This window comes from Amphiura filiformis, chromosome 9, assembly GCF_039555335.1.
Source record: "Amphiura filiformis chromosome 9, Afil_fr2py, whole genome shotgun sequence".
Taxonomy (NCBI): Eukaryota; Metazoa; Echinodermata; class Ophiuroidea; order Amphilepidida; family Amphiuridae; genus Amphiura; species Amphiura filiformis.
In genome coordinates, this window is record NC_092636.1 from 49,468,120 (window position 1) to 49,528,078 (window position 59,959).

At 37.1% G+C, this 59,959-nt stretch overlaps 1 protein-coding gene across 1 annotated transcript; it reads left to right on the forward strand.

Annotated features, from left to right (window-relative positions):
- The first annotated feature begins 49,171 nt into the window (after positions 1-49,171).
- Positions 49,172-53,613, forward strand: LOC140161090 (serine/threonine-protein kinase Chk1-like). The gene is made up of 3 exons (XM_072184478.1): positions 49,172-51,504; positions 51,919-52,062; positions 52,798-53,613. Exons 1-3 carry the CDS (start codon positions 50,919-50,921, stop codon positions 53,079-53,081), a joined length of 1,014 nt encoding a protein of 337 aa, XP_072040579.1. The 5' UTR covers positions 49,172-50,918; the 3' UTR covers positions 53,082-53,613.
- The last annotated feature ends 6,346 nt before the right edge of the window (positions 53,614-59,959 follow it).

Here is a 59,959-nt window from a genome sequence, read left to right on the forward strand (position 1 = left end):
TTAATATCTGAACTTTAATTTCAAGTTTCCGTTTTCATTTTAAAACAGCCAGCTATTATGAAATTATTTTAAGTGAATGATTTAGTTTACTGTTCAAATGGTATTGCCTAAACGCAAGCAATGAAAATATTAGTGTAGTAGATAATCCTAAAATATCGCCGTATTAAAGTGTAAACGTATATCATATTTGTGCTTTAAATGATACTTTCAGGTGCGTAGATGAAGAATTTGACGGGGTGTATAAGTGTGCACCCTTAGACATGAATTTAACCAGGGTCAAAGTATACACAGGTGTCAAAATTCAAAATTGCTCAGTTTGTGTTGAATATTCCAGAATATTCCTCTGGCAATAAGAATTCAATATAGCTTGACACTAATCAGTATGCTTCGACTGTATTTATAAATACGTTTTTATAAATACGCAGGTGACCACCCCGCGCTGCCATAACAGCTTGTAGAAGATGAATCTCGAAGTGACCTTCCTGTATATTTGAATGCAAAGGCGGAACAAGATGAGACTACTGTGCAGCAAAATTGTCTATTTTGTACAAGTTTGTGAGTATATTGTAAACGTTTCCGTCGTCAAATACTTTAAAAATGTTGTTTTTGATAACATAAATATTACAAATTCAGAATTCCGCGTGTGTAATAATTATATTTATCTACAGAGTTCCTATCCTTTTCTGTATAGTGGTCAATGCATGAGGATTTGGTCAAGATTGCTGGTCGTTCTGATATGTCGTGCCCGTGGGTCACGTGCGTATTTATAAATACGTATTTATAAATATAGTCGAAGCAGACTGCTAATATCTACGATTCATCGGTCTGGAGTTATTGATGAAAAGATCGAAGTTCAACATTTGGACTCCACATGACACAAACTTTCCTCCAATTTGATGAATTATCTTGATATATAGCATTAAAAAAAATTGGCACTATATACATGTAGTACATATTTGTTAGCAAGTAAACACAGAAAATAAGTCATTATCAACAGGAATGAATGGTTAGTGGCCAATTTCGCTGTGTTACCTACGTAACAATGATTATGTCATAACTAGTGCAAACTATTCTTTTTTCAAATAATTTGAGATCAATAAATAGCTAAGTTCTATAAAGCATATCCATGTACACTCACATTTTATGGAGACTCGACGTTTCGAAACCTTCTTGTCTGGTTTCCTAATCATGAGTGATGACTTGATCCAGCAACTCTGGTGGTGTTTCTAGAAGATGTAGCGTTTCTAGAATTGTTCTGGATCAAATGGTCATAACTGTGACTGAGGTTGAATGCTGCGCCCCCTTAGTTGTTCATTGCTTTGTCTCCCCAGCGACGAATCCATATGGATTCCCTTATCCATCTGGGATATCTTTCGTCTTTTCGGTGGAGGAGCTTTGCTCCCTCCCAGTCTATAACGTGGTTTGTTGCGGCAACATATTCTGATATGGCCGATTTGTGTTGGTCTGATATTGAAGAGAGTCTATTTGCTCTGGTTTGGATTTTGTTGATGATTTTATCCGCTTCCTTCCTATGTTCTTTGATACGAGTGCTAAGGAGTCTTCCAGTTTCGCCCACATAGACAAAGTTACAGTTGTTACAGCCTATTTCGTATACGCAGCCCGTGGTCTATGTGGGTTCGCGTTTGTCCTTTGGATGCACAAGTGATTTTCTTAGTGGGCTATGAGGTTTCTACATCTTCTAGAAACACCACCAGTGTTGCTGGATCAAGTCATCACTCATGATTAGGAAACCAGACAAGAAGGTTTCGAAACGTCGAGTCTCCATAAAATGTGAGTACTTTGTACATGGATATGCTTTATAGAACTTAGCTACTAATTGAACATTGAACTATCCAAATGAACCTCTTCCAGAATTTGAGATCATTTCCGTTAAATTTAGTGGATATTTTATATTTCGCTAACAACAACTCCAGACTAATAAGTCGTAGATATATCAAAGTATATTTTGAATTCTCGTGACCAAAGAAATATGTTTTACCAAAATGTTGAATTTTGACCCCGGTTTAAACGTTGACCATGGGTATCTCGGAATACCCACTGGGTACTTATCAGATTTTTGTTTTTATATACCTCAGACATGAAAATAAGAGCAAACACTGTTAGTCATACCTAACTTTTCTACCCGACTATACGTATAGACAAACACGTGATTCAAAAGATCTGTTAACATATGAGTTCTATGCTTTAATAGATATCCTGGTTAAAGCGTTTCCAATCATTTACCGAAAGAAATTTGGACGAATGTACGAATCTGGTACGTCATCGTCTGAAAAACATTAAGCTCTGTTACTGAATGAATAGTTGTTCTATATACCCAATTTCTGTCGGATGGTATGAGCGACGACGAATGTTTATCCCATTTTTTTTTTTCAAATTGAAATGCATTAACTAATACCTGCGGAATAAGTACTAAAAGAAATCGGGGTTTAAATGGATCGACCAAATGTACTTTCTTACTTTAGACGTGTTTAAATAATAAAAATAACATTTAAACATGTTGAAGCTCCCGCTCGTGACGTTGCGTATTTACCGGTACAGAACACAATAAAGGAGTTAGACAGGTGTAACTAAATTACCCTATGTCATTTACATATTATAGCAGTTTATAATCAGTCAAAATACTGGAATTACAGCTACTTTAAGCATTAAGAAATGTATAATCCCTCTTAGCAAAAACGGGCATGGATCATTCGGCGAACTTGGTATTGCTTTGGAATATCTAAAGCTACGGTGTTGACGACATTATGTGATACAATAATTTTGAAGTTTTCTAAATAAAATAACATATACGGGTGTGTACAGAAAGCCCAAATGATTGCTTTGAGAGTTGCGGCTTTTTCATTCTCAACCCTCGAATATAGAAAAATGGTACACATCATAATAATTGCCAATAACCTCTCGTTCATAGCAATACTATGATACAATGACTATACATCACACTTGTCCATCAAAACACACATTTCTCTTATAATGATGTCATAACCGGCTGGGTAATCACGGATACCTTATTATGATTTCTTTAAATATTCATCAAGATGCCAGGTCTCAGAGTTTCACACATTAAGGATTTTGTTACAACATTTACCTTAAATTAACAGCATCTTTCAAACTTTTTAGCGATAACGTATGGTGTGTTTTGGAGGGTTTTTTTTTTTCAAATTCAAATTGATGTTTATGTTTACTGTGCGTCTACAACACTGCATACAGTATTTTAAGTATATCCGGTGTTCTGGTCGAGTCTGTTTCTATAAAACCTTTCTCATTACAAGGAAAACTGTTCTAGATCCTTTAATGGAATAGTACATTGGTAGAACACCAGCGTGCGCTGTCACCTTCGGAGCCAATCACTCTGTGAAGGTGATGAGTAGGACCTATACCATTAATGTAATTACACTACCTTATGCAGTAGTGTAATTCAAGATATTTTGCCCACGTACGCCAACCACAAATAAACGAAATCGCAGTTTAACCAACGTTAAAGACAAGAAAACATGTTTCGTATTAGAGACTATTCAAAATGGGAGAAACTTTACAAAAATTGAAACAAAGTTTTGCGTTTCCCCTTTCGTCGGCTCCAAAACTTAGGATTCTCCTCTCCTCCTACGAACGGGGGTGTACAAACCCCTCAGGTTTCTCATCCGGCATAAAAAAACGCACTTATTTACGCTAAAACGACTTATAGTAAATTGTATATCTATCCCTTGCGTTAATTTTAGTGATACATCTTTTACCCCGGCACCTTACCCGGGGTTAGGATAGACCATCAAAACTTTGGTGATCAGCACTAAAGTCCATGATTTTCATTTTGCCTTTGTAAAATTATTGCAAGAGATATACTTTGCAGTTGAATTGAAATAGGCATTTTCGTTCATATGTAGGAGAAACTCCGGTTAAAATTGCATGTTTTAACCGAAAATCAATTTTGCCGATACTTTTGTACATAGCTCCCCAGAGTTTCCCAATTTTGCGAGGGTGCACCCACTTTATGACGTTATGAAAAGATTTTGTTGTTAGTGTTTGTACCTATTTTGGTATCACTGAATGGGAGAGACACATAGCTATACATTTGTATAAAATATAACAATATATGGAATTTATAATAGAACATTAGGGGGTTGTAACAACTGCCCACCCTTTTCCATGTTATAAAATATTGCTCAATAGGACAAGAGTTAAGATTTATTATTCCATCCTCATGGTTCAAATAAAGATATTCAACTTACCCCTCAAGACCGCCAAAAGTGTTTGGATTCCCACCTAAAATAGCCAGTTCCCTCTTGTCGTCAATATTAAATAGTCCTTTAATAAAAGTGTATTAATATAATGTCCCAATGGACCTCAAATGGGTTCTTTCCTCTAGCTTCGTAAGGATCTGGTTCCATATTATACACATTTGTAACGTGGTATATCGAAAGGAGATACTTTTGGACAGGGCCGTAAATGGAGAAATAGCAAAAAATCTGCCCGGGGTGATTTTTCACAATTTGGGTTTATTGCAAATTTGCGATGTTAAGAATGCTTTAAATAATGTCTGATGTTTCTAGAAATGCGTTGAAAGGAACTTGGCACAAAGTTGGACGTATATTTACGTGTACTCAAAATCGCGCGGGTTTCAATTGTTTTTCATAGTGTTATAATAAAGCAAGGGAAATGCAGAGAGAGATACCGGATTCAGAATCCCACAAAGGGGACTAATATTGAATTAACGTTTATAAATTTATTGTGAATTTACATGGTCAGAACTTATACACGCAGGAGCGAAATAATAAATGTTGTATTACTAAACCTTATCAGAGTTACATTGCGGTATAATTGAATAGCCAAATGAGAGGGCAACATTATAAATTTGGTCAATTGTATCCAAGTTGCATGCACTGTTGGTTAGATTAATTTTTAGGTCGTCCGTCGGGCGAGCAGGTTAGGAAATTAGCAGGAACGATAACAACATTAGAGATAATCACTCTACTGTGACGGGATTTGAATATTGCACGGGCGTTTGATACGTACGTTTGGCAATCGCAATCGCTCTAATACCCCGCCCCGGACGTGCGGACGGACGCTATTTTAGGGGCTGTGCAATAATTAAAATTTCCAATCGGCTCGCCAAAATCGCTTGCCCCCTCCCTCTCGACCTGCCACAAATCGCTTGCCCCCCCCCGTTTCGGCCAGCCAAAAAGTCTTCCCCCCTTTGAACATGCCAAATTTTTGGGATCCCAATTTGCAAACTTGAAATGGTGTATATGTATGTTGCGAGCGCAGCGAGCAGGAAAATTTGCATATTTAAGCGTTTCCGTACTGTTTTCCTAAGTCTTCATTACTCGTTGACTGCCGATAAAACGCGCCGGCCAGTTAAAGTACATGCCCTATCACACCACTCCACACCATACATAAATTCTCCCAGTCACATTTCCCAAATATGAAATTAAAAAAAGTCAAATTTTAATTTACTTCTTTTAAAGTTTGGCAGAGGCGGGGTTCGAACTCACGGCGCAACGCTTAGTACTCTATGAGCCTAGCGCCTTAGACCACTCGACCACTTGTCTTGTTGTTATAAATTTGAAACTTATTTACAAATATAATCGCTACCACGTGACAAGCAAAGACAGAAAACGTATTATATTTTGGAATTTTATCATTAATGTGTATTATAATAGAGCTACCATTATTTATATTGTTGAATTCTCAAGCGCATCATTTCGAATTGAGTTTTTATTCCTAAAGCCCGATACTGACTCCACCTGTACATTTTAATTTCATCGCGGGATGCTGAGATGTTTGAAAAGCATCGCAGCATCGCATACCGCTGCGAAGTGGAGTCAGGATCGGGCTTAATTCGAACCACCAGCATCCATGGTTCGATGTAGAGAGTCTTTCCTATTCAGAGGAAATATTGCAATTACACACCTTATTGCCTTTTAACAATAACCAATGACACTAGCATGTAATTCCAGTCAAGCACCAATCTTTAATCCTATTGTTGAAGAGGATAATAAGCTTATACTTATGTATAGCATTCGTAAAAAAGCTTAAGTCTTTGTTTGCTTTGGTTAAGTCCTGTTCAAGTGGTGGATTAACCAACAATTAACAATGAGAGTACATTCCTGAACCTCGTTCAGTTGGCGATGATTTGAAGTGACCGCCAATTATGACCATTTGATATTTAATAGGGGCCTACCAGCAATGTGGAAAAAAAGAAATAATGTAGTGCCAAAATAATGTACCCTTTTACGGAAGGAGCAAAGTTTAACAAGTTACAACTCCGCTTCTGCAGTACGAATGTCAGCGGCGAATGTCAGGGTATTATTTCCCAGTCTTGAAAAAAAATTGCAGGCAGAGGTGGGAATCGATCTCCGTACCTCCCGGTTAAAAAGCACTGTGCAAAACCACTAAGCCAACTAAATATCTGTCGTGAGATGCTTGACATTAATCTTTGATATTGCTGAATGGAACAAATCGCGGAATTAAATCAGTAATAAAAGAAGTAGATTCTTATTTAGCGGCCAAATTGGATAAAAGGGGAAATATTTGTCCCTACTCTAAAGAAAATATAGGTTAGAAAATTATCAAATAAATTTAAATTAAAAATTGAGACTTTATATTTATTTATTTCACAAGGCGGCATTTTCACAGACAAACACTGTATACGCTAAAAACTTGGCCCTCATTACTAGATGATGGCATAGCTCAGTGTTAGAGCATCAGACTTGTAATGTCAATATCGTTGGTTCGAATCCGCCTGCCAGCAATGGTTATTATGATGTTAATGCTACGCTACAATTTGTTCAATTTTTTTTCATTTATTTATTTATTTATTCATTCATTCATTCATTCATTCATTCATTCATTCATTTATTTAAATAATTTGATATATTTGAAAGGGGTATTTGAGCAATTTGAAATTTTTACCCCCGTCTCCTCCTATGGGGTCATTTTGAACCCACCCCTCCCAAATTGCCAAAACCTATGAGTTTAAATCATACATAATGATCAGTACGTCAATCATGAGTGAACACCGGTTGGTCACTGCATTTATTTGGGAATGGGTAGGCACTGCAGCTTGATTCACCATCCACAACATGATAATGTGTGCACATGCTACATTATATACACTTGTAGGCATATGTTGTTGTTGGTGTATAAGTAATGGGCCTTGCAATTGAAATGCCTCAAGCTTTTAATCCGATATGCAGATTATGTATTTGTTTTCATGAATTGGAAGACATTCTTTGATGTATTACTGAGCTCAATGATCTGAAATTACTGGAGTGTGAGGTCAGCATAGTATTAAAAACCTCGCGTCGAGGTTTTGCCAAGTTTTAAAAATAACGGTTACTTAATGAAATAACGGTTAGTTCATGAAAAAGAAGAAGTGAAATTTAGCAAATCGCGACGAGGTTTATTTGCCCGTAAGAGAGCTCTATTGTTCCGCTATTGTATCCGCTATTGTATCCACTATTGTATTCTATTCATAAAAGCTACTGCAAGAATCGCGGCAATCCCTGATATCGCTGGTGTCTACCGCCGTCGTTTCGCATTTATTAACATTCAAAATGATCCGATACTCTTACATTTATAGACTTATTAGTGCTTTTTATATAATATTCAGAAATTGCAATTATGAAAACTACAAACTTTGAAAGTGAAAATATATTACCATCGAAAATATATCATACTTAAATTCTATAGAATCTATAGAGGCATTGCATGTGACGTATCATCCCGTAAATATGGCAGACTACTCAAATGCATTCAACAAAAGCATGATTGCAATCTACCGTGACAGTTCGTCTCACACACATAACCCTGCACTACGATCAAATAGGTTGATGACAACATTTGATTGAATGGACTGTACTACGCCATAACTACGGTGAAGGACACCGGTTCAAATCCTTTGTTTGGAGCCAATCAATAATTTCATGCAGGGCCTCTATAGATACCCAACCCAGAAGTGCCCATTTTTTTTTCTAATTTTTTTGTAATCGCGCCCAAATATCCCCGCAAATATCTTATACACGGTTTTATTGATTCATTTTGGGCTTATCAAAAGTTAGAAGTCGTCAAAAATGGCAACATCCATTGATAGCAATGGTTGAGTAAACATTGTCTAAACACTAGATAAAAAGACAGCTTTGTACTGCAGAGAAGATGTGAGGAAAAGGAGATAGATCCAGCTATCCTCAAACAAAATATGTGTGCTGCCGCTCATTCAAAAGTAATCACGCTATTCAGGTTTAACAATAAAATACAATAAAGGGGTTCGAACCCATGATGGGTGTGATACACAACTTGCTGCTTAATAGTTTTAGGGAAAGGTCAGTGTCTGTATATCATCGTACTATGCATACCATGCATGCAGACCCTAACATCCAGTTATATTTCAAATAAAATATGACCGAAGTTCCATGGCAAATTATAATTTCTGACGCTTGTTGACTCTTTCAACCTCTACGATTTATGATACAGATTCAGACTATTTTCAATTATCAAAATATCTTTATTAGGTTTGCAGGAATTGACAGGAAAATACATACAACAATAAAATAAACATGATCAACAATCATCCCTTTTCTAACAAAATCCTAAAACACTCTCCCTAAATAATTATAATTCGAAATAATAACACCTATTCATTTATTCATTATAAACCTCTCGCAAACTGGAATGTGTATGTGGTGAATTGTAATTTTAATAACCGATATATGCTAAGGAAACAAACAGGTACTATATTATTATTCAAAATCAAGAATAATATCAAACAAATCCTCCTACTCGAACAGTACACTTAATTTAGGCCCGGATTTAGGCCTGCATTATGATTATAGACCTAAGGTAAAAATACTTGAAGAGATAACAAGAAACCTTTCGTGCTTGGCCACTGTTAATCATGTTAATCGGGAAGTGACCTCTTGAAATGATATCATCACACTGATCAGACTGATCTTTATGTTACAGTGCGGCCCACATACAATGTTCAACACAAAGTGAACGATGTTATAACTTGGAGGGCTAACAAACCAACACCACCAAATTCGACTGACGTGTGTACAACGTGAGAAGCTATGAGGAAATTGAACACTCGTTGTCTGATCATGCATGTGTTTATGGTTCGGATAGCGGTTACTTAGCAGCTCTCGTTCCGCTTGGTTTTTTTTAATACACTCTATATATAGTCATCAATATGTCGTTTCCAGTCCCTGGCTGACTATTGGGTTTAGCTATTATTTTTTTCTTTTACCCCATGCAGCTGATTGGGGTGGTTACGGGTCGTTAAAACCACTAACCGCGAAATGAGGATATCGAACATAGGCCCTCGCAGGGCTACAAAAAACTGATAACCGCGAAATATGGATATCCAACTAGTTTGCCCCTCGAAGCTGTAAAAAACCACTCATCGCGAAATATGGATATCCAACTAGTTTGCCCGCAGGGCTACAAAGAACCACAAACCGCGAAATATGGATATCCAACAAGTTTGCCCCTCAGGGCTACAAAGAACTGCTAACCGCGAAATATGGATATCCAACTAGTTTGCCCTCGAAGCTTCAAAAACCACTCATCGCGAAATATGGATATCCAACTAGTTTGCCCCGCAGGGCTACAAAAAACCATTAACGGCGAAATATGGATATCCAACTACTTCGCCTCGCATGGCTACAAAGAACCACTTACCGCGCAATATCTTTTACCTCAAAAAAGAATTAATATCTGCCAAAAACGTTTCAAAACGTAAAAGGGGCCAAGTTTAAAAATCTTTCCTGTGTGGCTTTTCACCCTTTTTAAACTTGGTCCCATTTATGAAAGTTTCTAAAGACCCATACGAAGTCATCTTTAGGCTACTTGTTTGTTTTCTTAGTTGTCAGTGTTCATTTTGTAGAGTAAATTAATTAATGTTCGTGCTTGAGTTTTTCCGTAAAGACGTTATAATGTATTTTGATTTAAGCAAAAGTAGCAAATACTCACTTTGTTAAATTCTTCTTCGTCTTGCGCGATTCTGCGCCTTATGTACAGATGTAGGGCCTATAATATGTAACAGGTTGACAGACAGTCAATTTGATAAGTATATATACTACTCTATACTACTCTTTATGAACACGCAATATAATGAAACATAAACCTTCAAACGTTTTTGATAATACATAGCCTACGTCATATTGCACCGCTTTCGAACAGTCTTAAACCTAATTGTTGCATGTAGAAATTAGGACTCATTCTTCATGTTATTACGGTACTACTTTACTGAATGGGACCAAGTTTAAAAAGGGTGAAAAGCCACACAGGAAAGATTTTTTTTTTTTTTTTCCTTTTTACGTTTTTGGTAGATTTTATTAACAGAAAGTATAGAGGCCCTGCATGAAATTATCGATTGGCTCCAAACAAAGGATTTGAGCCGGTGTCCTTCACCGTAGTTATGGCGGAGTGCAGTCCATTCAATCAAATGTTGTCATCAACCTATTTGATTGCAATCATGCTTTTGTTGAATGCATTTGAGTAGTCCGCTATATTTACGGGATGATATGTCACATGCAAGGCCTCTATTCTCCAAATTCATTTCCTAATGTATGTGAGAATGATACAATAATGACATGATGAACATAGTCATTGATGCATCAGTTTTAAAATAGACTAGGCGGTTACCATATTTGGCGGTTCTCGGCTGGGCGCGATTACCAGGCTGATGGTGACATGTCCATATGACAGTTTTACAAATTTGACCTCAGATGACCCCTGGCGACCCCAAAATGACCTTCCAAAAATTTGGCTCTAAATGTTGACTGTACCCACCAAGTTTCATGCCCATACGACAGTTTTTAGTAATTTGACCTCAGATGACCCCTGGGTGACCTTGGATGACCCCAAAATGATCTAAACTTATAACTCTAAATGTTGACTGTACCCACCAAGTTTCATGCCCATATATGAGTTTGTACTAATTTGACCTCAGATGATCCGTGGTGACCTTGGATGACCCCAAAATGACCTTCAAAAAATGTTGTTTTAAATGTTGACTGTACCTACCAAGTTTCATGCCCATACGACACTTTTTAGTAATTTGACCTCAGATGACCCCTGGGAGCGGACCCCGGTGTCAGATGACTTTAAAACAAACATAAACATCTTCTTGACAGGACAGAACTACACCCACCCACCGAGTTTGAGCCCCGTACGACCTAGTTTCATGCCCATATGACAGTTTTTAGTCATTTTACCTCAAATGACCCCTGGGAGGGGGCCCCGGGGTCGGATGACTTAACGAACATGAACATCTTCTTGCCAGGACAGAACTACACCCACCCACCGAGTTTGAGTCCCGTAGGACCTAGTTTCATGCCCATATGGCAGTTTTTAGTCATTTGACCTCAAATGACCCCTTGGAGGGGGCCCCGGGGTCGGATGACTTAACGAACATAAACTTCTTCTTGCCAGGACAGAACTACACCCACCCACCGAGTTTGAGCCCCGTACGACCTACGACGGCCTCATATTAGCAGTCACAGACAAAACCTAAATCTACAGAATATATCCATTACTCGTCTCGAAAGAGCTCAAAATAAATAACTTAGAAAATTTTCTTGATGTCCTTTAACATGTTTCCACAGTTAACCATCGTTAGCCATGGATATCTATGCTGTAGAACTGACCGGTGACTAAGTCCGATTTATTGGGACGTTTATCGACCATCAACGAGTAATGTTTAGAGCGTTTTATTAAAAAGGCGCCCCGTGAATGTGTGCCAAAAATCGCTTGCCCCCCCTCTCAGCATGACAAAAAATGCTTGCCCCCCCCCTTTCAGCTCGCCAAAAATTTCTTGCCCCTCCCACCCAATTTTACCCTCCCCCAGGGCTCATAATTATTGCACAGCCCCTTACACACTGATGTTCATGATTTGCAGTATGTCGAGATTTCTTGCGCAGTTTAAATTTTACCTAAATAATATAAGAAACAATGAAACCCAGACAGTTTAAGACATTTTTGAGGAACGTGAATTTCAGTCAAGAATGTACGCTTTCTACAACTCCAAACATGAACTGCAGCGTGGATGAAAGTCCTGACAATAGATATGTAAGAAACTGGTACTGTGAGAGTATGGCAAGTCATGGACAAAGCTGGAGCGGGTAGCTCTTCTGACTAAAAATGACTATGGCATGAGTGCCTTCAGATCTGGTGGGCACAAGCTGGTGTGCATATTGTAGAGGATTGTTGCTACAGCCACTTGACGTGATGGAGAGATGTGATGTTCATCTCTGTACTTGATTTCTCTTCGCTCATCACGCCTATGATTCGAAGGACCTTCCTCTGGAATGAGTCTGGTAATCCTAGAGTGGTGGCGCTGGCACTCATCCAAGGCAGTGAGGTATTCCATCTCACTGCGAACCTGAGTCTTGTAAACGGTTGCTCTGCCTCTGACATCAAGTTTATTTGCAACTCTCATCAGAGCGTCCAGCTTCTGTTTTTGTTCTTGCTTACTCCCAGGAATTCCAGCTCCTCCTTCTCATCCAGTTTGGTGGTACTAAACGGAAGATCTAGCTTGGCTGGATTCTTCTTTCTTGGTATTGCATTGCCTTATAATAATTAATATGTTTTCTTCAATGGGTGTTAGACTGTGTCTAGCATGAGCAGTTATTTTGGTACTTTCTGCAAAATAATGGAAAATGACAATGTTATAAACTAAGATACCTAGATTGTACAATGTAAAATGGCTTATGATTTGATGTTTCCCGAAAAAACCACGTTTTATCGTGTTATACTACACCAGGCACAAAAAGAAACTCGTCAGTTATATTCATCCTTGCTGTTCAATAACTTGATAATTTTGATTATTCTGAAATATACATTTTGTTAATTGGACTTTTCTTTCTCATTTGACAGCCTGTTCGTGAACATTGAGCAAGAATTGGCCAAGATATGCGCTCAAACTCTCAAACCCCAAAATGAAAAGTTGCAATTTTAACGATTCAATTGTGCCTGTTACACTGTGTGCTTTATTGATTGGCCCGTGGTGCTTGTGTGCAATACAACGATGCGTTCCCATTGAAAATCGTTAAAAATGCAACTTTTGATTTTGGGGTTTGAGGCTTTGGAGGCGCATATCTTGGTCAATTCTTGTTTGTTTTTCACGAACAGGGTGTCAAATGAGACAGCAAAGTCCAATTAACAAAATGTATATTTCAGAATAATCCAAAATTACCAAGTTATTGAACAGCAAGGATGAATATAACTGACGAGTTTCTTTTTGTGCCTGGTGTATATGGTCAATGTGGTAATAACACGAATGTTATAATTCGAAATGGTGGTATAGCTATTCGACATGTTAAAGATATTAAACAAAATCGAAATAATACATGAATTGTAGAATGTGTGGTCCTTTTGCGACACTAGTTCACAACAACATCCTATCTCTCTTCGGCCAACACCAGTTTGATAAGTACAGCTAAATCCAGTCTTAATTATTGATAAGACGAATTCTGGATTTTACTTACGCATAATTAATGATGATGATGATGACAAGTTTCTGAAAGTGTTGTTAAAACAAAATAAATGCAATGTAAACCTGATTACCTTTTAGAAATAGTTGAGTTTTTGTGTAATATAAAAACTGTTGCATCGGATGCTTACACGGAATATAATACATTTTAATTGTACACCATAATAACGATTCGTGATACCCAATCTGATCTGGTTTAATGCGGCCCTGATTTGGTAATTTTTGGAGATTTTGAGATAAATCCATATCATGGGTAATGTGAGGGCGCTCTTTTCATTGGTGACATCCTAAAATCACCACCATGTTTCTGTAAAATAGATTAGTATTTATTTTCCATAAAATGTTAGCCTTTACTGTCAGATATGTCCCCTTTTAATTTTGAGCCAAACAAGTGAGGTAAAGCATAGAAAATTGGAATTTACTACTAGCGCCCATGCATGTTACTCCCGCGGTTGTAATACGGTAAGATCCTCGGGGTGTCTGTGTATGTGTATTCCGCACGCCGTGTGCGTACTGTGCATACGTGTTCGACTAATATTTCCATCGTAATAATAAAACGCCGGTTCCATCATTTTATTCAAAATCTCGGATTTTGACAAAACTACAGCACCTAAAGTCTTGATTTTTGCAGAGTATCTTTATTGACTAAAGTACATAAAACAATTTTGAGGGCGTTCTCCTCAGCAAATGTTATAATATGGCTTTAAGGCAGAATATTCATTTTAATTTTATATACGCCAAAATTATTTTTAAAGTTAGTGAAAATGAAGACTGAAAAGATGGTTAAATATCTATACAAAAATTCAATAGGACCGCTAAATATCACTGTTATTCGTTTTAATAGTAATCTAATAGTTTAATTTCTGAAATTAATTTTGGGGCCTTATGAGGAATTTTTGTGAAAAGTGGAAAAAAATCCATCGCCTCTTCACAAGGAGTTTGGACTACTTCATCATAAGCCAATTCATATTCTCGGGCCCAGACTGCATGTGGTTATGGTTTGTTAGAAACGACAGAAACCGGTTGTGAAGGTGACTGGCCAATTCGTCCTAACTCAGTGATAACTACTACCCTTTTGTAGTAACGGTCAAACATATTTTGATGCCATTCCTGTTCAAATGGACGATAAGTATATCTCTATAGATATATTACAAGGTCCCACGTGTTTGCTTTTGAAAGCATGGTGCTTGTCAGCCAACCAGGAACAATGAGAGAACATTCCTGAAATAAACCACATGACCTGAAGATGTTTTGAAGTGTTATTGTTTTATTCCTAGCTGTAAGTTAGCAATTCCGCATTATGTAGTACTTGCATATTTATCATCACATGACAAAATATAGCACTAACCGAATAACAATTAAACCAAAAACATAAACAATTGAAACAATTGAACATTTCTATATATGTATATATTACTGTTAAATACATATGAAACAACTAATAACATCATATTATAACTTATAAATGTACATTATATTCTTAAAACGTTTGAGGCGTTCCTTATATCATTCATTTTGTTCCATAACTCAACACCACTGTAAATAGGAGATTTAAAATATTGAGTATCATTACCATTAGAGCAAGGTAGCAGTGCCAGCAGACCAGATGCAGCTTACCTTATAAGGAAACAGTGACATGATGGCGCCAGGCCATTAAAAGATTTAAACATCAGTAGTGCTTTAAAAAAAAGCACAACGATAAAAAAATGAATTCCATCCCAATACAGATACAAGATAGTTTTTATTTTCCATAATGCACAGCAAGTCACAAAAGAATACATTTTAAAAACAAATAAACAAAAGCAATATCAAATAAACGAATGATTGAGAGGATGACCAGACGGCCAGTAAGGTCAGAGGAAGTCGCCACCTTTAACAAAGAAATGTTACCATCAAAAGAAGTAAGAAAAAACCAAAACAAACAAATAAACGAGAAACACAATGCTCAAGAATTAATCATATTTTGCAATCAAGTCACGTTTATGTATTTTTCGGAAATGTTTCACTGAATTGGCCATTTTTATTTAGTTTGGCAAGGAATTCCATCATATTGGACCAGAATGACATGGTCAGTAAATGTTTTATTGTTCTTCATTAAGTTGAATTTACTAGCGTTTCTCGTTTGGTAATATATTGGAACGTAGTGTAAAGAAATCATCAAATACGGCAGGTAATTTATTATCACAGTACTTGTGCATGAATACCCCCCCCCCCATTCACGCCTGTAGGTGTCAGCAAGAGTTAAAATATTTTGTTAAATAAAGGAGCAGTATGGCTTCTATAATGACTATTTGCTATTGTCCGCACAGCCCATTTCTGTAATTCATAATTTTATCTAAGTATGTTTTACATGTATTCCCCAAATAAGTATACCATATCTAAAACAAGAGTACAATCTCTTGCTCATTATCATGATTGATCATAAGTTCCAAACAATGAATGTAAAAACAATAATGGTGTCATCTTCTTTTCTAAAATTATTTTCCATCCAGGTGTTTAGATATTTTTTGGGGCACACTGTATAATTACAAATGCTGTCCCAGTAGACACTAAGGGCGAATTTCTCGACTGGTGGCTTAGCAGTTGGCTTGTCTAGTCTCAAGGCTTAAGAGGTCGTAAGACCAGGCTTAACTGAAAACGCGCTTCCCGAAGCACGGCTACCATAGCCTCGAGACTTCGTTAGCCTGTGGGCCAGGCTTGTAGGATTAGCCCCAGGCTTCAGTAAAATTTTGCATTTCTCGAAATCAGTCTTCTGTAGCCGTAATCTACGCAAGCCTGTTAGACCAGCCTTACAGCGGCTTTTCTTGGCCTTGCCTCAGAGCAGGTCTTAGGTCGTAAGCCTTGGTCTATTTCAATTTACAAATTGTAACGAAAAGTTTATCTTTCATATTTTTGACGGGCTTTCGATTAAGCAGTGGCGTAACTAGGGGAGGAAGCGGGTGAGCTCTTGCCCCCTGCTTGCCATCCAAAGGAAAAATGTAAATTAGGCCTACTTCTGAGAGTTATTAATTAACCTCATATTTGGTCATAACAAGAAATGTCTTTAAAAAGACAACGCCATGGATGCAGATCAACTTCATAACTTTTAATTGCAAGTACGAGGAATGCTAGTAAATTTGAATGTTTGGCACAACTAACCGGGTGTGAAATATTGGCATTTATTGGTAAATACACCATCAATGACATACTAGGAAATACTCAAAATTTTCATGTTGAAAGCTGAATTGAAAAATGTGTGCGAAATAGGTCTACATTTAAAAGGGCATTTCGTGATCCACAGCCTCATCCCCCCCCCCCACTTTTCTCAAAAAAAGTTGAGATTTTTATATCACTGGAAACCTCTGGCTACATAATGTTTATTTACAAAATATTTCTTGCCGATTAATTCGTTTTGCAAAGATATCGTGAAATTTGAATTTCGTTCTGGTATACCAGAATTACAACACATTGTCTATGGAGCATTGTAATACACATAATCATGCATATAACTCGCAAACGCAAAATCGGAATCAACTGAAATTTTGGGAATAAGCTTTTTTCGTGGATATGTACTGAAAAATGTCACAAAAAGAGGATGCTAGGATCACAAAATACTCCTTTAATTCATACCTGTAACAAACTGCTCAATTGAAATCACACCATCCGAGTTATACAACAATCTATATTCAAACAACCTTAAAATAATGTTTGCTGCTTAAGGGATTTCATATCAATTCATAACTCCATATCTCTGTCCTTTTACCTCTTCTGTGTTTTACCATTATTTTTACCATTTACCAATGTTTGGTAAATTACAGTTAAAATCCATTAAAAACATGGTATTTTATTTGAGATATTTATTCGCAATGTATAGTTTATTGGTAGTTACACTGATCACATTATAATCAAAAAGACTGATTACTCAAACCCAGGGATTCCTGGGCTCAAACCAATCTTTATTTTCTGAATGTGTTGATTATATTGTTACTACTATAAACTGTCCAGTTGCTATACCAAATGTGTAAAACCAAAGCCACTATCGAACTCATAATGATATGTAGGCTACGTATTTCTTCTCTTAATATCTTGTTTTTATTATAATTACAAAGAAATAGTCGTTCCATTATTGAGGTAAATGATTCATTTTAAACTACCGATACCACCAGACCATTAAATTGATGCAATGTTAGTGTTCTCTTTACACTATTATGAATTATTTCAAAAGTACAGACGCTCAAGTTAGTCTTATTTCTTATGGGTTGAAAAATAGCCTCACTTCCTCCACCGGCGATCGAGGCACATTAGAAGTCCAAATAACCAGCCATTATTGGTGTAATGTTAGTGTTCACTTTACACCATTACACACCACTCCACGCCATACATAAATTCTGCCAGTCACATTTCCCCAATATGAAATTTTTTTAAAGTAAAATTTTAATTTTAATTTTACTTCATTAAAGTTTGGCGGAGGCGGGGTTCGAACTCACGCCGAGGCGGCGGACTGCTTTGGATACACTATGAACCCAGGGCCTTAGACCACTCGGCCACTTGTCTTCTTGGAATTCATTTGAAACTTATTTGAAGATATAATCGCAACTTCAACATAGGCCTACCACGTGACGAGCAAAGGCAGAAAACGTACCATATTTTGGAATTTTATTTGCCTAAAAACATTTATGTGTATTATTAGCGCTCAATTATTGTTAACTGCGTGTTTTATACAAAAAAAATCCAATAATATACATGATAAACTGGGCGTCTGTATGGACAATACATTATATCGATTTTGACACGTGCTTGTGTCTCAGTACATTTCCATGGTCAGTAAAATACTATAGAGGAAAACCTACCATTTTCTTGTATACACGTTCGATGTTTTTATCAATTACATAAAAAATCCATTTTAGACCCCAAATGTTTTTTTCAGGAAATAAAAGATTAGATTACCATAAAAACGAAACAGTAATCTTTTGCCGGGTCTAATGTAATATTCACATAGGATTTTCAACGTTTTTTCTATCCTTATTCTTGCTCAATTAAAAAATATTTTGGCGTATATAAAATTGAAATAAAATTCTCTGCTTCTTAAACGACATCAAATGTGCCACAATTGGGTATCACGAATCGTTATATATGATGTGCAGTTAATATTCATATTTTCTTTTATACAGAGGATGCTTCAGTTTTGACAGGAAAAATATTTTCTTGAAAACCCTCTCACTCGGTTATTTTAAAAAGGTAACCACGCTTCCCTAGAATGTGCAATAAATTAGCATTAAAATTTTTCTTATTCTAACAGCAAGCGTTTCTAGAATGTATTATGGCGAAATGTGGTGTAACACCATTATTAAGTTATTTCTAAAGTTAAGACCCTCAAGTTATTCTTATTTCTTATAATGGATTAAAAAAAGATTTCCTCCACCGGGGATCGAGCCAGATTAGAAGTCCAAATAACCATCCATTATTGGTGTAATGTTAGTGTTCACTTTACACCATTATTACTTATTTTGAACTACCAATATCACCGGACCATATGGTGCAATGTTAGTGTTCACTTTACACCATTATCAAGTTATTTCTAAAGTTAAGACCCTCAAGTTATTCTTATTTCTTATAATGGATTAAAACAGATTTCCTCCACCGGCGATCGAGGCACATTAGAAGTCTAAATAACCAGCCATTATTGGTGTAATGTTAGTGTTCACTTTACACCATTATTACTTATTTTTGAACTACCAATATCACCGGATCATCATTGATACAATGTTAGTGTCCACTTTCCGCCATTATTAAATTATTTCAAAAGTTAAGACGTTCACGTTAATCTTATTTCTTATAATGGATTGGAAAAAAAGATGTCCTCCACCGGGGATCGAGCCAGATTAGAAGTCCAAATAACCAGCCACTATACCATTACGCCCCCTCGTTCATGCTAATGGCATTTTACTTTAAAAATTATTCAATATCGTAGCCGTGTGCGACAAGTGTGAAAAGTAGACTTTACACTGGGTGCGTTATTTCACCCCAACCGATTTAGAATTTTCCAATATTACTTTTGTTTTTGTTTTGCTTTTTGTAGATTTGTATGGCGCTTTCAACTCCACTGGTTATTTGGGCCATTAATCACTCCTTTGTCGAATTGCACCTGTATATCTCCATTCAGTCACAAAACGTTATATGCTTTACTGCATCCTAGTTATTTCCTATCTTCTTTATGCCACGTTGAATGTCTCTTGCTGTATGTGTATACTCGTACGATGAATCCAAATTCATTTCTTTGCTGACGTGGTAAAAACCAAACGGTGTCTCTTCAGAGCCACACCAGGCTGAGTCAGCCGAGGAAGGGTTAAAACGTGGTCAAAACTTTACATGATCCTCCGCTAGCTTGACTTCCTCGCATCCAAGCCTGGTCACCATTGCCCAAGTTTGCGTTACCCATCCGACACCACGTGGAGGTTTGGGTTGAGTTGCCCGCGATCAAATACTATGCCAGCTCTGCGGGCCTGGCCGGACTTCCAATATTGCTTGAACAAAGATAGACTTTTATAGTGTGCAAGCCCGGGGGGTTGGACGGTACCATTGGGGGGGGGAGGCAAGCTGCATTTTTGCTATAGGTAGTTGACATCATGGGCTGCACACAAATGCTGCACTTTTGCTATATGTAGTTGACATCATGGGTCACACAAAAATGCCTGATAGTAATTGAACCGGAGTAGCATTTGGCGGGAAATGGTCATCGAACTTTACACAGGGTCAAATTTCAAAGTTGCTCAAATTGTGTTAAAACCATTACAATGTATTTCTCTAGTCACAAGGATTCAGAAAATGTATAGTTTGACCTATCTAGGACGTACCGTTTTAGCATTGTGACAAGATTGAGTTTGTTTATACAAGGGTCACAATCACGCCAGAACATTGTTTCCTGTACTGAGTTGTTGTTAATCTTATTTAGAGCGTGTAATCCAGAAAAACAAATGTACCCATGACATTAGTCAATGTCCTTTAAGTTTGAACTGAAAAATTTTAGGTTTTTAATTTTTTTACCAATTTTCTATAATTTTTTAAATATGGTATTTCACCCTTTTCCATCTGAAATCGTCTACATGGTCAATAACTGGCAATCTTGCCAATCTCTTTGCTAACGAACGTGTATTTTTGCCTCTCGCCCAACGCATAACGCAACAAGCCGAGGTGCGCTTCCCCGTGCGTTTCACACTGTGTATCTCGCGCGGAGCCTCACAACAAAACATGATCGAAAACATGGCCGGCCGGGAATTTCATAATTAACAATTATTTCTCTTTTATATGGAAAATATTGCTTGGATTTTCGTAAAACATGCGCAGAAGTTGTATCTTAATTGCGAATACCAGCTGCGTGAATTGCAGGATTCAAAATGATCACATTAGACAAACTGGGTTGTTTGATTGCTGTCTACTGCCACTTTTGATACAAAACGTGTTCATTTTGCGTGCAAGTTTTCAATTTTTCGTAAAGGCTAACAGATTCATTATAGAAAATAAAGGTAAGATTTTGGTCTTACCATGTACAGCTCCTTTACCTCTTGGAGCCTTTTTTTTTTTTTTATTTTTTTTTAAAGGATACAAAATCCAAATATCTAAAATCAGCGTGTAGCCCACCTTATTCTGCATCTCATACGCTAATTTTACTAGAATCAGTTGAATGATTGCGATGAAATGAGCGATTACATAACGCATGCATCAATTCACTTCATTCCAAGTTTGAAAGAAAGATCATTCAACAAAATTTTGTTCGGTGAAATCCTTTTCATTCTTTTTAAATAATCTTTTTTGCAAAACATTTAATTTGGTTGTGTTCAAATTTGAAAATCTGCACGATATTGAAAAAGAAAGCTTGCATGTAAGATGATGCTCGGTACTTGTAAATATCTTTTTTCGTTAATGTTGATGTAAATGTTGCATAAAGAATTGCATACAGAATTCCAGGTGGCTTAAAATCTTTCTCACACACATTAATGTTTTTGGAATATTTCAAAGAAATTTAATGCAAAGTTTTAGGAAGCGAGTATGAAAAAAGCGCCTGTTGATCAAACTTGGAATGAACTGCATTGATCCGCGCATTAGGTAATCGCTAAATTCTTCGCAACCAATCAACCGAATCAAATAAAATTTTGTATGTGATGCACAATAAAATAGGCTATGCGTTACATTTTAAATGTTTTGATTCTGATGTCTATTTCGCGACTTACGTTCAATTTTATTCACTCGGTATTTTTTTCTGGGACACCCTGTATGTTAGAATTATGAGGCACTTCCTCTTAAAGTAATCACTAGCTTCCAAAAAGACTGAGATGAGTCATGCGGGATTACATACATATTGAAATGCTTTGTGTCGCATTTACTAGTATTAAAGTTAAGTTACTTATTTAAAGTGATCGATCACTCCTATCTTTTTATGTTTATGAGCCTTATTTCAAGATAACATTAAAACCTTCTGATGGTTGAATATCCCGCTCATGACATAGCTACCAGCAAAAGATGCATCTTCACCCATACTTAACATCTTAATGCAGTTAGTTAGGATAGTTAAGCTAAATTACGTATCATTTATATCGATGCATAACCTGTAATTACATCTTACTAACACTGTAATAACATCTCATTTAAACATTAAGAGATAATATATTATCTTTAAGTTATCGGCTGCCACGGATCATTCTGTAGATGTCTATATACGTTGTATGTTGATGAATTGAGCGACATACTGTGATACAAACATTTTTGGTTTTCAAAATATTGCAGAAAATGAAAGGTAGAATGGTATGAAACTTTATTGATATGATATAACAACTTATTAAGATGTAGTTTAATTTATTTATAACATTCGGCGAAATGCCAGGCAATACCCAATATAGAGGATAAATTGAAGGGATGTCTATACATAAATAACACCAAATTGAAATAAAGAGAAAACATAAAACCGGCACGTACCATTAACACTAACTACAGCGTACACAACTATTTATGGAATTTGCGGCGATTTGTGTTGGCGCGAAAGTTAAACTTTCACTTGGTGTATAGACGTACGATCTCATACATCCATGCTTGGTGCAAATTCCTGCTCAATATCCAAAGTATATCAGTTTTCTCGATCAACAAATTATAGATCCCCAAACCAGAATTTTTTAGTAAGTGAGCCTTATTATAATTATAAGATATGTTGCATTCGATAACCAACGTATACTTTACCATACTTTACTATGGCGCATGATTTTACTCGTGTTTCGCGATCAATAAACTGTAGATCTCAAAATCAGAAATGTTCAGTAGACGAGCCCTCATTATAATTATGCCAAGATATATTGCATTCGATAATATACGTATACTTTACGTAAAATTTCAAGTTTAACTGAATTCATTCATCATGATTAATAATATTTTTTCTATTTGTCAAAACTCAATTGTGGTCAGGGCCGGATTTACCTTTTTGGAAGCCCTTGGCCAGGCCAAAATTTGGAGGCCCCAAACTCATCATGAGGAAGGCACGTTCACTCAAGTGGCCAAGTATTGGTTGTAAGATCGTCAGTGGCGACGGAAGTATTCACAGAGAGAGGGTCATTCCGATATTACTATATAGGACAGTTACGAGCGAAGCGCGCACACAATTTCAGCTCAAAATGAAGATGAATTTTGCTATTTGAAGAGCCGCGCGCAAAATGTTTACCAAATTACCCAATTTTGGCAAAAAGAAAGATGCACATGGCAATTTGGACCCCCTGGTCCCGGGCTCATATGGTCCAATGGTAAATCCGACCCTAACTGTGGCATGGTCTAATAGTCAAGAAAGGAAAGTTTGTTGTCTGACAATCCTTCCTGCGTGAACTTGATATGAGGATCAATTTAGTCAAATCTTAAAGAATATTCCTCGCCGACTGCCATCTATGCCGAATGTTACCTGTACTCAAGGTCATTTGCTTCACAACCCAGCTGAAGTCTGAAGGTTTCAGTCGCAACGTTGGTTCTTCTGTCAAAAAATAGATGTGTCTGGTTGACCAGATTTACATCAAATCTTAATTTCAACATATCTAAATGGATGGGAGTCTAAACAGTATGATATAATAATGCTTGACTGTAAATACTTATTGAACGAATTGAAGGATTTGCATTTGTTGCGCTTACATTTCACGAACGTAGAATATGTGAAGTGTCATGTCAAAATCAGAGACTTTTGGGTAGGTTATACACTCTAAATTAGAGAGACTTAAAATTTAAATCTTAGTTGAGACTTGAAAATTTTTAAGTCTTTAAGATTTATTTTACGCGGGGTTTGATTTAAATTTTCTTTGGGATCGGGAAAAAGAAAATCTATTTTTAAATCTTTCGAAAGACTTAAACAGTAAACCAATCACAACGCGATGGTGCGTGCACGTGATCAAATCGAAACGTTTTCCTGGACTGCTCAGCCGCCATCTTTCTTTTGCGATTTTGTGTGGTGGCGAGCGAATGAATGAAGTGATATGGACGAATTTGTTTTGCAGAATGGCATCCCAGATGCTGTAATTGCCAATGTCAGTGACTATAACTTCCATGAGAAAGCTTACATTGTTGTGCACGAAGGGCAAATGTGAACATTATCTTCAATCGCCGAGGTAGTAGTCTGTGCTTCTGCTGTATAAGCTTACCTATACACATAATATAATTTATAAATGGGTAAGCTTATTTCCATGAAGGATCACACTCGGCCACTGCAGTGCCACTGAAATTATCACTGGCACTGCAGACTATTGCTTGAACTTTATGAAAGAAGTAGTCCTGACTTGGTATTACTGCCGTGAATAGACGTATTGCTTGATAAGAAGTCACACAGACTTGTATTTAATATCGATATTTAAATCCCCATAAAGATTTATATTATTTTGAAATAAATCCCAGATATGCTTAAAAGTATGTGAGTGTACATTTTGAGGTTTTCACATAGCTTAAGGGATCTAAAATGAGCGTTTATTGCGTTTCGACAGTATTTTTTGTGAGACATGAGAGCACCTCAGACCTATCGAATTGCATTCTGAATACGAAGCATGTCTTTCTGATATCAAATAATCAAATAATTTTCATTTTTTGAAAATCACAATATAATACAAATTTTATGACAAATTATAAAATTTGATATTTTTCAAATGTTTGATATATAACAGTCCTCGAAGTAAATTATATAAATCTAATGACATATTCTTAAAGTGTATGTAGCAGGGAGGAAAAGCCGTCGGTCAATTGAAAATTTTGACCTTTCATATTGAAGATATGGATTTTTTTTCCCAAAAAGACCTAATTTTTTTGTGTGTTTTGGGAAAAATCCATATCTTCAATACGAAAGGTCAACAGTTTAATTGATCGTCGGCTTTTCATCCCACCCACATACACTTTAAGTATAAATCATCAGATTTATAAAGTTTACTTCAAGTACTGTTAAATATCAAAAATATCAATTTTTAATGATTTGCCATAAAATATGTATTAAATTGCGAATTTCAAAAATCTAAATTATTTGATATCAGAATGACATTCTTCGTATTCAGAATGCAATTCGATATGTCTGATGTGCTCTAATGTCCCACAATAAATACTGTCCAAACGTTCATACCCCAGCCCTTAAATATAGAGATATTTTGCTCCATAACGCCATTTTCCCCTATGAAATCGGACATTCCTAAGCGAAGATAATGAGTTATGGTATTATAAAATTTGAAATTAAGATATCGGCCTTTAAAAATATTATTGACAATATTGAGAGTAGGAATTACCGGGTCTTATGTTTACTTCAATATAACATGAGTTAGTATGCCACTTATAATTAAATTCAACAACACTTCCTATACGTTTGTACAGGAGTCAACCGTTGTTACTCCGTAGTGAATCCACACTTGTACAATAGCGTATACCCGTACGCAAGCGAGAATATACGTTACGCGTGAGCGCGTAAATTCGTCATGCCTGGAACTTGTGTGCGCATACACACTTACAAATTGAATTCCGTATTTTTTGCGGGATTTTTTAGAAGGTATCAGCTAAACATTGCCGCTTTATTCTGTAGTTTTTGCTGAAATCACCGATCTTTTTGTAAGGCTGAGTTGCAATGATTAACTGACATTCCTTATACAATAATCCTTTGAATTATACGTCTTTATCATATTTTCGTTGTTGAAAGTTAAAGCTGCCCTCGCGAAGTTAACCACGCAGACGACGCGGGCGCATCGTTGTTAACCGGTGATGAACAACGGTAAACATGTTTGAATCCCTAAATATAATTCAGTGCATCCTGAATACTAAGGCTGTTAAAAAACATGCATTATCATTACATTTCAAAATGATACTTTTTCGTGGGAAAATAGGTCATCTTGCATGCACCACGTGACGCCGTACAAAACTGCAAATGGTAACGTTCTCCGTATCAATTTAGCAAATCGCAATCTATTTTTATATGGCGGATCTCACACGCTTTCACACTTATAAAAGAATTAAATGTCACACATCACATTTGCTTTATTCTAAATTCCTAAACAAAAGTTTGGAAAGGTTTTTTTTTCACGGCTGAGTACACGTCTTATGAATGTAGTCGGGTCTCAAACAGAATGTGTCAAATTGACCATTATTCTGTGCAGTAAGCTGTAATCCCATATCTTCGCAATCTTGGACCTAATATGGGCGTAGAGAAAATGGCCTGTCATCAGCCCATATCTCAACCCGATTGAACATTTGTGGGACCAGAATAGCAAATGCAGCCACATTGAATGACGAATCCTGGTTGAAAAATGGAATACCATTCCACAGTAAAGTGTGACCAGGCTGGTGAGCAGCATGAGCAGGAGGTGCCAGGCTGTTGTCGCTGTGCATGGATTTGTGACAAGTGTTGCTTGAGCACAGCACAGTGTTCAATTTGGCACATAATGTTCAAGACCCTATTACATTCACAAGACGTGTAGGGCCTACTCAGCTGTGAAAAAGCTGATTGTTTCAAATGTGGTTTAATTGTAAAGGTGAATAAAGTAGCTGTCCATTAATATGCAACACGATATGAACATACGGTATTACAAATAATCTGATATTTCTACACTTTGGTTGAGGAGTTTATCTTTGACTGTTTTTAATACATTGTAAACTTGACCAATTCTGTGCATTTGCTGGCTCTCTGCACGTTTATTTTGCACGAGCAGGATCTTCAATACTGGCCATATAAGAAACATCGATATTAATAGCAGAGTAAATTTGTATAGATAGACGGGGGTATGATCAAGGCTATTGGGAATCGCAACATTTCTAATTTCTGACATATTTCTGTTTGATAATCCGTCTACCTTATGTCCAGTTCTTATAATATTCACATAAAATATAATCGTATTGCTCATTTCCATACCCTTGTGAGTCCTAATCAAATTTATCTTATTTGTGATTTGGTATATTATTTGGTTTATCGTCCGTCTACGACATATCCTGGGAGACTTACAGGTACACTCACAGAAAAAAATACACAAATTGTGTAAGGTATTTTTACATAACCATGAATTATGTAAAAAAAACATAGCAGATAAGTAAAAAAATGTGTTCTATCTCAAAACGTACACACATGTTTAGATACACGCAGTGTCCGGACGCAGTATACAGTACAGTATTGTACTGTAATGGTTGTCCTACTCGTAACACATGATTACTGCAATGTCCCGGTGCAAAATGAACCCATAAATAGCCATTTTTAAAGTATCAAAGAAATCAAGTAATATCTTATCGAACGAATCTCCAGTTTGGTTCAAGCTTAATGACTCCGAAACCTACCTATTTGAATGAAGTTTCAGCAGGTATGCGCTACACTGCACACACGTCGTGTCCGCCGCCGTTGCTTTCTGTTTGCGTTATAATTTCTTACATGAAATAGGTAAAAACTACATGCGTGTCGAAGTACATAACACGTTAGGTAGATTTTCTCCAATCAGCGAAGTATTTTGGGCTGACATTTTACTTCATTTCATGCAATGATTACACAAAATAGGTAAACTAGCTTCGTTACAGTTCAAATGTGTATTTGAAGCATTTACAAACTGGCATGGTAAAGGTTTTGACAAACTTTTACATATACTGTGTATAATTTAATTTACATCGTGTTTTTTTACATAACGTGTGAATATTTCTCTGAGTGTATCATCTGCCGCCTCACAAATTATGCACACAAGTATTAACTTTCAAAAACAACATAAAGATATTAATATACATTATTGCTTGGAAGGAAATCAAATGTGTTGATAAGTAAGTTTACAGAATACCCAACTTTTGCCAATTTAAACATGTTCATATGCTTAGTCCTACCGCGAGATGATTCAAGCCGGTAAATCTTAAATTCAGTAAGTTATATTTAAAGGATGATGTTTTTGAACTACCGTAGAATTCCGTCTATAAGCATATATGCCTCTAAACGAGGGGTTTTTTTAAACGAAAGATATGAAAGGCCAATACCCTTCTCAAAAACATTGCAATAGATTGGTCTTACAAATATACATGTTTGTACAGCCGCCTTTATCAGTAATATAGTTGTTCAAACTCCAAATAACGTTTTTGTTGAGAGTGTCTGCTTCTTGTCTCTTGTGTTAAAAAAAAACTCGTTTAGAGGCATATATATGCTTGTAGACGGAATTTTACGGTATTCAAGGAAACCCTTCACTAATACAGTGAATAAACACCACTATTTCAAAGAGCACTACCATCATAGACACACGCCTATAAGGGAATAATGTTATTCAACTGTTAGCTTATTAAAGTTTATAATGATAGTATCCAAGAAATATTGTTATGCTTCGATCTCGAGGAATATACAAATTCCCTCAGGTAGGTACTTTTGCACCATTACCATTACCCACATGAGCAGTCAATATTTGTATACTTTACATCTCTGAACACTTACAGTAGCAGTATTTTGAATATATATAAATTGATCTAAATGACTTTAAGCAATTAAATCAGCTAACCTATCCCAACTCCTTGGAATGTATACGTATTGTTGAAGATCGATGTAGATGGATGCTGGTAGATATGTTTTTAAACAAAAGTAAGATTTGAATGTTATTTTTAAAGACGTCTCACAAGATATATAATATAGATCCCTTTCAAATTCCTTCCTGGGAACTGGAAAGAATGATGAAGCTGATCAATCTATAATCCCGAATGGCGCACATCACTTTTTTTTCGAAATGTAAGTGAATTTCGGAAGGAAATGTTTTACTTTAAAAAAAAGTGCGTCATATATTCCCCGTACAGGAATATTTCTATCAAAGCCATAATTATGTTGAGACAAAATATTGATCTTATCATGCGACATATATGGGGTATATAGCTAAGTCAAAAACTTCAATTTGGTGACCACTCTCTGGCTAGTAAGGTTTGATGATTGATTCGACTTCTATAGACCATTTAGAAAAAAAATAGCCCCCATGTCCCTCGCGAAAATCCCGGCATTTTTCGCTAGAGGCCAAAATCCAAAATGGCCTCCGCCACCATTTTGAAAATTTAAGTTTTGAACCAGAGCACCTATAATCATGCACAAAGACACTTTTTCGGAATAGTCGAGTACAAGGATTCCGATTCTGACATTAGTTTGACATTACGGCATCATTTTCACCCAGAAATCCAAGATGGTGGCCAGCACCATCTTGAAAAATTTAGTTTTGAACCAGATGACCTAAATTCGTGTACAAAGCACTTTTTTGCATAAGTCGACCACAAGGATTTCAAATTTGACATTACTTTGACATTACGACCTCATTTTTACCCAGAAATCCAAGATGGTGGCCGCCGGCGCCATCTTGAAAAAAATAAGTTTTGAACCAGAGTACCCAAATTCGTGTACAAAGACACTTTTTCCGGTAAGTCGACCCCAAGAAATCCGAATCTGACATTAATTTGACGTTATAACATAATTTTTGCCCAGAAATCCAAGATGGCCCCCATTTGGTAGAGCGTAAATGCGATTTTTGAATGAGAGCAGAAGCATAAGTGTGTCATTTCCGCCTTATCTGGGGTTCATGTCCCTTATCTCGGGGTTACATCCCTTTTCTGGGGATAAGGCACCTTATTTGTGGTTTAGACGGCCTTATCCTGGGTTTACGTTCCTTACCTGTGCCTAAGATGCCTTAACCTTAGCATATCGCAGTCTAAACCCAGATGAGGCATCTAAACCCCAGATGATGCACCGTAACCCCAGATAAGGGACGTAGACCCCCGATAAAGCAGTCCAAACCCCAAATAAGGCGCCTTAACCCTAAATAAGGAACATAAACCCCAGATAAGGCATCTAAACCCCACATAAGATGCCTTAACTCTAGGTAAGGGTCGTTAACCCCAGATAAGGCATCTAAACCCAAGATAAGGTGCCTTAAGCCCGGATAAGAGACGTAAACTCAGATATGGCAGTCTAAACCCCAGATAAGGCACCGTCTGGGGTTTACTTCTCTTATCTTAGGTTTATGTGCCTTATTTAGGGTTAAGGCGCCTTATGTGGGGTTGGGACTGCTTTATCTGAGGTGTACGTCCATTATTTTTTTTTGATTGATTGATATTTTATATTATTGCCAATTCGTGGCCCGTAGGCCAAATTACATACAATAAATTACAATATAAAAATACACATAAGAACAATTAGTATTAAATATTTAGGCAGGCATTGCACAAGATATAAAACACACACAAATATACAATATGAATTAACATTTAGAAAATTGATTATAAAAGTCACTAAAATCGGTATTATGAAATATTGCACTTTTTTTATGTATAAAATGACATTGAGAGTATAGTGTATGCAGAACAATTCTGGGTGGCAAAGCAAAAACACAAACTATTTATTAATGAGATCAACGAAATATGGAAGAGGACTATTTTTAAAACGATTTGTCCTAGTCCTAAACTGAGATAATTTGCTGCAATTACGTAAAGCACGACCATGACACTCCTTCCTGGTAGGAGGGATAAGAGAACTTGTACGATTTGTTTTGGTAAGCCCTTCGGCGAACATAAGACAGTGCTCCTCCCTCCTATCAGAGAGGGTGTCAAACTTGCAGACTTGAAGCGCATTACTGTAAGATAAATAGTGCCGACCCAGAATTGTTCTGCAGGCACGTTTTTGGATGGCCTCTATTTCTTTGGACTGTTTAGCTGAGATTCCAGAATGCCACACCACATCAGCGTACTCAAGAATTGGCCTGACATATATATATAACCACTATATACGACACCGAGCTCTTGGTTGGTAAAACCAAAACGCTTAAGGGTTCGTAGAATGAACAACCGGGAATTAGCCTTTAACATCGCGTCCATCTGGACATTCCATTTAAGGTTGTTCTGTAGCCACAAACCAAGAACCTTGGCTTCGGTGATGTATGATAGTGGTTCAGTGCCAATTATTAAGTCGCGATGTGGCGGCAATGGATTAGAAAAAGCAATTTGCATGGCTTGACACTTGCTGGGATTCAATTTCAGGTGGCTGTCACTAGCCCACTCTGAGAACTGATCAAGATCACCCTGAAGTGGACTAGCACAACCACCGGAAAAATTCTCAGCAAATGTCAAGTCATCAACATATTTCCAACACCGACTACCAGCGTCTTGTGCTGCTTCATTAATAAGAATCTGAAACCCAATTGGGCCAAATTTTGTACCCTGGGGTACACCACCATGAAGAGTTGTATAATCTGAGAGCACACTGTTGTATCTGACACACTGTTGACGGTTCCGGAGGAAATCGCAAATCCAAGGAACAATGGACCTACGGACTCCCATATCGATGATCTTACCAATAAGAAGCGTATGTTCGACGAGGTCGAACGCCTTCGAGAAATCCGTAAGTACCACCGTTCCTATGTTGCGACTTCTCTCCGCTCCCTGGAAAAGAAAATGAACAAGAGAAACTAAATAATGAGAAGTTGACACTCCTTTTACATTACCATATTGGCGGATGTCAATATTATTTTGAATATCGTTTAGGACCCAATCAGTAATGAAACCTTCAGCTATTTTGGCAAAAATTGATGTGAGCGAAACATGTCTCAACTTATCAATACTTGGTGGATACTGTTTAGGAATAGGGATGACAATTGCTTTCTTCCACTGCTCAGGAACATAACCCTCACTATAAGAATTATTCAAAATATCGGTAAGCGGCACACTTAACTCATATGCAAACTCTTTGACCAGTTTGGGCGGAACTTGATCAGGACCGCAAGATTTGGCAGACTTAAGTTTACGTAACTCAGCATAAACTTCACATGGGTATAACTGAGGGACTGGTTCTTCAGCAGGAAGATAAGATGGTAAGCTGCTACAGTCGAGGGGATCTAAACAATCAGACACATGAGCGAACTTGGAATTAATAGCATTGGCAATGCCTTTCAAATCTTTGTCCTCAATACCCTGATCTTGAGATCAGGTTTGCTGGAGTTTGTGACAGTTCTAATTTGTTGATGCCATTTTCTTGGTTCTGTTGTTTGCAAGTTCCTAATTCTGGTGGCATGATAGTGAAGTTTAGCTTTTTCAATTTCACGTTTTACTAAATTTCTAAGTTTGCGCCACTGCTGCTGGTCTTTATTTGCAAATGCAACTTGACGCTCATGAATAAGCTTCTTAATATGTGGTGTTAGCCACGGTTTGTCATTGTAATGCATTTTTGTTTTCTTAACAGGAAAACAGGAATCAATAGCAATTTCAAGCATTGAATAGAACACATCAACTTTATTTTGTGTATCACAACACTCAAGAACCTCATGCCAATCTTGATCCTGAACCCACTGACCAAAAGCACTCATGCCAGATTTCTGCAAAGGGCGTGACTTGTTGATCTTAAAAGTGTTTTTAGTTTTGGCCTGAAACTGGGGACACATTATCTGGGGTTACGGCGCCTTATCTGGGGTTTAGACTGCCATGTCTGAGTTTACGTCTCTTATCTGGGGGTAAGGCACCTTATCTTGGGTTTAGATGCATTATCTGAGGTTTACGACCCTTATCTGGGGTTAACGACCCTTATCTAGAGTTAAGGCACCTTATGTGGGGTGTAGATGCTTATCTGGGGTTTGTGTTCCTCATTTATGGTTAAGGCGCCTTATTTGGGATTTGGACTGCTTTATCTGGGGTCTACGTCCCTTACCTGGGGTTACGGCGCATTATCTGGGGTTTAGATGGCTTATCTGGGTTTAGACGGCGATATGCTATGGTTAAGGCATCTTAGCCACAGGTAAGGAACGTAAACCCAGGATAAGGCCGTCTAAAACACAAGGCGCCTTATCCCTAGATAAGGGATGTAAACCCAAGATAAGGCAGTTTAAACCCCATGTAAGGGACATAAACCCCAGATAAGGCGGAAATGACACACTTATGCTTCTGCTCTCATTCAAAAATCACATACGCTCTACCAAATGGGGGGGCCATCTTGGATTTCTGGGCAAAAATTATGTTATAACGTCAAATTAATGTCAGATTCGGATTTCTTGGGGTCGACTTACCGGAAAAGGTGTCTTTGTACACGATTTTAGGTACTCTGGTTCAAAACTTATTTTTTTCAAGATGGCGCCGGCGGTCACCATCTTGGATTTCTGGGTAAAAATGAGGTCGTAATGTCAAAGTAATGTCAAATTTGAAATCCTTGTGGTCGACTTATCCAAAAAAGTGTCTTTGTACACGATTTTAGGTCCTCTGGCTCAAAACTAAATTTTTCAAGATGGTGCTGGCCACCATCTTGGATTTCTGGGTAAAAATGATGTCGTAATGTCAAACTAATGTCAGAATCGGAATCCTTGTACTCGACATATCTGAAAAAGTGTCTTTGTGCATGATTATAGGTGCTCTGATTCAAAACATAAATTTTCAAAATGGTGGCGGCGGCCATTTTGGATTTTGGCCTCTAGCGATAAATGCCGGGATTTTCGCTAGGGACATGGAGGCTATTTTTTTCTAAATGGTCCATAGAAGTCGAATCAATCGTCAAACCTTACTAGCCAGAGAGTGGTCACCAAATTGAAGTCGAATCAATCGTCAAACCTTACTAGCCAGAGAGTGGTCACCAAATTGAAGTTTTTGACCTAACTAATATGTATACATAACAACTTACAACAGGGAATACTGAAAGAAACAGGGCAAATCGAGAGCACCGATGAAAGCCAACTTTAACACGGATCTCTAATAAGCTGAAGGGTAGTATTAGCTTGATATCACCATGGATTTTAGCTTTTAGTTTGTTTGCTTGGCAATCCATTTCGAACAGTGAACAAGTACATTCAATTTGGTCATTAATTTTTGTCATTATTGTTCATCATTGGTCGGCGCAGCTAGATGATGCAAGCTTTTTTATGAATACGGAAGCTATTTATTCCCCTCGCGTTTGAGTTTCTAGAAGCTGAGATGACTGGATCATGGACCTTGTTATATCCCCTCGGTTCTTGCAATTAAGGGTAGACGAGGTATTGTTGGTCGAAGCAACCTACAAATCGATTTTCATTATTTAGATCAATATATTATTGAAAATTAACACCTTGATAGTTTGCAAAAGTTCATTCTACAAATCGTATACTTTGTAAATTTGCTTAATTTATTGTTGTTAAGGAGTTATGTACGTTTTACAAAAGTGTTGTTGTTTCAGCCCTCTTTACAACGTAACTCAAGAACCGCAGCACCTATAAAAGTATATCTAGAGCTGTGATATTTTAATTCTTCTACACGCTCGCTATGAATTGAGCAATGCAGTTTTTGCCAAACCGCACTACCATTCGTATGATGCTGTTAACTACCAAATCACAACAGTTTAAAATAATTAATAACCTTAAACTAATGGTTCATTGAAAAAACATATGCCTTGAAGGCAGCAGGGACGGATCTAGGATGTCGAAGAGGAGGGTTGTGGAGATGCGATTCTTTCGCTTAAATGTTTAAATTCCTGATGTAAATCTGAAATCCCAACGTATATTGCCAAAACCGCTTACAATTTAATTAGTTGATTAAAATAGACTCGAGTGTATATCAAGTACGGCCGAGCAATGCCTGTTTGTTTGGGAGAAATTCCCTCGGCAAGGAACCTAACTGCTTATTACAGAGATTGCAATGTTTGTTACGCGTACGCGCCTTGGATTCTGACACATTATACACAAAAGCACTATCTTTCAAAAACAATATAAAGATATTATCAGACATAATTGCTCGAGAGGAAAGTAAGTTTCGAGAATACCCATGCATTTGTTATTCCAAACTTATCACGAGCTATCTAAATACACCTTAAAAGGGAACTCGGGGACATGTCTTACATTTCTGAAAGCTATTGTATAAATTTAAATATTGAATAATTAAAGAAAAAGTGATGAAGCTGATCAATCTATAATCCCGCATGGCGCACATCACTCTTTTCGAAATGTAAGTGAATCTCAGAAGGAAATGTTTTACTTTAAAAAAGAGTGCGTCATATATTCCCCGTACAGGAATGTTTCTATCAAAGCCATATGTTGGGATAAATATTGATCTTATCATGCGAATGAAATATATACATGACAACTTACACGGATGATGTAATTAAGATAAACAGTATTACCGTACAGAAAAGTGTATTTTGTTTTGTACACAATAGGGAATACTGAAAGAAACAGGGCAAAGCGACAGCACTGATAAAGAAAAGCAAACATTAACACGGATCTCTAATAAGCAAACACAAACACAAAAACGTTTTAAAAACGTTATAAATAAGTTATATCTTGGCTTTTGGTTTAGGTAAAAACGTTTTAATAACATTAAAATGTCGGTGTATATAAAGGTTATGTAAACGTTTTAAAACGTTTTATATGAAAACACACTACAACAATATTTTTTTAATGTTTTTAAAAATGTTATTGTAAACTATTTTCGCAAACGTTTTTTGCCAAATATTTTGTCAACAATTAAATAACATTATGTTAAAATATTTGCACTCAGCAAACACAGAAATGTTCTTAAAATGTTTTATTCAAAACGTTTTAATAACATTTAAATGTCGGGTTATATAAAGGTCATGAAAACGTTTTTAAAACGTTATTGCGAATATTTTGGGCAAACATTTTTCACAAAATATTTTTTCAACCCCAAAATAACATTCTGTTTAGAATGTTTTGTATCAATTTTTCAAAAATGTTTTTGGAATGTTTTTAAAACGTTTTTATACCCTTTATATAACCCGACATTTAAACGTTTTCCGTAAAACATTTTGTGTTTGTTGGGCAGTAGATTATCAAAAAATGTTTTTTAAATGTTACGAAAACGTTTTATACCCTTAATATACCCTTTATATAACCCGACATTTAAACGTTTTCTGACAATCTTTTATAACCTTTTGCGAATGATGTCGAAAACGTTTTGTGTTTGCTGGGATTAGCTTGATATCACGTTTTTAGTTTGTTTGCAGTCCATTGCGAACACTTATGTCATGTTACCATTATTGTTCATCATTGGCCATTGCAGCTTTTCTTGAATACGGAAGCTCCTTATATTAATGCCATATTGTAACATTTCTATTTACTGTCAGAGCCGAACAACTGAGGTAAAACAAAGAAAATTGGAATTTACTACCAGCTCCGATTTCTACAGAAATATGACAATTGACTTGTTTGTTCCTTATGATGAGAGGAAGAGTTTCAGTTATCTAACAGCATGATTGAAGCACTTTTAACATTTTACATCATTATGACCTTTGGCCTCAGTCGGTTACCATACATAGACACAGAAATGTCTATACAAACTATTTTAATCATTTCTTTTACGCCGTATTTCTAACAGCTAACGCTGACACGCGTGTTGCCGTTAATGGAGAGTATGCGAAATGAAGTTGGGAAATTTACTTTAACGGCAGCTGCACTCTTGTGTGCTTTTAATTATTGCCAGTGTGTATTTCATTATATTTCTATGCAAACTGTACGATTTACGGTATTAAGAGGTTTTCTAGTAATGTATTGTTCTGTCTGGGTTTTGTTTTTATACATAATCGATTAGCTTTGTCAATTTCATACAGAAAGCCTAATAAAACACCATTTATTTATTGCTCCCCTCCTCCTTCTCTAACTCCCTTTCCCCTCCCCTCCCTTCCCCCTCTCTTACATCTATCCTTGCTCTCTCAAACTTTACCCCCTCCTATAATACCCCACTCCCACTCACATTTCTTTTACGTTGTCTGGTGTGTGTGGGGTGTGGGGGTGTGTTTCAGGAGGGCATGTGGCGACTCTCAGTGGAAAACATTATTGACAAAAATGGGCAAAAATGCCTAAAAACCTATCATACTAAAATATCACTGCTGCTAGCATCACACAGAGGGAAGATCAAGCAGAATGACAAGATGTCCCTCCCCTGTCATACCCTCCCTCTCCTCATCTATATCCCCTTTCTTACGAGATGCAACATATGACAAGTTGTATTTAAACATATATGCACCTGCTATACTCTCTCCAGAATTATCCTACACTGCTAGCTCCAGTAAAAACAAGCCAATTTTACGTGAACTTAATCCCTATGACGTTGAAGTTTTCATAACACTTCATTTCACATCCTGTTTTTTTACGTCATCAACTCACACAAAATTATATACCAAGCTTGACGTTTGAACCAAAAGATATTTTAACCTAATCCAATCGCTAATTTCCAACAATTTGTGTTGTGTTTTTTACCCAAACCAAAAACGATTTTCAATAATTGGTCTTTCAACTAGAGAATACATAACTTGTCATTTTGTACTGCATGAGGAAATATTAAAACTATTGTTCTTAAATTGACGTATTTCGTGTATAATTTACTGCTCACTATATATTTTTGCGTTTACTTCGACTTCTAAAGGCGTTCATGAGATAGTGGTTTTAAATAGATAATCTTCTATAGATGTTAAAGTTTGTACTTTTGAACTGTATTTCGCAAACTCTTTATTACTTGTAAATAGCAGGTCTGATGATGATAAAGTAACGAAAATCGGTCTTGTCTTAAAAGAAAATGAGCTGCCAAATATTGTTAAACGTGTATATAGTGAGAATGGTTTAGGTTTTAATACCTCGGAGTTGTAGTTTTATTAAATGTTCTTGGTAGTTACGTAAACCGTGCGTTACAATAATATATAGCCTATGTCACATAATCACATTTCCGATCTCATCTTACATAGCAGGTGCCTTACATTAAATGTTTGCAATCTATCAGAAATGTATATTAAATCAATATTCTACAATATTATGTTACAAATTTAGATTAACTAAAACACCTGTAAGGTGCGTAATAATCCACTCACGTAAATATACTTTGCTTTCACGTTTGTAATGTGCAGGGTTTTTTTTTTTTTATATCTGTAGTATTGCAATGGAAATGTAACACGTATTATGAGCAAATTTAACCTGTCTGAACTGCAGGTGTATGTACAAATTGAACAGTAAATATAGGCTTCCGATGTTAGGCTTTGCACATTTTTGAGGCGATGCCATCATGTGAATTTTGCTGACGATTGGGGTATTAAACACGTCTGACCGAGATGTGTGAAAACATGATTCGCATGCCCTACAGACATAATACATAAAATACAAACAATACTTGATACAGTATTCACATCCAAATAACGCATTAAACTTGTACATTCTTTGCATGAAGAACAACTTATTATGCAAGTGGTCCATATTCTGCAGATACTTGGCACACCGCCAACTCGCTCTGGTGTTGCTGAGGCATATGTAAATACAAGGAGATTAGCCAATTATTTTCCTCGGTCAAATGCTGGTCTATTTCTTTGTCAGTGATCCAATGATATCCTTGAATAGAGATCATGTCTATGTTGCATTGTTCACATCCAGCTAGTTGATGTAGTTTACCTGGCTGAAACAATGTGATCGTTAGGTTCTAAGTTTGATCTTAGTTCCCAAAGATGTGTGTGGTGATCCCGGTCCCCGCACTCCGTGCATCCGCAGGTATTCATGCTTGTCGGTGAACTTTAAAAACACCCCCTTTTGCATCTCATTTCGCGAAGTTTTTAGGGGAAAAACACCCCTTTTTTTAGCGATTTCGCGAATTATTTGCCCTTCGACAATACCCCTATTTTCGCTAAAACGCGAATGATATTTCTAATATACTCTTTTCTGGCAGAAACGCGTCGGCTGCTCGACAGTGTTCGAAATATGCCTCAAAAAGTTAGAGGCCAGCCGGGCTTGACCTTAAAAAGTTACCGGCTAGCCGGACCAGCAACTGAGATGCCAGTCAGAAAAGTTACAGGCCAATGGCCGGCTGACCGGCCCTATTTCGAACGCTGCTGCTCGATGGAAATACCCTTTTTTTTCAATTTTGCGAACACGTGGTTTGAAAAAACACCCCTTTTTTGTGTGTTTCCCGAATCGCGTTTCTTCATCTGAATACACCCCTTATTTCGCGAAATTTTCGACGAGCATGAATACCCGCGGATGCACGGAGTGCGGGAACCGGGGTGGTGATTAGCCTTACACCGTCTGAATTTGAAGGCTCTGCTTGTAAGGTAGGTGGCTGGCAGCAAATATTCATAATCTCTGTGTGTGTTGGGATGTGTGTGGGTTGTGGGGTGTGGGGGCGCGTGTGTGGGTGTGGGGTGTGTGGGGAGGGGTGTGGGGTGTGTAGTTGTGGGAGGGTGGGGTGTGTCGGGTGTGTGTCTGGTGGCGCTCTGTAGCTCTGCTGTGGTCTTTACCAGAGTACGCCATCTCACTCGATCTGATGCCAATCGCGTTGCACCTTGCATTCGATTCCTTGGTAAACCAGCTTCACGTCATTAGTGCAAGATGTTGGTGGACGTCCTTTCCTCGTCGGCCTTCCGTAGCCCCTTGCAAAATTTGTTTTTCTACACCTACATGTTTCCTGACAATATGGCTAAAGTACTTCAGCTTTTTCGTCATGCCATTTCTGATGGTTAAATGTGTACCTCTCTTGTCGAGGATCCAGAAATGTGTTCTCTTATCTTTCCATGTCACTTGCAGAAGCCTTCTGTAACACCACATCTCAAAAGCATCAACTCTTTTCCTGTAATTCTTAGTCATAGCCCAAGAAGTAGCAATGGAAAACACAGTTGCACGAAGTAGGCGTACCTTGAGGTCAACGGATAGGCCTCGGCTTTTACATATAATTGACATGCCTTGCACAGTTTTCCTTGCAATAGCCATGAAATTGCCTCCAGCTGGAACGCACTAACGGTTGGACATGATGCTTTCCTCCTTCTTTAAGCTGGCATATTCAGCAACTGAGCTAGGGAGTTAGTGAGAGCTCTGGTAGAATACCAGCCAAGCCGAATGATCAAGTGCTGTTAGCCAGAGCACGAAACTAGAATAGGCTATGACCTGAATGATAATCAAGTCATGTTAGCTAGAACACAGAACTAGATTATGACTTATGGAACGGGATCTTTACGAGGCGAGAGCTATCCCTGGGAAATAATATAATCTACAAATACGCTTACATTAACACGAAATATTTAGATGTAAGTGCAATTCTTGTCACGTGTGGGTAGTTCTCTTGACTTACATGATCACTATCCTAGTTCTTTGATCCATTAATGAGAACGGTATTCCGTAATATGAGCTTTGTTTTATAGTGACGGAGTATTATATCACTAGGAGACAAAAATCTGTGATCCAACACGAATTTTTCACAGATTTTTCACAGCAAAATGTCTCCTAGTGTATGTACTTGTCAGCATATTATCTGATATATCTGATCGCATAAATGAAAAACTAATGCACATTTGCACAAATGTCTAGATTGAGGAATTCTTTTTGTGACTGCATTCAATTATTTAAACTCCAGTAAGCTCCTACAAAAATATTTCCAGTAACCGACTTACTGTTTACAAGTGTTACATACAGGGTGAGTAAAAAAATGCAATAGTGCAAAGAATCCATCTTTTTTATACCAGATTGAACATTTTCGGTTTTAATTTACCTTATGTAAAAATAAAGTAATTAGCACTTACCGTTCTGTTTTATGACACAGTTTTATAGCGACACCCAATTTTAATGTTTGTGCAGAAGACATCTACATTTTGAATGTCAGCACTCTATGTAGAAGAAGCATTACTTTCTTGTTATTTTCATATTACCTTTACATTAAAAATGTTCATTCCCTATAAAAGAAACGTGCAAATTTGTGAGCGAGTTATTCAAATGTCGAAAGGAAGTGGTGTGAATAGAGGCCGTCAGCGTTTCACAAAACACAAAAATCAACCTTGATTTAAATTAAAACCAGTTTCTGGTGTCTTTATTTCGCATTGTGTGCTCTCACTCAAAATACATGGTGCCTCCTGGACAAAGAAAATCAAATTGGGTATCGCCGTAAAATGACTCATAAAAATTAAATGGTAGTTGCGATTCACTTCATTTTTTAACAAAAGGTGATTATTGAGTGTGACATTCATAAAAACTTTCAATAATGGGAAAGTTCAACTTGGTTCGTACATATCGATTCGTTGACCTATAGCCCTTTTTTGACTCACTCTGCAGAGTATAACATTTACATGTTAGCATTCTTGATCGCAAAAATGCAAATATAGAATTAAAAATGATATTGCTTCTAAAAGTCACAGTGAACATTAAGTTAACCTGTAAAGCGATCATATCAGAAACGCGCATTGCGCTTAAGTCCAATCACATACATGACATAAGAGAACCATGAACATAACATAAGAGACATAACATGACATAAGAGCGCCTTGTCGGTAAATAAAAGTCTGAAAGATACACGGGTTCGTTTTTGGTAACAAAGGGAAATCGTGATAGGTGTAAGTAACACTCTGAGACCTGCCATCGTTATAAATATGTAATGAAATCATATGAACGTATACATGATTAACCAGTCATGTATGTCATCATTCTATAAGAGAAACGTGTGTTTTGATGGACAAGTGTAATGTTGAGCGATTGTATAGTACTAGCTAGATGTCAGCTAGCTGAGTAAACGGAAGCGATCACTAAAACAACTAAACACTGAACACTAGTGAACATAATAAGCTACCATGATCGTGTAATAACTAGGGTATGACTGAAGGGGATAAGAATGGAGAAAAACTAGGATAAAATATGACTTGTGGAAGCTTAATGACCTACTAATCTGCATTATTGAATAATTATATAGGTCTTTTATATGCACAGGACTGCCACTGACACTTTCCTGCTCTGTGGGCCATACCAACTTAAAAGAAGATATATTTATGACAAAGAAGATATAGTTATGACAACCTGTATTTTTAGCTTGTCTTTCCATGGTTTGTATACACCCTTGAATTCCTTGCTTCAAGCTCCCACGGTAGCGCCCATCTTATCCGATGCACGTCACATATACATCAACATTGCCCGATAAGCTTGGGCAGGGCCGGATTTACCATAGGGCCAGATGGGCCCGGGCCCAGGGCCCCCAAATTTGTGGGGCCCCAAAATTGCCCTGTGCAGTGTGCATTTATCCTTTTAGCCGAAAAACACCATGTTTTGGGCCAAAATAGGTTACAAAAATTGCCCAATTTTGCGCGCTTCGCGCGCACTGGCCTGTTATATAACAAAATTCAGCATCAATTTGGGCTAAAATGGGCTATTATTTGATTTTTTTTCGCACGCTCCGCGCGCAAATGGCCTTGTTAAATCTTAAAACTTGGCCACTTGAGTACACATGCATTCCTCACGGTGCGTTTGGGTGCCTCCAAATATTGGCCTGGCCCAGGGCCCCAAATAGGTAAATCCGGCACTGAACCTGGGCGCCTCCCCTTCAGCGGACTGGGGTATAAAACATAAGTGAACTACCGAACAAAACCACACTCTTATTTTGCCGCATACGAAATCCTTAAACAACTTTATGCAATCGTAAGCAACGGGTTCACTCCATGGCGCGGTACCGGTAACCCGTTTATTGGTTAAAAGTTGTAACGCTCTTCATTGTTTAAGAAACCTAATCCATGGTTAGTTAAATGTGTAACTTTTGACATATTAAACAGCGAAATTCGGGGTTAATCATCCCGAGTTGAACGTTTAAACAACTTAGTTGTTTACAAAAATTAAGCACATTATTGTTTAAATATATTTATTTTATTCAGCTATTGTTTACTATAATATTAATGGATTATATTGGGACCATGGAATTGGGTATTCATTTCTTTCTTTCTTTTTTCATTCTTTAAAAAATAATCCAATTGTGTTGACATCAGAGTCGAGTAGCTGCCAGGCAATGATCATAAATTTGCTTGGGTATCCACTTCTAACGACTAATTTCATTCGGCATGTCTTCCGTCCCATGTACACCAGACATGTACACAACGAGGTCCATACATACGATATTAATAAATATGATAAAGCAAGACACTCATTTGGGAAGGATCGCAGAAGGATCAAACCAAAACAAACAAACAAACAAACAAACAAAAACAGACAGATACCGCCCCGTATATCCACGTGTATCAATGCATAGAAATGTCTCTCTATTCGTTGCACACTGGTAGGCTATGCCTTCACTATACACATGCATTATACACGGTGCATCGATCGCGTATCGAATACCTTGTACTGTGTATGAATTTACACTGCACGGAGATTCGAAACAAGTTCTATCTGTAGAACTTCCAAAACCTCTCTGTAATCGCCTGTCATGATAATTCATTATTATCCTGGGCTTCCTGGCTACACATCTGAATAATGTAGATGGAAATTGAAGTAGATATTCCGGCAAATGTTTATGATCATTCTGCGTGTTTACACTGAGCACTCTGTATTTTTACCCGGTATTGCCTGGTAACCCACAATCCGATTCAGGCAACAACCACCACGTTTCTACTGACGCTTAAAATAAGGGTTGTGGTGTGTACCGGAAGTACTGAAAATGTTTTCCTGACCCCAAGCTGCTTTTAAGGTCACGATGTGATACATAAAATGTACATAAAAGAAGTTCAACACCCAGCAACCGTTAACCGTTGTGTTTCCACTGACAGAAATACCGGGTGTCACACCCCATCGTCTACCTCATGAGGTGGATCACGGTTGCCGGGTGTCCACACCGCATCACTCTGAACCGATCTGTTTCCACTGAGCACATTAACCGGTAACACTCTAAACTAAACCACATTACCCGCCAACCGTTCCCCAGTAGAAACACGCAGATTGCTCGACAGCTACCACGCAATGCCTTGTCGATGTCGTTCACCATTAACGGGTTAGGCCATTTTAAATCGACTTTCGAAAAGTTTTTTGATACATTCATTGATTTCTCAAAAAGTAAAAATCGCAGTTTAACAAATAATGGTTCAAATGAAAGCCAATATTGGGGGCTAACTATTGTATCACTATGAAAAGCCTGACACTAATATAAACCCTTGTTTCGGTGACCCAAGTTCATGGTCATTTCTGCTCACGCACTTTTTTACAGATGGCCTGGAATTTCATATTTCGGTTTCAGCGATTGCCCGAAAAAGGTGGTATGTTTTTGAAAAGCGTTTCCGCTTGGAATGTAGATAGTTATTGTTGCTATTACTCTTCGCGATTTTAATTTATGCCCTCTTTAGCCGACAATTTTCAATGCATTTTACACAATAGATACGTCGCTTACATAAATACCGCTATTTTTAACATTATCGTTTTTGTTAACCAACATACCATCCAAATTAGTTCTCAAGACTTTGATGAAACCATAGATACCAAATCGGACTGCATGTGATGAACAGATTTTAAACTAGAATCAAAAGAACCAGCGTAGGCCCTCTCAAAATGAACTTTTTTTAAATATCCCGTTGTGATAAAAATGACTGCCTTTTCCTTGTTTTTTATAACAAGGAAAAGCTTTACTTACCTCAAACTTCGCACATAGTGTTGTCTCAGTGTCCGTTACTGGTTGGTATAATTCAGATTAAGCGATTTTCATGATTTAGGCCTACTTGGCCTACATTTGACCAACTATTTGCCCACACCGTGTACGAATATATTCCAAACATGGCGCTGCATTCAGTATCACACTAACGACAAGGTTATACCAGGAGGGTGAAAGTGCATAGGAACAATGCCGGAAACTATGTCACGCTATTGTTCGACCTAGGCTACATATTTTTTAACGCATGCGTGTTCGTCAATACAGCTTTAGTCTCCACCACCTTCGCAACACGGTACGTGGAGTGTCTGGAATCATACTGACGGCGGAGGAGAATACTAGCTGGTCAGACAGTTTAATTTTATGAAGCATATAATACATGAACAATCACCGTCATTTGATCGATTTACTACAGAATATATTGTATATTCAAAATATAATTTTAATATTGTAAACCTGTTAACTTATATATTTGTGTACTAAAGTATAAGGACACATGAATAAAATCATGTCGAAGACAAAATGGCCGCTAATCCGCCTATTGTCTAGACCTAGGATACATATTTCAAAAGAGGGCAGCAGACTAGGATGCTTATCCCTTCCTCTTTATCCCCGGTTATACTAAGATGTGTAAGACTTTCTGACACTATATTCACGGTTTTTCTAATGGCTATTTAAACTTATGACAAATTTGGCTGGTTTGCGTTGTTCAATACCATTTCACCCTGATGTGACAGTGACGTCACATCCGGGGTCACGTCAGTATAAAGCTGGTTTCATACTACCCTGCCGCTTGCAATGAGCGGCGTGGAGCACGCGCATTGCAGACAATCGAACACAATTAAGGCTTGTCATTGGTTGAAACGCTCTGCCGCTTGCCGCAGCGGCAAGCTGCAGGAAAGTATGCTGGGGGCATTATACGAATTTTATTAGGCGCATCATCATTCGCTGGAGTTCGATGGCGCTTAAAGACACCGCATAGATGCGCGAGCGAAACAGCTGTTCACAACGCGTTGACATCACTGCCACATCGGGGTGAAAAATGGTATTGGTAATAGATGACTATGAAACCTCAAACTCGCCCCTCAATAAAGGTTGGCAATTGAAGCAGGCGAGTGCAAGCGCCGCTCGGACTGTGAAGGTTTCTGGATACCGAATATGGGTTTAGATTAGGCCTATATCATGTCCTCTAGGCCATATAATTTATTTTTGGAAAGGAAAGTCTAATCTCGGAGCCTATTCAATTGAGAAGGGACTGAATTTTGTCACAATAATATAAAAATTAATACTTGTCGTCCATAACAAGAAAGAATGCCTCGGGATTTTTTTGATATCCAGCCATAGTATTTTAATTGATTAAACTGAACATGAAGCTATATCTTTACTAGCTTCATGCACTAATTTGCAGACCCGCCCGGCCTTCTACATGTAGTGAGTACCACATTAGATTGTGATTACAAGAAATGATAAGCGCTGCCTCCTCGAAATTTCTTATGCCAGCAGCTTTGATGATTAAATATTATCTACAACTCCGCACCTGTGTTGAAGGCCTTTCTTTTATCTATTGACCTCAAAAGAAAGGATTAGAATGATCAAAATACCGTCCCTGACCCCTTTCCACACATTAATAATGAGTCGGTAAGGAACGTGCTACCGTTATACTTCATCGAGTACGTATGGCCACTACACAGTTCAATGGCCTTATTGTGATCTGGTGGGCGTTTTAAAAGCACGGTCCCTGACTGCGTGGGCATATTTGCGGGCAAGGAACAACAGAGACCAATTGCCTGGCAATGACGTCACATGTAATCCCAGTCTATAGTGTGATTAGAACATTATAGGCTGGTGGTCACTTATAGTACGATCAGTACGAAAAGTCCAATGCGATTATTAATGTATTTTCTAAAATTAAAAGAACCACTTTTTAGCGGGAATTTTTGTAAGTTACACAGCTGAAGTTGTGAAAGGGTTGAAAGATTACAATATTAAGGCATAAACAAGAATTTTTTTGTTTGGTCGTTATTCCTATAGGCTCATCCCTTAATTGTACTATTTAATCAATCTTCGATTAAAATAGGGGTTCCGCGAACTTTATTGCCGGAATAAAACAAATGTTGTTAAAACGCATGTTATTTCTTTAATCAAACTTGCTGATTAAAGCATTTACTTTGCAAATGTTTAAACAATATCAATAGCCCCTGATTAGCCCTAAGAAAATACGAGTAATACATGTATATGCTGTTTAAAGCAAAAAATCGTAATCACGGAAAAAATGTTAAACATCTTTCATCTAAACAGCGTTTTTTTAATATCAGCGATAAGAGTGCATGCACCCCTCGCCAGTGTCAGGCCAAGCAAAACTACCATTGAATGCGTGTTTTTGTGCTTTTGTATATCAATGAGTGCATTGATTCAGAGCTTAGCTAGACGGATTTGTCCTCGCTTTGCACCGTCCCGGGTTCGAGCCCTGGTAGTTCCCGACAACTCTCGCTCCAGTTTCCCTGCCCCTACTTTTAAAACAGGACTCTCTTCCATGATTATTAAGGACCAATTTCTGTATTGAATATGATTAACGTTACAATGTACCGACTACCATAAGAATATTGGCGCATTTAATAGCAATACTAACTAGCTGAAATCGCCAACAAACACCAAAAATCAAGCAAACATATGACGTTGATTCTGGAGGTATACTCACGGGGAGAGGCGACTTAAACTCATAACCACCCCGGCCTCCTCTTCGTTAGTATGCAATGTAACTGTAAATTTTGGTAAAACTTCGGAAAAGCAAAATGCTTTAAGATGTGACACTCTGCCTATTACCATTAGATCAAGGCGTCAATATCTTGACATATGATAAATGTCTAATGGAGTGATAATATTATAGCATTCTCGTGTGATGATCCAGCCAGTTATGTCAACATATGATTGTGTTTCTTATTAAACTAGAATAACAAGTGTGATGTTCAGCCATTGTCGTATCGTATAACATGAACTAGACTCCTCCACAGTCTTTAATACTCGCGGGCAATATATACTACATAGTGCAATTAAATGGTCTTGTGTAGATGTTTGAAGAACTTTTAAAGTATATACTTGCTGTAGGGTTTTTCAGAGACAGACAGACAGTCGTGGTAAATTAAATAATAATGACATTGGTTTTCTAAGTAAAGTGTCGGATACGTGCCGTTAGACCATTAGGCCTCTAAAATAAATAAAGTCTGCAAAAACATCTAAATCCAGCAATGCTGAGGTCATCATCAGTGCTCGGGCCCCAGTACTATAAGGGACGTACCATTAGATATCAAGGGGGAGGGTAGTTTTTGGAGAAAAAAAATTGTCGCGCCTTCTCAGCAAACAAAAATTGCTCCAACTCAAACCTAAAAAAAAATTGGTCTCAAGGGTGGAAAAAAATTGTCACAGCTAGTGAAGAGAAATTAACCTCATTATAGCTTTTAAATTGCAAATTTGCTGCATTGTTCATCAAGAATATTTATTTTAGCTTGGAAATGGTATGTATTTTATGCGCATTTGTTTGTGAAAAGTTATTCTGTGAGCGAAAACACTTGATTAACACTACTTTACAAATTTTCACCAAAGTCCACCCCCAATGTCAAGAGAAATCTATGTCACATGACTCATTGGGAGCCATACCTGGTGGTGGGGATCGATCTGGGTTTGCTTTGTTTTGTTTTGTTTTTTGTTGTTTTTTGGTTTGTTTGTTGTTGCTTTTTTGTTTTTGTTTTTTGTTTTTTATGTTGAGAAATCATCACATGAATCTATGTTTTTAAGAAAATAATCCTAAGACATGGATCTCCTTTAAACAATCATTTCAAAGATCTATATGTGTTAAAACTCACCAGGTTAAAACTCACCAAATGGTAGAGGCAGGGCCGTGACACTCGTATTCAATCCCTGGCAATTGAATTGACACATCGACAGTTTGGAGTTTGGTACCGTAGTAACGTTTTAGCCTAAAATTTACGTACAAGTGCACGACAACAACGTGCGTACTACTTCAATAGTGAAACAGACTTAAATCGTATTTTGATTGACAGTTGCTGGGGAGTTTAGAAGTGCACCTTATCTTAGTCAGTATTTCACTAGAACATGTGATGCTCACTCTTATAGAACCAGATCAAGTTAACCCAGGGGTAAAAGGTATTGCTTCAAGCACATTCTACTACAAGCAATGCTATTATTCAGAAACATATTTATCTTAGTTACTCTTTATCTCTTTACTGTTTCGTGTAAATGCAATGGCATGTTACGTGGTTTGTTATTACTTTGCAACCTTGAACCATAAACACACAAAAAGTACAGAGAATATACAAAGTTGAAAATGAACTACATTAGCATAAAAATAAAGCCTAATAACTGCGTTTATCGCTTCTAGCTGACTAAAGCACACATCTGATAATAATCACATGATTTCAAATTAAAATGATACTCAATGATAAAGTACAAATAAGGCACAGCTGCACATAACAATACCTTACACATGCAATACACTAGTAGTAGTAATAAGCGGTACTCATTTCGACTGCTCAGTGCCATAAGTGGGTAAGTGCAATAGCTGCCCTGTGAACATTTTGCAATTTACACACAGTATGTTTTACTCATCTAGACATGGCAGCTACACATAGCAGCTATTGCACTTACCCACTTCCAGCAAGAAACAGTCCATTTATATAACAGTTGGTTAATTTATTATGCAGTCACTCGTAATATGAACAGCGAATGTCACCCTTTCAGGAAAATGAAAATGAAACCTCCTTTGTACCAAACAAACGCATTCTGTTTATTTATACATTATACATTTATTGGAGTTAATGACATGGAAACAGTGTTACTAGTGCCTACTTACGGAAAGCAAAATTTAGAGTTAGTTCGTTTTACATTGGCTCTCAAACTTTTATCGAAAGTGTACACGACGTTCAGCCAATCAGCCAATGCAGATATAGACGTACAAAGTAGGAGTGCTGTGACAGCAGAAATACCTGGTTATTTGATAATTATGGAATAATCCACTATTAATGGAAACCGGACATGAATAGAGACACGGATTTTGCTATGGTATAGCCTACACCATTGGAGTCATGTCTATAGCTATATCTGAACGGGTAAAAGGTTTCGACTCTGTGATCTGTAGCTTGAGGTCGTGGTTTCGAATCCCTGCAACGCAAATGTGCTATGCACTTATGTTAAGAGGAGCTGGGGTACGGTCGCATCCTTGCTGAAGTGAAATGATTTTGATGTGTCGCAGTGGCAGCAGAATATATAATATTGAAGTGTGCTGGTAGGCCTGCTAGCTAGAGTGAAGTACTATTTTACATGTAACAGACTACAACGATCAAACTCAAGTGTGTAGTCTGAACAAGCTTCAGGAATATGTACTGAACTGTTTAACGGCATTGGTGTTCATTTGCAACTTACTTCTGTACAACGTGAATGGATATTTATATACTCTTCTTTGTTTTTACTAGTTAACCGAATTAATTTATCAACACCACATCAACTCCCTCCACTTAGTCGTGGTATATGCAAAATGAATCTTTCCGATGACTTAGTGCGGTCCGCCATTATGAAAAGGTTTGAACCGGGTGGAAAGAAAGAAAAAATCCCTGTATCAATGGTGAGAAAATTTTTGATACGTAAATTTCCTCACTTAACGACAGAGCAGAAAAGGGACGTTTGTTTAAGGAAGCGTTTAAAAACATTGGCCACGACATCCGCCGAATGAGGCCCGGCTCACGAAAATTCAACAGCAAATCGTATTATTATTATGTCCGCAAAGTATGTCAATTTCAGCATCATAAACGACGAGACGTGCCTCCTGTAGGCTTAACACCGCTAGACCATAGAAAGACAGAACAGAATATAGACTGTCAATATGATGAGACTACAATAGGCGAGAACAGAGATCATGAACTAATTCAAAATGAGGAAATTCGGGTTAAAGAGAAGTGTGTTACTAGTCATGAAGCAGGAGAATATCAAGGGACGGGTCAATTGAATAGGGAACCTATGTATACGCAACAAGAGCGATTACAAGCCAATGTCATCCAAGCAAACAATAACATTGTAATGAAATCCAAATCACGAACAACAATAAAAGTGGATGAAGCACAGACGCAAGTCAACTACTTCAAGATGAAAGCGGATATAAGACTTGTCAAAAGACCCCTCGTGAAGAGGAATAAGACGGGTAGAAACACGCAGGATTTTGTGCTAGACGTCAGTCATAAACACGTACTTAGTGGTCAAGGAAATGACAAAATAAATCGAATGCGAGAAGATTTAGAAACTGAGAAATGCAAAAGGAGGTCAGCTGATGAAAGAAATTACAAATTAGAGTGGGCACTGGCCCACGAAAGAAGAAAACGAAAAGAACAGGACGTTAGAACACGTATTGAAATAAATCGAATGAAAATGGATTTGAAAGACGAGCAAATCAAAAGCAAGAAGGAAGAAGAGAAAGCTTACAATCTTGAGGCTAGTCTTTTACAAGAGCGCAATGAAATACATAAACACGTTATTCAGATTAATGCGGGAATGTGTCAAATGAGAAAAGAAATAAAACGCGAGAAAATCAAACGCAATGGAGAAGAAGAAAAAAGCTAGAAATCTAGAGAACATTCTTATTCAAGAACGAAGCGAACGTCAAAAAGACAATGCTAGGTTGAATGATGACATACACCGACTAAGAAAAGAATTAGAAGATGCGAAAAGAAGAGTTAGTGTATTAGCTGATAGACTGGCTCATGAACAAACGATCAGATATAGGGCTGTGCAAGAGGTAGTGAAAGTGAAACCTCAGACTAATAGCCACATCCCCAAATTGGACAATAGTCAGTTGGTTGACATGAATAAAACTTTAGGTACTGGTACATTCGCTCGGGTACGAGTGTATCAATTACAGGAAGAACAAGTGGCTGTTAAAATATGCACCAAAAATCCTGCAAAATTAACAACTGTCGATTTGAATGCATCAATAATTCGTGAGGCAAATATGATGATTTCTTTCCGTCCCCATCCCAATATAGTTCACTTCAGAGGTTACGTTCAAGATGTAGGACATTTAAGAAACAGCATTTCAACGGGTATATCACTAGTGATGGATTACGTGCCAGGGAAATCACTTTGGACCCTTATTAAGATGGCATCAAAAGATCACAGAAAACGTGGTAAGTTCGAAATCAATAGTCCAATTATCAATTAAAGGTATATTTTACTTCGGTGACCGGTACCGTACGATTGAAATGTGTACGAGTAATCAATATGAATTCAATTGTTTTTGAAATTAGAGTATTATTATAATATGTATAACATAATGTGAAATGAAATGAAACCAAACAGGATTCAAGAAGTTTTGCAAAGCCTAATGAATTGAACTATTAAAATGATATCGACTAAAAGCGATGACGAAATAATTTTACATTGATTGGTTTATGTGGTACTTTATTGTAGAACATTAATAGCCTATGATTAAAGGCAATTAACCTGTAACCAACATCATAGACACGATACTCATTTAAGAGATGAGGTTGATCGAAAAATGTATTTGATATCACATTAATTGTTTACTGCTTTGTTTTCAGAACTCCACCCCTGGAGGAATATAATGAAAGATGCTGCAGATGGCCTCAATTTCCTTCATGAAATGGGGATCTTGCATAACGACATAAAGGAAGACAACATTCTCATTAGACAAGCTGATAATCGACCAGTTATCATCGATTTTGGTAATAATAAACACGATCTTACACTACTGGTCATCTAACAGCACTTCTGATTGGTTGATAACTTGAAATGCTCATTTCAATTGCCAAATACTTGGCTTTTAACTATTTATGATCAAACTGGCATTTGTAGATGATCTTATTAACACCCTCCTTGAGTGGTTAACAATTTGACACAATATTCATTTTGGCCAATCGGCAGGTAGTTCTCATGGGGTTAATCATTTTCGACTTTTCGTTGAAAACTGAATAAATAACATGTTTCCCGATATAAAGCATTATAGGAGAACAATACGGAATAGGACCTAATACAGCGAATGTGAGCTTTTCATAGCACTAATGCAGTAGATATGCTCAGGGCTGACGCCAATTTCCTGCATGTTAAACATTCGTTTCTAATTACTCCCAGATATTATGTGTTATAATTCTCATGTCTGATACCTTAATGTCTTCCAATTTCATGTCACACTTATTTAAAGTTGATTTAAATTTGGCAATGTAATTGGTTTTGCTAGCATTAGCTGGTAATGTATATGTCATGTGCAATATATACTAATAACTGACTTCTTTCATCGTTGAATAGATTCGTTATGTTTTGTATAATAAATATTTTGATTTGAAACAAATAACACGTGTTCTTTTATGGGTTTTGAAAAAGGCACTTTGGCAGTAAACTGTAGACTACATATATTTGCCACAAGTTGATTAACTCTGTAACCCAACTATTTAACTTTTCAGGAAAGGCAACTTTCAGAGACAATCCGACATGGAAGAAATATGAGTTATCCGACGAAGAGGAGATTAAAGAATGGCAGAATGATTACCCTTGGATCGCGCCAGAATTACTGGAAGACAAAGTTGAACCTTCCATACTGACGGATTCCTACTCATTTGGGTTCGTATGCTGTTCCGTGTACGAGAAGACCCGATCTAAAGATGAGCGTCTCAAATCAGTTTGGGAATGTCTACTTAGATCACATGATAGACTTACATTACTAGCGGTCATGCATTTGCTTCAATAGACTTATCATTACTCAATATGCTTCGACTATATTTATAAATGCGTATTTATAAGTACGCACGTGACCAACTCCAAGCTGCCATAACAGCTTGTAGATAGGAAATCTCGAAGTGACCTTCTAGGTGCACACCAGTAAATAGCACCCATTGACTTTCTGTACAAACAGGGTCCAGGAAAACGTCATTAACTGGTGTGCATTCTTCTACATAAACGGGTGCAAAGGCGGTAAACAACTCGAGACTACCGTGCAGCAAAAACTTTGTGATTTTTGATTATATTGTAAACGTTTCCGTCCAAATGTTGTTTTTTGATAACATATTACAAATTTGGAATCCCCCTATGTGTAATAATTTTGCTATTCAATTAATACTTCAAATGTGATGAAATTTATCTAACGAGTTCCTATCCTTTTCAATGGCATGAGAATTTCGTCACGATCGTTGGTCTTGGTCAAGTGCGTATTTATAAATACGTGCTTATAAATATAGGCGAAAGTAGCTGTTAATTCATTCCATAAGCAACTTAGATTAAGGGCAAATTGGTCACTTAGCATGATTAATACTGTAATAGGTCTTTAAACTCGAGTATAGAGATCATTATTTTAACGACCCTCTTTGACCGTACTTCAAGTAATGGAGGAAGTTTTAGATTCTGCCGTGAGCCACGAGGACACCTTTGAACACATTGAGTTATCTTTTTGAAATGCTTTAAATTAAGTTTTAAAATATCATAGGTAAGGGACTATTGGGCCTTTATTTCACTTATATTGATTTGGCTAGTTGCCACATGTATCCTAACCTGTTGACCTCACAAAGTTAAATATATCCTCAAATTAAGAGGTGATGCCATAGAGTACCGAAGTGTAACGTCATAAAATTTTCATTTTTGCATTTCAGCATTTTCATGACCATATTTCAGTAGAACATGATGAAAAACATCCACAGTCCAAATTTGGTGGGAATCGGATCATGAGGGCCCGAGATATGTCCGCATGAATACCTAATCAGTCCCATTGAAATCAGTGTAAATTGGCCTGGTTCATAACTGTTTGGAATTTGGACTGTGGATGTTTTTCATCATGTTCTACTGAAATATGGTCATGAAAATGCTGAAATGAAAAAAAAAGTTTTTTGTGACGTCATCAATTCGGTACTCTATACGTTGCACTGTGCAAAAACTCTCACTTTCACCGATTTTGGGCCCAATTTCAACCAAACGTAGTTTATAACACTCCTCGTATTATTCCTCAAACTCCCAGGTGCATTTGGCGATATTTGGATCAAAACTGACGAACTAACGGAGTCTTAGTGGCATACATTATACACCCACGCCCATATGCCCATAAGGCAAATTATAGTACGATTATCCATGCTATCATTGTGACATTAACCTTAGAACTACGAAGGGAGGTTGTATTGCCCCCTAAGATTTTGTATCCGTCATAAAAAAATGCACGAGTTTACGCCCAAACGACCTAAGCTAATCGTAGATCCATCATTTGCGCTCATTTTAGTGATATACTTTACCTCAGCACCTTACCCGGGGTAGGACCGGTCATCAAAGTTGACCATAGAGGTCGGTTGGTGAGGCCCACCATTGGATTCTACAGTAAAATCAATTATTTCCATTTCGCTCTTGTGAACTTATTCCAAGAGCGACTTCTTACTTGTTACTTAGGTATAAATAGTCATTTTCTTTTATATTCAGGAGAAAATTTGGTGAAAATTGCTTTTTTGTAGAATTTTTAGCCGAAAATTAATGTTGATGTTACCTATACTTTTGTACATAGCCAAAATTGTCCTGGGCGACCTCATAATATGACGTCATAGAAACAATATGTGGTGAATGTTTGTACTTATCACTGGATAGAGAAGACCCATAGCTATACATTGGTACCAAATATAATGGTATATGCACAGAGTACTACAGAGTACGTATTAACAGTCAAAGTCCCCGTGTATTATATGATGTAAGTTCTCGCATATTCATGAGGGCCGATTGTTCGATCGTGCCGTGTCTAACAATCACGCCAGCGCTGCGTGCCTTCGCGTATACGCGATAGAGCGTTGCGTGCTTTCGCGATAGACCATGAAAATACGCGGAATTGCGTAGCAGTCCCGCCTGTCGCATTTCATGGAACAATCGGCCCTCATTATCGGGTGATGCGGAGACTTTGACTGGTGGTACGCTCTCTGTTTTCTCTCTCCTATGTGGGTATATGACTTTTATAATGGAAAATTGGGGGTTGCAATCCCCTTCGTAGTTCGTGTTACAAAATAAAACCCAGTAGTTCTAGGGTAAATTAAAGCTATGCTGTACGATCTTATTATATAAAACTTGTTAAAAAAATTTCATACATGATTTTTGGCATATTTGCCATGTCATCACTCCAGTAGAGCAGTTATGAATTGTCGTTATATATTCCAACATGTATTTCCCTATAGCGCTCAATGTTAAACGGCTAAAGTAGGGGTTTCATTTCCACTCTGCTATTTCCGCTTAAAATGAATAGAAACCTTTCCTGACAGGTACTAATAATATTCATCATTTTGCGTAAAGAATAACAAAATTACAATTTGATGGAAATCGTACAAGTATATCTGTAACCGTATGTACCGTTCTTTAAAAGTTATTTTAAGTGACAGTGGCTGTGTATTGTCAAAATAATTCCATTATCTTGTTTGCGTTTTACCATGTCATTGAACGCGCTGCTCAGCAAATACAAAAATATTTTTCAGAAAACGTATTATAATCTAATTAACACAATGAATATACACACAAGCACAAAGAATCCATCTTATGTTACAATAATACAATTTTAGCAACTAAATCATTTTAATTATTAAAAGCAGGGTTTGATAAAACTAATGCACCTGTAGCTGTGATGGCCCTGTAGCTACCCAGCAAACACAAAACGTTTTCGACATCATTCGCAAAAGGCTATAAAAGGTTGTCAGAAAACGTTTAAATGTCGGGTCATATAAAGGGTATATTAAGAGTATAAAACGTTTTCATAACCTTAAAAAACATTTTTTGATAATCTACTGCTCAGCGAACAAAAATGTTTTACAGAAAACGTTTAAATGTCGGGTTATATAAAGGGTATAAAAACGTTTTAATAACATTCCAAAAACATTCTTGAAAACTTGATACAAAACATTCTAAACAAAATGTTATTTTGGGGTTGAAAATCTATTTTGCGAAAAATGTTTGCCCAAAATATTTTCAATAACGTTTTAAAAACGTTTTCATGACCTTTATATAACCCGACATTTAAATGTTATTAAAAGGTTTTGAAAAAACATTTTAAGAACATTTCTGTGTTTGCTGGGTTCAAATATTTTAACATAATGTTATTTAAGTATTGACACAATATTTGGCAAAAATGTTTGCAAAAATAGTTACAATAACCTTTTTTGAAAACATTTAAAAATAATGTTGTAGTGTGTTTTCATACAAAACGTTTTAAAACGTTATCATGACTTTTATATAACCCGACATTTTAATGTTATTAAAACGTTTTTACCTCAACCAAAAGCCAAAATATAACTTATTTAAAACGTTTTTGTGTTTGCTGGGTCATAGGGTACCAGCTGCATGATAGAGATACTGCTTGACCCCTGACGACCGTTTTTTTCACTTTTTGAGATGTTCACGACATATTGATTGGGCATACTGTAGCATTTGACCCCCATATGACCTTTGACCTCGAGTGACCTCGATTTGATTTTGTTCGTGCTCCCGTGATATGGAGAATTACTTTTAACAAAATTCGGCGAAGTTTGAAATTTGACCCCATATGACCTTTGACCTCGGATGACCTCGATTTAATTTTTTTCATGCTCCCCTCACACCAAGTTTAAGCCCAATAGGGCGAAGTTTAAATTTAGCCCCTGTATGACCTTTAACCTCGGTTGACCTCAATTTTATTTGATACATTATATTCCTCTCATATAGCAAGGATTTCACCCACCAAGTTTGAGCTCGATCGGACAAATTTAAAAATTTGACCTTTGACGTTGACCTCCGATGACCTTTAAACCACCCCATAAACGTGGAATGCCCGATACCTATCTATATCCGAAATATCTGAACGATGCGTCGAAGCGCGGCGAAATGCATAGCCGGAAAGACAGACAGACAGACACACAGAGCTCATTATTTTATTAATATAGATAGTATAGTGAACAATATAGAGAGTCAGCAAAACATGAAATTATGAGAAGCAGTATTAATTATCTTTTAGATACCTTAATATGCTCTTTTCGAATTCAGTTGCCAGTTTAGCTTGTTTAAGGGTATACGAGGTATTGACCGTCGGCTTTTCATGTCAGCTAAATGCACTTTAAGTACATGTCATTAGATTTATAAAGTTAACTTCGAAGACTGTTAAATCTATCAAAAATTTAAAAAATATCAAATTTGAATAAAATACAAAATTTGTATTATATCGCCAATTTAACAAAATCAAAATTATTTGATATCACAAAGACATTACTCGTATTCAGAATGCAATTCGATATGTCTGGTGTGCTCTCATGTCCCACAAAAAAATACTGTCTAAACGCTCATACTAGAACCCTTAAGGAATTAAAATGATACACAATCTTTTAGTTTTCTCAAAATCACTTTCCATGGACTTTGGTGCGTTTTGTATTCATGTATTGTGTGAATGTTTGCGGTTGTTGTTCCAGGGTTTTAAATTGATCTAATTGTTTAAAAATGCATCCGTTTTCCTTTAGGAAGCGGAATGTGATTGTCACAATTGTTTTTCAGCATGGCAGTTGATATGCCAACTAATTCCAGGTCAGTTTTACTGTGAATTGTTTGTGAAAACACTGAACATTATTAACAGTAAATTGTGAAGTTTGACATAAAAAACAACTCCTACCACGAAATATATATTGCCAATTTTGCAGCAATACGATGTTTAGTTTCGAAATAGACTCTTGTTGACAAATTTAGCTACCGCTATTGTAGCTTTAAAATGCTGTTAAAATGGGTGTCGTCGAATTTTTTGAAATCTAAGATACCGAAAATCATGTAACATTTATACATTAGTACTAATGTCAATTAGAGAAATCAAATATTGCAACCAAAATAATATGGTAATCATTAATTTCTGATGTGACAGAATACATTTCTCGAGCATATGGTAAACCATGGCCGTGGACAAGAATTTAACACAATTGCAACTTGTCCTTTCGAAAGAGGACACGACCTTTCAAAGAAATAATTTTTATTTCTAACAATAATATTGTCAATAGTTAAAGTATTCTCAATATGTCTGCATCGGGTCAGTGATTGTCACAGTTTTATTTTGTAAATCTCAAGCTGATATTATATATTTTGTTTCTTGTCATGTGATGCGTGTGTACTATATAAATTATGTACTTTTTAAATCATTATAAAAAGGTAAAAGAATTATATTAAATTGATTGTAGAAGTGATCCATTGTTGTGTTTGTTCATGCACATGCGTAACAAGTACCTTAAGAAAAGTCGAGTAGCAACTTTGGCACAGTGTTTTTTTTTGGGGGGACATGAGAGCACATCATAAACATTGTTTTGTATACGAGGAATGTCCTGATGGTATTAAATAATTTTGATATTTTTTTAAATTCGCGATATTGGCCAAATACAAAATATTTTATTGGATATTTTTAAAAATTAATATTTTTGATATTTAACAGTCCTTGAAGCAAACTTTATAAATCCAATGCTATGTATTTAAAGTATATGTGGGAGGAAAATTTTGACCATTCGTATTAATTACTAGAGTACCTGCAGCTGTGAGGGCACTGTAGCTGTAGGCCTACGTGAGAGCACCACCAGCATCAGATAGTGATGCTGTTTGACCCCAAATGACCCCATATGACCTCTGACCCTAGATGACCTTGGCTTGATCCCCTTTGACCTTTGATGACCTCAGTTTTATTTGATACATCCGTTTGAAATTTAGAAATCATTTTCAGCTTTGAATGCTGGGAAGACATTGCAGGGAGTGGTGAAATCTTCCTGTTGCTGTCATATTGAGAATTCGTTATACCATGTTCAAGCCCTCGTATCAAAGTTGAAATTTGACCCCCCTCCATAATGACCTTTGACCTCGGTTGACCTCAATGGTATTTTGCGCATATATTCCCCTTGTAGCAAGGATTCCACCCACCAAGTTTGAGCCCGATCGGACAAAGTTTGAAATTTAACCCCTCCATAATGACCTTTGACCTCGGTTGACCTCAATTTCATTTTGGGCATATATTCCCCTCGCATCAAGGATTCCACCCACCAAGATTGAGCCCGATCGGACAAAGTTTGAAATTTGACCCCCTCCGTAATGACCTTTGACCTTGGTTGACCTCGATTTTATTTCGGGCATAAATTCCCCTCGTATCAAGGATTCCACCCACCAAGTTTGAGCCCGAACGGACAAAGTTTGAAATTTGACCCCTCCGTATTGACCTTTGACCTCGGTTGACCTCAATTTTATTTCGGGCATATACTCGCCTTATATCAAGGATTCCACCTACCAAGTTTGGGCCCGATCGGACAAAGTTGAAATTTTGACCTTTGACCTTGACCTCCGATGACCTTTCAAACCATCCCATTAACGTGGAATGCCCGATATCTATCTGTATCCGAAATATCGGAGTGATGCGTCGAAGCGCGGCGAAACGCATTGCCGGACAGACAGACAGACACACAGAGCTTATTATTTTATTAGTATAGAAAGATATTAATTTTTTTCCCAAAATTACCTAATTTTTTTATGCTTTTGGAAAAAAATGTATATCTTCAATACGAATAGGCAAAGTTTTCAAATGAGGGACAGTGTCTTAGCAAGAAATTGAGGGTTATTCATTTGAATAGAATTGCCTGT

Bases quoted from the DNA above. Each gene is read 5' to 3' on its own strand.
- LOC140161090 (XM_072184478.1), top strand. From the start codon at position 50,919: ATGGAGAAGAAGAAAAAAGCTAGAAATCTAGAGAACATTCTTATTCAA. The intron at 51,505-51,918 runs GTAAGTTCGAAA...CTTTGTTTTCAG, and splicing joins AAAAGATCACAGAAAACGTG to AACTCCACCCCTGGAGGAAT. The intron at 52,063-52,797 runs GTAATAATAAAC...TTAACTTTTCAG, and splicing joins ACCAGTTATCATCGATTTTG to GAAAGGCAACTTTCAGAGAC.